At 29.9% G+C, this 70,502-nt stretch overlaps 2 long non-coding RNA genes and 1 pseudogene across 3 annotated transcripts; 2 read left to right on the forward strand and 1 right to left on the reverse strand.

The window, feature by feature from the left end:
- Window positions 1-17,040: 17,040 nt before the first annotated feature.
- LOC147801994 (recombining binding protein suppressor of hairless-like) lies at window positions 17,041-43,315 on the forward strand (annotated as a pseudogene). Its single transcript, XR_015430232.1, has 11 exons — window positions 17,041-17,311; window positions 20,848-20,943; window positions 21,363-21,543; window positions 23,053-23,234; window positions 23,883-23,887; window positions 23,952-24,064; window positions 25,626-25,766; window positions 28,007-28,161; window positions 35,955-36,059; window positions 38,323-38,517; window positions 42,841-43,315. The product of XR_015430232.1 is annotated as a recombining binding protein suppressor of hairless-like (transcript).
- Window positions 43,316-44,945: 1,630 nt separating this feature from the next.
- On the forward strand, window positions 44,946-48,144 carry LOC147801995 (uncharacterized). Its single transcript, XR_015430447.1, has 2 exons — window positions 44,946-46,397; window positions 47,011-48,144. It is a non-coding gene; the product is annotated as an uncharacterized LOC147801995 (long non-coding RNA).
- Window positions 48,145-51,842: 3,698 nt separating this feature from the next.
- On the reverse strand, window positions 51,843-53,272 carry LOC147801996 (uncharacterized). Its single transcript, XR_015430448.1, has 2 exons — window positions 53,105-53,272; window positions 51,843-52,576 (listed from the first exon to the last, which is right to left on the reverse strand). It is a non-coding gene; the product is annotated as an uncharacterized LOC147801996 (long non-coding RNA).
- Window positions 53,273-70,502: the final 17,230 nt, after the last annotated feature.

Below are 70,502 nucleotides of genomic sequence, written 5' to 3' on the forward strand. Positions count from 1 at the left end.
AGGGAGATAGACGACTTCGAAATTCGATTCCCACCCCGCCATTTTTTTTTATTTATTATATGTTTATTAATATTCCATTATGCGTTCTTTAACAAAGAAAGATGCACAATTTTACTCTTAGTACACCTTACGCATTAGAAACTGTCGAATATATTGTAAAAATAATTTAAAACAATGGAAATAAGCCAATTTTCTTGGATTTTTCCAGTTTTTACCCATTATTCGCCATTTTCTCAAATTAAAAAAATTATTTGCTATATGTAGGACCCTCTTAAATATGGAAAAACACATTGGAAAAATAATATAATACAAAATTATCGGAAGAAAAAAAAAAATTTTTTTGAAAAAATGACAACGCTGGGATTCGAACCTGCGTCCCCTCGCCCCAGCCGTCAGTTACTTGTTCCGTGTCCTGTCCACAATACCACTAGAACACGAGAAGCCGGACACAATTTCTTTTCAAAAGTCCTCTTTCTGTCAGCTATCCAATAGAACTTTGAGGGGCCCCCTGCTCCCCCTAATTTATCTATAAAAATTTCCTGCAGCAGATATGTTTGGACCATACACCCCTACTCAGGATCCGAGTTTGAAAATTATAACTTAGTATTAAAGGGAGTTAGACGACTTCGAAATTCGATCCCCACCCCGCCATTTTTTTTTATTTATTATATGTTTATTAATATTCCATTATGCGTTCTTTAACAAAGAAAGATGCACAATTTTACTCTTAGTACACCTTACGCATTAGAAACTGTCGAATATATTGTAAAAATAATTTAAAACAATGGAAATAAACCAATTTTCCTGGATTTTTCCAGTTTTTACCCATTATTCGCAATTTTCACAAATTAAAAAAATTATTTCCTATATGTAGGACCCTCTTAAATATGGAAAAACACTTTGAAAAAATAATATAATACAAAATTATCGGAAGAAAAAAAAAGAAATTTTTTGAAAAAATGATAACACTGGGACTCGAACCTGCGCCTCCTCGCCCCAGCCGTCAGTTACTTGTCCCGCGTCCTGACCACAATACCACTAGTACACGAGAAGCCGGACACAATTTCTTTTCAAAAGTCCTCTTTCTGTCAGCTATCCAATAGAACTTTGAGGGGCCCCCTGCTCCCCCTAATTCATCTATGAAAATTTCCTGCAGCAGATATGTTTGGACCATAGACCCCTACTCAGGATCCGAGTTTGAAAATTATAACTTAGTATTAAAGGGAGTTATACGGCTTCGAAATTCGATCCCCACCCCGCCATTTTTTTAAAATTTATTATATGTTTATTAATATTCCATTATGCGTTCTTAACAAAGAAAGATGCACAATTTTACTCTTAGTACACCTTACGCATTAGAAACTGACGAATATGTTGTAAAAATAATTTAAAACAATGGAAATAAACCAATTTTTTTGGATTTTTCCAGTTTTTACCCATTATTCGCCATTTTCTCAAATTAAAAAAATTATTTCCTATATGTAGGACCCTCTTAAATATGAAAAAACACATTGGAAAAATAATATAATACAAAATTATCTTAAGAAAAAAAAATGTTTTTTGAAAAAATGATAACGCTGGGATTCGAACCTGCGCCCCCTCGCATCTGCTGTCAGTTACTTGTTCCGTGTCCTGACCACAATACCACTAGAACACGAGAAGCCGGACACAATTTCTCTTCAAAAGTCCTCTTTCTGTCAGCTATCCAATAGAATTTTGAGGGGCCCCCTACTCCCCCTAATTCATCTATAAAAATTTTCTGCAGCAGATATGTTTGGACCATAGACCCCTACTCAGGATCCAGGTTTGAAAATAATAACTTAGTATTAAAGGGAGTTAGACGGCTTCGAAATTCGAACCCCACCCCGCCATTTTTTTTTATTTATTATATGTTTATTATTATTCCATTATGCGTTCTTTAACAAAGAAGGATGCACAAGTTTACTCCTAGAACACCTTACGCATTAGAAACTGTCGAATATATTGTAAAAATAATTTAAAACAATGGAAATAAACCAATTTTCCTGGATTTTTCCAGTTTTTACCCATTATTTGCCTTTTTATCAATTTAAAAAAATTATTTCCTACATGTAGGACCCTCTTAAATATGGAAAAACACATTGGAAAAATAATATAATACAAAATTATCGGAAGAAAAAAAATTAAATTTTTTGAAAAAATGACAACGCTGGGATTCGAACCTGCGTCCCCTCGCCCCAGCCGTCAGTTACTTGTTCCGTGTCCTGACCACAATACCACTAGAACTCGAGAAGCCGGACACAATTTCTCTTCAAAAGTCCTCTTTCTCTCAGCTATTCAATAGAACTTTGAGGGCCCCCCACCTCCCCCTAATTCACCTATAAAAATTTCCTGCAGCAGGTATGTTTGGACCATAGACCCCCACTCAGGGTCCGAGCTTGAAAATTTTAACTTAATATTCAAGGGAGATAGACGGCTTCGAAATTCGAACCCCACCCCGCCGTTTTATTTTATTTATTATATTTTTATTATTGTTCCATTATGCGTTCTTTACCAAAGAAAGATGCACAATTTTACACATAGAACACCTTACGCATTAGAAATTGACGAATATATTGTAAAAATAATTTAAAACAATGGAAATAAGCCAATTTTCCTGGATTTTTCCAGTTTTTACCGACTATTCGCCATTTTCTCAATTTAAAAAAATTATTCTCTAAATGTAGGACCCTCTTAGATTTGGAAAAACACCTTGAAAAAATAATATAATGCAGAATAATCGAAAGAAGAAAAAAAAGAAATTTTTTTGAAAAGTTGATAAAGCTGGGATTCGAGCCTGCGCCCCCTCTACCCTGCCGTCAGTTACTTGTCCCGTGTCCTGACCACAATAAAACTAGAACACGAGAAGTCGGACACAATTTCTCTTCAAAAGTCCTCTTTCTGTCAGCTATCCAATAGAACTTTGAGGGGCCCCCTGCTCCCCCTAATTCATCTATAAAAATTTCCTGCAGCAGATATGTTTGGACTATAGACCCCTACTTAAGATTCGAAATTGAAAATTATAACTTAATATTCAAGGGAGTTAGACGGCTTCGAAATTCGAACCCCACCCCGCCATTTTTTTTTATCTATTATATGTTTATTAATATTCCATTATGCGTTCTTTAACAAAGAAAGATGCACAATTTTACTCTTAGTACACCTTACGCATTAGAAACTGTAGAATATATTGTAAAAATAATTTAAAACAATGGAAATAAACCAATTTTCCTGGATTTTTCCAGTTTTTACCCATTATTCGCCATTTTCTCAAATTAAAAAAATTATTTCCTATATGTAGGACCCTCTTAAATATGGAAAAACACATTGAAAAAATAATATAATACAAAATTATCGGAAGAAAAAAAAAGAAATTTTTTGAAATAATGATAACGCTGGGATTTGAACCTGCGCCCCCTCTCCCCTGCCGTCAGTTACTTGTCCCGTGTCCTGACCACAATACCACTAGAACACGAGAAGCCGGACACAATTTCTCTTCAAAAGTCCTCTTTCTGTCAGCTATCCAATAGAACTTTGAGGGGCCCCCTGCTTCCCTTAGTTCATCTATAAAAATTTCCTCCAGCAGATATGTTTGGACCATACACCCCTATTTAGGATCCGAGTTTGAAAATTATAACTTAGTATTAAAGGGAGTTGGACGACTTGGAAATTCGATCCCCAACCCGCCATTTTTTTAAATTTATTATATGTTTATTAATATTCCATTATGCGTTCTTTAACAAAGAAAGATGCACAATTTTACTCTTAGTACACCTTACGCATTAGAAACTGTCGAATATATTGTAAAAAAAATTTAAAACAGTGGAAATAAACCAATTTTCCTGGATTTTTCCAGTTTTTGCCCATTATTCGCCATTTTCTCAAATTAAAAAAATTATTTGCTATATGTAGGACCCTCTTAAATATGGAAAAACACATTGGAAAAATAATATAATACAAAATTATCGGAAGAAAAAAAAAATTTTTTTTGAAAAAATGACAACGCTGGGATTCGAACCTGCGTCCCCTCGCCCCAGCCGTCAGTTACTTGTTCCGTGTCCTGACCACAATACCACAAGAACACGAGAAGCCGGACACAATTTCTTTTCAAAAGTCCTCTTTCTGTCAGCTATCCAATAGAACTTTGAGGGGCCCCCTGCTCCCCCTAATTTATCTATAAAAATTTCCTGCAGCAGATATGTTTGGACCATACACCCCTACTCAGGATCCGAGTTTGAAAATTATAAAATAGTATTAAAGGGAGATAGACGACTTCGAAATTCGATTCCCACCCCGCCATTTTTTTTTATTTATTATATGTTTATTAATATTCCATTATGCGTTCTTTAACAAAGAAAGATGCACAATTTTACTCTTAGTACACCTTACGCATTAGAAACTGTCGAATATATTGTAAAAATAATTTAAAACAATGGAAATAAGCCAATTTTCTTGGATTTTTCCAGTTTTTACCCATTATTCGCCATTTTCTCAAATTAAAAAAATTATTTCCTATATGTAGGACCCTCTTAAATATGGAAAAACACTTTGAAAAAATAATATAATACAAAATTATCGGAAGAAAAAAAAAGAAATTTTTTGAAAAAATGATAACACTGGGACTCGAACCTGCGCCCCCTCGCCCCAGCCGTCAGTTACTTGTCCCGCGTCCTGACCACAATACCACTAGAACACGAGAAGCCGGACACAATTTCTTTTCAAAAGTCCTCTTTCTGTCAGCTATCCAATAGAACTTTGAGGGGCCCCCTGCTCCCCCTAATTCATCTATGAAAATTTCCTGCAGCAGATATGTTTGGACCATAGACCCCTACTCAGGATCCGAGTTTGAAAATTATAACTTAGTATTAAAGGGAGTTATACGGCTTCGAAATTCGATCCCCACCCCGCCATTTTTTTAAAATTTATTATATGTTTATTAATATTCCATTATGCGTTCTTTAAGAAAGAAGGATGGACAATTTTACTCGTAGAACACCTTGCGCATTAGAAACTGTCGAATATATTGTAAAAATAATTTAAAACAATGGAAATAAACCAATTTTCCTGGATTTTTCCAGTTTTTATCCATTATTTGCCATTTTATCAATTTAAAAAAATTATTTCCTATATGTAGGACCCTCTTAAATATGGAAAAACACATTGGAAAAATAATATAATACAAAATTATCTTAAGAAAAAAAAAGAAATTTTTTGAAAAAATGATAACGCTGGGATTCGAACCTGCGCCCCCTCGCCCCTGCCGTCAGTTACTTGTTCCGTGTCCTGACCACAATTCCACTAGAACACGAGAAGCCGGACACAATTTCTCTTCAAAAGTCCTCTTTCTGTCAGCTATCCAATAGAACTTTGAGGGGCCCCCTGCTCCCCCTAATTCATCTATAAAAATTTCCTGCTGCAGATATATTTGAACCATACACCCCTACTCAGGATCCGAGTTTGAAAATTATAACTTAGTATTAAAGGGAGTAAGACGACTTCGAATTTCGAACCCCAACCCGCCATTTTTTTATATTTATTATATGTTTATTAATATTCCATTATGCGTTCTTTAACAAAGAAAGATGCACAATTTTACTCTTAGTACACCTTACGCATTAGAAACTGTCGAATTTATTGTAAAAATAATTTAAAACAATGGAAATAAACCAATTTTCCTGGATTTTTCCAGTTTTTACCCATTATTCGCCATTTTCTCAAATTAAAAAAATTATTTCCTATATGTAGGACCCTCTTAAATATGGAAAAACACATTGGAAAAATAATATAATACAAAATTATCGGAAGAAAAAAAAAGAAATTTTTTGAAAAAATGACAACGCTGGGATTCGAACCTGCGTCCTCTCGCTCCAGCCGTCAGTTACTTGTCCCGCGTCCTGACCACAATACCACTAGAACACGAGATGCCGGACACAATTTCTTTTCAAAAGTCCTCTTTCTGTCAGCTATCCAATAAAACTTTGAGGGGCCCCCTGCTTCCCTTAGTTCATCTATAAAAATTTCCTGCAGCAGATATGTTTGGACCATACACCCCTACTCAGGATCCGAGTTTGAAAATTATAACTTAGTATTAAAGGGAGTTGGACGACTTGGAAATTCGATCCCCAACCCGCCATTTTTTTAAATTTATTATATGTTTATTAATATTCCATTATGCGTTCTTTAACAAAGAAAGATGCACAATTTTACTCTTAGTACACCTTACGCATTAGAAACTGTCGAATATATTGTAAAAAAAATTTAAAACAGTGGAAATAAACCAATTTTCCTGGATTTTTCCAGTTTTTACCCATTATTCGCCATTTTCTCAAATTAAAAAAATTATTTGCTATATGTAGGACCCTCTTAAATATGGAAAAACACATTGGAAAAATAATATAATACAAAATTATCGGAAAAAAAAATTTTTTTTTTGAAAAAATGACAACGCTGGGATTCGAACCTGCGTCCCCTCGCCCCAGCCGTCAGTTACTTGTTCCGTGTCCTGACCACAATACCACTAGAACACGAGAAGCCGGACACAATTTCTTTTCAAAAGTCCTCTTTCTGTCATCTGTCCAATAGAACTTTGAGGGGCCCCCTGCTCCCCCTAATTTATCTATAAACCTTTCCTGTAGCAGATATGTTTGGACTATAGACCCCTACTCAGGATCCGAGTTTGAAAATTATAACTTAGTATTAAAGGGAGTTATACGGCTTCGAAATTCGATCCCCACCCCGCCATTTTTTTAAAATTTATTATATGTTTATTAATATTCCATTATGCGTTCTTAACAAAGAAAGATGCACAATTTTACTCTTAGTACACCTTACGCATTAGAAACTGTCGAATATGTTGTAAAAATAATTTAAAACAATGGAAATAAACCAATTTTCCTGGATTTTTCCAGTTTTTCCCCATTATTCGCCATTTTGTCAAATTAAAAAAATTATATCCTATATGTAGGACCCTCTTAAATATGAAAAAACACATTGGAAAAATAATATAATACAAAATTATCTTAAGAAAAAAAAATTTTTTTTTGAAAAAATGATAACGCTGGGATTCGAACCTGCGCCCCCTCGCTCCAGCTGTCAGTTACTTGTTCCGTGTCCTGACCACAATACCACTAGAACACGAGAAGCCGGACACAATTTCTCTTCAAAAGTCCTCTTTCTGTCAGCTATCCAATAGAACTTTGAGGGGCCCCCTGCTCCCCCTAATTTATCTATAAAAATTTTCTGCAGCAGATATGTTTGGACCATAGACCCCTACTCAGGATCCGAGTTTGAAAATTATAACTTAGCATTAAAGGGAGTTAGACGGCTTCGAAATTCGAACCCCATCCCCCCATTTTTTTTTATTTATTATATGTTTATTATTATTCCATTATGCGTTCTTTAAGAAAGAAGGATGCACAATTTTACTCTTAGTACACCTTTCGCATTAGAAATTGTCGAATTTATTGTAAAAATAATTTAAAACAATGGAAATAAACCAATTTTCCTGGATTTTTCCAGTTTTTACCCATTATTCGCCATTTTCTCAAATTAAAAAAATTATTTCCTATATGTAGGACCCTCTTAAATATGGAAAAACACATTGAAAAAATAATATAATACAAAATTATCGGAAGAAAAAAAAAGAAATTTTTTGAAATAATGATAACACTGGGATTTGAACCTGCGCCCCCTCTCCCCTGCCGTCAGTTACTTGTCCCGTGTCCTGACCACAATACCACTAGAACACGAGAAGCCGGACACAATTTCTCTTCAAAAGTCCTCTTTCTTTCAGCTATCCAATAGAACTTTGAGGGGCCCCCTGCTCCCCCTAATTCATCTATAAAAATTTCCTGCAGCAGATATGTTTGGACTATAGACCCCTACTTAAGATTCGAGTTTGAAAATTATAACTTAATATTCAAGGGAGTTAGACGACTTCGAAATTCGAACCCCACCCCGCCATTTTTTTTTTATTTATTATATGTTTATTAATATTCCATTATGCGTTCTTTAACAAAGAAAGATGCACAATTTTACTCTTAGTACACCTTACGCATTAGAAACTGTCGAATATATTGTAAAAATAATTTAAAACAATGGAAATAAGCCAATTTTCTTGGATTTTTCCAGTTTTTACCCATTATTCGCCATTTTCTCAAATTAAAAAAATTATTTCCTATATGTAGGACCCTCTTAAATATGGAAAAACACATTGGAAAAATAATATAATACAAAATTATCTTAAGAAAAAAAAAGAAATTTTTTGAAAAAATGATAACGCTGGGATTCGCACCTGCGCCCCCTCGCCCCACCCGTCAGTTACTTGTTCCGTGTCCTGACCACAATACCACTAGAACACGAGAAGCCGGACACAATTTCTCTTCAAAAGTGCTCTTTCTGTCAGCTATCCAATAGAACTTTGAGGGGCCCCCTGCTTCCCTTAGTTCATCTATAAAAATTTCCTCCAGCAGATATGTTTGGACCATACACCCCTATTTAGGATCCGAGTTTGAAAATTATAACTTAGTATTAAAGGGAGTTGGACGACTTGGAAATTCGATCCCCAACCCGCCATTTTTTTAAATTTATTATATGTTTATTAATATTCCATTATGCGTTCTTTAACAAAGAAAGATGCACAATTTTACTCTTAGTACACCTTACGCATTAGAAACTGTCGAATATATTGTAAAAAAAATTTAAAACAGTGGAAATAAACCAATTTTCCTGGATTTTTCCAGTTTTTACCCATTATTCGCCATTTTCTCAAATTAAAAAATTTATTTGCTATATGTAGGACCCTCTTAAATATGGAAAAACACATTGGAAAAATAATATAATACAAAATTATCGGATGAAAAAAAAATTTTTTTTTGAAAAAATGACAACGCTGGGATTCGAACCTGCGTCCCCTCGCCCCAGCCGTCAGTTACTTGTCCCGCGTCCTGACCACAATACCACTAGAACACGAGAAGCCGGACACAATTTCTTTTCAAAAGTCCTCTTTCTGTCAGCTATCCAATAGAACTTTGAGGGGCCCCCTGCTCCCCCTAATTTATCTATAAAAATTTTCTGCAGCAGATATGTTTGGACCATAGACCCCTACTCAGGATCCGAGTTTGAAAATTATAACTTAGTATTAAAGGGAGTTAGACGGCTTCGAAATTCGAACCCCATCCCCCCATTTTTTTTTATTTATTATATGTTTATTATTATTCCATTATGCGTTCTTTAACAAAGAAAGATGCACAATTTTACTCTTAGTACACCTTACGCATTAGAAACTGTCGAATATATTGTAAAAATAATTTAAAACAATGGAAATAAGCCAATTTTCTTGGATTTTTCCAGTTTTTACCCATTATTCGCCATTTTCTCAAATTAAAAAAATTATTTCCTATATGTAGGACCCTCTTAAATATGGAAAAACACTTTGAAAAAATAATATAATACAAAATTATCGGAAGAAAAAAAAAGAAATTTTTTGAAAAAATGATAACACTGGGACTCGAACCTGCGCCCCCTCGCCCCAGCCGTCAGTTACTTGTCCCGCGTCCTGACCACAATACCACTAGAACACGAGAAGCCGGACACAATTTCTTTTCAAAAGTCCTCTTTCTGTCAGCTATCCAATAGAACTTTGAGGGGCCCCCTGCTCCCCCTAATTTATCTATAAAAATTTTCTGCAGCAGATATGTTTGGACCATAGACCCCTACTCAGGATCCGAGTTTGAAAATTATAACTTAGTATTAAAGGGAGTTAGACGGCTTCGAAATTCGAACCCCATCCCCCCATTTTTTTTTATTTATTATATGTTTATTATTATTCCATTATGCGTTCTTTAAGAAAGAAGGATGGACAATTTTACTCGTAGAACACCTTGCGCATTAGAAACTGTCGAATATATTGTAAAAATAATTTAAAACAATGGAAATAAACCAATTTTCCTGGATTTTTCCAGTTTTTATCCATTATTTGCCATTTTATCAATTTAAAAAAATTATTTCCTATATGTAGGACCCTCTTAAATATGGAAAAACACATTGGAAAAATAATATAATACAAAATTATCCTAAGAAAAAAAAAGAAATTTTTTGAAAAAATGATAACGCTGGGATTCGAACCTGCGCCCCCTCGCCCCTGCCGTCAGTTACTTGTTCCGTGTCCTGACCACAATTCCACTAGAACACGAGAAGACGGACACAATTTCTCTTCAAAAGTCCTCTTTCTGTCAGCTATCCAATAGAACTTTGAGGGGCCCCCTGCTCCCCCTAATTCATCTATAAAAATTTCCTGCTGCAGATATATTTGAACCATACACCCCTACTCAGGATCCGAGTTTGAAAATTATAACTTAGTATTAAAGGGAGTTAGACGACTTCGAATTTCGAACCCCAACCCGCCATTTTTTTATATTTATTATATGTTTATTAATATTCCATTATGCTTTCTTTAACAAAGAAAGATGCACAATTTTACTCTTAGTACACCTTACGCATTAGAAACTGTCGAATTTATTGTAAAAATAATTTAAAACAATGGAAATAAACCAATTTTCCTGGATTTTTCCAGTTTTTACCCATTATTCGCCATTTTCTCAAATTAAAAAAATTATTTCCTATATGTAGGACCCTCTTAAATATGGAAAAACACATTGGAAAAATAATATAATACAAAATTATCGGAAGAAAAAAAAAGAAATTTTTTGAAAAAATGACAACGCTGGGATTCGAACCTGCGTCCTCTCGCCCCAGCCGTCAGTTACTTGTCCCGCGTCCTGACCACAATACCACTAGAACACGAGATGCCGGACACAATTTCTTTTCAAAAGTCCTCTTTCTGTCAGCTATCCAATAAAACTTTGAGGGGCCCCCTGCTTCCCTTAGTTCATCTATAAAAATTTCCTGCAGCAGATATGTTTGGACCATACACCCCTACTCAGGATCCGAGTTTGAAAATTATAACTTAGTATTAAAGGGAGTTGGACGACTTGGAAATTCGATCCCCAACCCGCCATTTTTTTAAATTTATTATATGTTTATTAATATTCCATTATGCGTTCTTTAACAAAGAAAGATGCACAAATTTACTCTTAGTACACCTTACGCATTAGAAACTGTCGAATATATTGTAAAAAAAATTTAAAACAGTGGAAATAAACCAATTTTCCTGGATTTTTCCAGTTTTTACCCATTATTCGCCATTTTCTCAAATTAAAAAAATTATTTGCTATATGTAGGACCCTCTTAAATATGGAAAAACACATTGGAAAAATAATATAATACAAAATTATCGGAAGAAAAAAAAATTTTTTTTGAAAAAATGACAACGCTGGGACTCGAACCTGCGCCCCCTTGCCCAAGCCGTCAGTTACTTGTCCCGCGTCCTGACCACAATACCACTAGAACACGAGAAGCCGGACACAATTTCTTTTCAAAAGTCCTCTTTCTGTCAGCTATCCAATAGAACTTTGAGGGGCCCCCTGCTCCCCCTAATTCATCTATGAAAATTTCCTGCAGCAGATATGTTTGGACCATAGACCCCTACTCAGGATCCGAGTTTGAAAATTATAACTTAGTATTAAAGGGAGTTATACGGCTTCGAAATTCGATCCCCACCCCGCCATTTTTTTTAAATTTATTATATGTTTATTAATATTCCATTATGCGTTCTTTAAGAAAGAAGGATGGACAATTTTACTCGTAGAACACCTTACGCATTAGAAACTGTCGAATATATTGTAAAAATAATTTAAAACAATGGAAATAAACCAATTTTCCTGGATTTTTCCAGTTTTTACCCATTATTTGCCATTTTATCAATTTAAAAAAATTATTTCCTATATGTAGGACCCTCTTAAATATGGACAAACACATTGGAAAAATAATATAATACAAAATTATCTTAAGAAAAAAAAATTTTTTTTTGAAAAAATGATAACGCTGGGATTCGAACCTGCGTCCTCTCGCCCCAGCCGTCAGTTACTTGTCCCGCGTCCTGACCACAATACCACTAGAACACGAGAAGCCGGACACAATTTCTTTTCAAAAGTCCTCTTTCTGTCATCTGTCCAATAGAACTTTGAGGGGCCCCCTGCTCCCCCTAATTTATCTATAAAAATTTCCTGTAGCAGATATGTTTGGACTATAGACCCCTACTCAGGATCCGAGTTTGAAAATTATAACTTAGTATTAAAGGGAGTTATACGGCTTCGAAATTCGATCCCCACCCCGCCATTTTTTTAAAATTTATTATATGTTTATTAATATTCCATTATGCGTTCTTAACAAAGAAAGATGCACAATTTTACTCTTAGTACACCTTACGCATTAGAAACTGTCGAATATGTTGTAAAAATAATTTAAAACAATGGAAATAAACCAATTTTCCTGGATTTTTCCAGTTTTTACCCATTATTCGCCATTTTCTCAAATTAAAAAAATTATTTGCTATATGTAGGACCCTCTTAAATATGGAAAAACACATTGGAAAAATAATATAATACAAAATTATCGGAAAAAAAAAATTTTTTTTTTGAAAAAATGACAACGCTGGGATTCGAACCTGCGTCCCCTCGCCCCAGCCGTCAGTTACTTGTTCCGTGTCCTGACCACAATACCACTAGAACACGAGAAGCCGGACACAATTTCTTTTCAAAAGTCCTCTTTCTGTCATCTGTCCAATAGAACTTTGAGGGGCCCCCTGCTCCCCCTAATTTATCTATAAAAATTTCCTGTAGCAGATATGTTTGGACTATAGACCCCTACTCAGGATCCGAGTTTGAAAATTATAACTTATTATTAAAGGGAGTTATACGGCTTCGAAATTCGATCCCCACCCCGCCATTTTTTTAAAATTTATTATATGTTTATTAATATTCCATTATGCGTTCTTAACAAAGAAAGATGCACAATTTTACTCTTAGTACACCTTACGCATTAGAAACTGTCGAATATGTTGTAAAAATAATTTAAAACAATGGAAATAAACCAATTTTCCTGGATTTTTCCAGTTTTTACCCATTATTCGCCATTTTGTCAAATTAAAAAAATTATATCCTATATGTAGGACCCTCTTAAATATGAAAAAACACATTGGAAAAATAATATAATACAAAATTATCTTAAGAAAAAAAAATTTTTTTTTGAAAAAATGATAACGCTGGGATTCGAACCTGCGCCCCCTCGCTCCAGCTGTCAGTTACTTGTTCCGTGTCCTGACCACAATACCACTAGAACACGAGAAGCCGGACACAATTTCTCTTCAAAAGTCCTCTTTCTGTCAGCTATCCAATAGAACTTTGAGGGGCCCCCTGCTCCCCCTAATTTATCTATAAAAATTTTCTGCAGCAGATATGTTTGGCCCATAGACCCCTACTCAGGATCCGAGTTTGAAAATTATAACTTAGCATTAAAGGGAGTTAGACGGCTTCGAAATTCGAACCCCATCCCCCCATTTTTTTTTATTTATTATATGTTTATTATTATTCCATTATGCGTTCTTTAAGAAAGAAGGATGCACAATTTTACTCTTAGTACACCTTTCGCATTAGAAATTGTCGAATTTATTGTAAAAATAATTTAAAACAATGGAAATAAACCAATTTTCCTGGATTTTTCCAGTTTTTACCCATTATTCGCCATTTTCTCAAATTAAAAAAATTATTTCCTATATGTAGGACCCTCTTAAATATGGAAAAACACATTGGAAAAATAATATAATACAAAATTATCTTAAGAAAAAAAAAGAAATTTTTTGAAAAAATGATAACGCTGGGATTCGAACCTGCGTCCCCTCGCCCCTGCCGTCAGTTACTTGTTCCGTGTCCTGACCACAATTCCACTAGAACACGAGAAGCCGGACACAATTTCTCTTCAAAAGTCCTCTTTCTGTCAGCTATCCAATAGAATTTTGAGGGGCCCCCTGCTCCCCCTAATTCATCTATAAAAATTTCCTGCTGCAGATATATTTGGACCATACACCCCTACTCAGGATCCGAGTTTGAAAATTATAACTTAGTATTAAAGGGAGTTAGACGACTTCGAAATTCGAACCCCAACCCGCCATTTTTTTATATTTATTATATGTTTATTAATATTCCATTATGCGTTCTTTAACAAAGAAAGATGCACAATTTTACTCTTAGTACACCTTACGCATTAGAAACTGTCGAATTTATTGTAAAAATAATTTAAAACAATGGAAATAAACCAATTTTCCTGGATTTTTCCAGTCTTTACCCATTATTCGCCATTTTCTCAAATTAAAAAAATTATTTCCTATATGTAGGACCCTCTTAAATATGGAAAAACACATTGGAAAAATAATATAATACAAAATTATCGGTCCTCCGAGATGTTTCCCAGACCGTCGCCAATAGCCCATTGTGCAGCTCTAGTGCGACGTAAAGTAACAACAACAACAACAACAAAATTATCGGAAGAAAAAAAAAGAAATTTTTTGAAAAAATGACAGCGCTGGGATTCGAAAAAGCGCCCCCTCGCCCCAGCCGTCAGTTACTTGTCCCGTGTCCTGACCACAATACCACTAGAACACGAGAAGCCGGATACAATTTCTCTTCAAAAGTCCTCTTTCTGTCAGCTATTCAATAGAACTTTGAGGGCCCCCCACCTCCCCCTAATTCACCTATAAAAATTTCCTGCTGCAGGTATGTTTGGACCATAGACCCCCACTCAGGGTCCGAGCTTGAAAATTTTAACTTAATATTCAAGGGAGATAGACGGCTTCGAAATTCGAACCCCACCCCGCCGTTTTATTTTATTTATTATATTTTTATTATTGTTCCATTATGCGTTCTTTAACAAAGAAAGATGCACAATTTTACGCATAGAACACCTTACGCATTAGAAATTGACGAATATATTGTAAAAATAATTTAAAACAATGGAAATAAGCCAATTTTCCTGGATTTTTCCAGTTTTTACCCACTATTCGCCATTTTCTCAATTTAAAAAAATTATTTTCTAAATGTAGGACCGTCTGAGAATTGGAAAAACACCTTGAAAAAATAATATAATGCAGAATAATCGAAAGAAGAAAAAAAAGAAATTTTTTTTAAAAGTCGATAAAGCTGGGATTCGAGCCTGCGCCCCCTCGCCCCTGTCGTCAGTTACTTGTTCCGTGTCCTGACCACAATACCACTAGAACACGAGAAGCCGGACACAATTTCACTTCAAAAGTCCTCTTTCTGTCAGCTATCCAATAGAACTTTGAGGGGCCCCCTGCTCCCCCTAATTCATCTATAAAAATTTCCTGCAGCAGATATGTTTGGACCATAGACCCCTACTCAGGATCCGAATTTGCAAATTATAACTTAGTATTAAAGGGAGTTAGACGGCTTCGAAATTCGAACCCCTCCCCGCCATTTTTTTTTTATTTATTATATGTTTATTAATATTCCATTATGCGTTCTTTAACAAAGAAAGATGCACAATTTTTCTCTTAGTACACCTTACGCATTAGAAACTGTCGAATATATTGCAAAAATAATTTAAAACAATGGAAATAAACCAATTTTCCTGGATTTTTCCAGTTTTTACCCATTATTCGACATTTTCACAAATTAAAAAAATTATTTCCTATATGTAGGACCCTCTTAAATATGGAAAAACACATTGAAAAAATAATATAATACAAAATTATCGGAAGAAAAAAAAAAGGAATTTTTTGAAAAAATGTTAACGCTGGGACTCGAACCTGCACCCCCTCTCCCCCGCCGTCAGTTACTAGTCCCTTGTCCTGACCACAGTACCACTAGAACACGAGAAGCCGGACACAAATTCTCTTCAAAAGTCCTCTTTCTGTCAGCTATTCAATAGAACTTTGAGGGCCCCCCACCTCCCCCTAATTCACCTATAAAAATTTCCTGCAGCAGATATGTTTGGACCATAGACCCCCACTCAAGGTCCGAGCTTGAAATTTATAACTTAATATTCAAGGGAGATAGACGGCTTCGAAATTCGAACCCCACCCCGCCGTTTTATTTTATTTATTATATTTTTATTATTATTCCATTATGCGTTCTTTAACTAAGAAAGATGCACAATTTTACTCATAGAACACCTTACGCATTAGAAACTGTCGAATATATTGTAAAAATAATTTAAAACAATGGAAATAAGCCAATTTTCCTGGATTTTTCCAGTTTTTACCTACTATTCGCCATTTTTTCAATTTAAAAAAATTATTTCCTATATGTAGGACCCTCTGAGATTTGGAAAAACACCTTGAAAAAATAATATAATGCAGAATAATCGAAAGAAGAAAAAAAAGAAATTGTTTTGAAAAGTTGATAAAGCTGGGATTCGAACCTGCGCCCCCCCGCCCCGGCCGTCAGTTACTTGTTCCGTGTCCTGACCACAATACCACTAGAACACGAGAAGCCGGACACAATTTCACTTCAAAAGTCCTCTTTCTGTCAGCTATCCAATAGAACTTTGAGGGGCCCCCTGCTCCCCCTAATTCATCTATAAAAATTTCCTGCAGTAGTTATGTTTGGACCATAGACCCTACTAAGGATCCGAGTTTGAAAATTATAACTTACTATTAAAGGGAGTTAGACGGCTTCGAAATTCGAACCCCACCCCGCTATTTTATTTTTTTTTTCTATATTTTTATTATTATTCCATTATGCATTCTTTAACAAAGAAAGATGCTCAATTTTACTCATAGAACTCCTTACGCATTAGAAACTGTCGAATATATTGTAAAAATAATTTAAAACAATGGAAATAAGCCAATTTTTCTCGATTTTTCCAGTTTTTACCCATTATTCGCCATTTTCTCAATTTAAAAAAATAATTTCCTATATGTAGGACCCTCTAAAATATGAAAAAACACCTTGAAAAAATAATGTAATGCAAAATAAGCGGAGGAAAAAAAAAGAAATATATTTTTGAAAAGTTGCTGAGATTTTGCTTTACATTTCTGAGAGTTCCCGTTCGCGAGTTTTTCTCATGCAGTGAGAATGTCGTTTTAGTTTTTACAATGGATGAGCTAGTTGCCCTATTTCATCTGGTTGACCAAGTTTTTGATTAAAGAACTCATGTAACAGAAAAAAAAAGTCATAATCGTCGTAATCAAAACAAACAGAATAAAATTAGGCAGAAAATTTAAATTTTTGTTTCTTTCAATAAGGTTCGAGAAATAAGATTTAAATGTTCTAATTTTATAGGACTATGAAGAATGATCCTCGTTGAAGAAATCCCTCGTATCTTAGGAATTCCTTTAAGAAACATTAAGCAGTATGATTGTGATGAAGCTATATGCTTGGTTAGTTTTTTTTCCACCCACAAAATGTTAAAAATAGTCACGGAACTAATTTAAACTTTTTGTGGTATACCATGCATATTGTATATTCTACTGCGAATCACATTTTTATATCTCAATCGCAAATATAGTAATTTTTAATAATGTGAAGTATGAATACTCAAACCAAATCTTAGATTCTATGTTATGTAGGTTTTATAATTCTGTATACGGCTTTAATAATACAAGTTTAGTTATTTAGAAAAAGAAATGTAAAAAATTTTAACTTTCTGTTGTTCTATTAAATTGTATTTTGTTTAAATTCAAATATGTTTATGTTCAAATATGTTTAAATTCAAATATGTTAGAATTTATTTGGCTATTTTTAGTAACACCCATTTCATTGAGTTTTTTTTCCCAATTTATTTTTGTTTTATTCATTTTTTTTCAATGTCCTGGACGAGATAAGTTTTTTTTTCAGTAAATATCCCTAACTATTACAAATCAAAAATTTCTTGACAATCTGGAAAAAAAACTTGTTTGCTATATTTTCCCTTTTTCTCAAGAAAAACCCTCTTTTAGATTGTCATTTGATTATTGAGCCCACATTGTATGGTGAAATTTTTTTTGTTTTGGTAAATTCTTTTACTCTTTACAGTTGAAACCATCAGTTTTGTCTCACCTGGTATACTACTTGCAGCTATGTAATTGATTAACTTGTTCTCAGTCAAAAATTTTTGCAACAAAAATTTATTCAGCTAACTTTATTTTTGTTGTAAGAGACAAATTTTCGATTTTTTAAAACCAAGTTTTATTTGCTAAGTTGAATAAATGAAGTTTATGATTTTTGTGAAGTATGACAAATTTATTGATATAATATGCCAATAATACATACTTTTTTGATTATGCTACTGAAATTAAACATAGTTTTTTATTTTTTTTTAAAATTTCTTTAAAATATGTTTTATAAAATAATTTTTTTATAATCAGATTTACAACATTGAAATACTATGTTTCATAAAATCTACCTCTCTTTTTTAGTAATTTATTAAATACCACCCTCCTGTGTTTTTCACATTTTGTAATAATTATGAAGCAACAATACTGTGAATTCTGTTTTTTATTTAATTACTTAAATCGGGTTGGAAGATTCGACAAAATAATGATAGGTGGATAGTCGAAAACCCTTTGAATGTAGTAATCATTGATAAAGAAAGGACAGTAGAAAAAAGTGAATTTTTATTTCTGTGTAAAAAGAACCTTTTAAAGAAAATTTTTTTCTATTGTTTTATATTGTGGACACACTTTTTTGTTAGATTCAGGTAAAAGATACAAAAATTATTTTGAAAAATTATGCATGAGGAATGAGATAAAAGCACATATATTGCTAGTTTTGATGTAATAAACGTGTGTTCAGTTAGAAAAATTATATGATTATAGTCGTTACACGTTTATAGTCACTGTCCACTGCAATAAAGTTTCTCATTCAAACTTTTTATTCTTTCACAGGAATGGACACCAGATGAATATATACCAGATTTTTTTTACGATCTCAGAAAGCTCTCGTGTATCTGAACGACTTCATCACTGGATTGATTTAACTCTTGGTTATAAATGGTCTCTGAAACAAATGGATTTGTTTTTGGTGTGTTGAAAATCGTATTCATTTTCTGTACTGTGATTTTTAAGTAGCTTTTAGACTTATCACTATCCATATAGATTAGTTTTTCAGGTATAAATTAAAATAAATAATGTGAGAGAACTAATTTTTTTTATTTCTTATTAATTAAATTATTTATTAATAATTTAAATTATTCTTTTATAATGGTTTTAATTTAGGTGGGGAAAAAAAACGAACATGGAAACGTCAACTTAAATTTTTTTTTTTTTTTTTAAAATCTAATAATATGGCAGATATTCTTGCATTTTGTAGGGGGGAAATACACTAATAATTTCCTTTTAAGCAATTTTGTTTATTCTCATTGCATTAAAAGAAAATCATAAAAAAGTTGTGAAATCCCCATAAGCAGAATATTTTCAAATGTTCTGCAACAGGACTTATTAACTTATACAAATGTTCTGCATGCATTTCATTGCGAAAAAAAGTCAACTTTACGTTAAAATACTATATTTTCACTTATTAAAATACAGGATTAAACACAGATACACTGCATTATTTTTTAAACCAAGGCAAACATTCTCGATTTGTTACTTTTTCAATCACTTTTGAAGTACAACTTTTGTTAATGACGACGATGATGATAAATTATAAATAAAATACCTATGATATGAAGATCCAAACATTAAAATAAGGGCTGGCTTAAAAATCTTTCGAAGGGACAAGTGCCCAAATGGTGCACCATTTGCAAACACAAACATTCGCTGGCTGTTGTTCCAACAACTTCTTCATCTCCATCGAAAGCATTTGGTCTTTCAGAAACAATTCTGTCAATCGTGGATCCCCACGATTCTCAAATTGCTTTTGAAATGGGAATGGAAAATATAAACTTTATGAAATTGGAAATCTCGGAATTTAATTCTTTAACGACTTGATTTAGAAGCTTTCTTGATAAAATAGGTGATCGATTTCTCCTGCTGTCTGCTAAACACTGATACACCCATTTTATAAAAATGTTATAGCCAAAAGCTTATTCTTTAATTTCCTCCTCAGAATGGCAAAGATACGGGAGAGGGAGAATACTGATAAATGTGCTGAAATTTGTGCAGGGTGTCAAATGTTCCTCTTTTAAAGCAACATCACTCCAGGAAAACAGCAAGTGGTCAAAGCTAAAGAGAATGCTATTCAAGATACAAATTGTTCTGCAGGATTTCGTTTGTTCTGTGACGTACGTCACAGTTTTAGGCACTTTCTGCTTCTGGGGTGAAATCCATAGCAGTAACTACCGGGGGAAAAAAAAAGATTGAAGCGAAATTACGCGAATCGGTTTCTTCGAGAAAGGGTTACTAAATGCGTGTTTTCATTTCAAGATTCAGTTGCTGTAATAAATAATATCAAATTAGTAATATAGGATTTTAAAAACTATGTGAAATCAAAAGTAATAACTAAATAAAAAAATTACTAGAATGAAAATTTCTGCTGAGAAGAAAACCAAAATTATTTACTTCCTAACAGAAAAATCTTTTTACAAGAACTCGGTATTGTTCTGTGACAATATGCTAATACTAATAATAAAAATATACTAATGGGTGCCACAGGGGAGAAAAATATCACCCATTAGTATATTTTTAAAATATGTTAAAATACAATCTAGTTAATTCCTACCTGAAAGATTACGTATCTTATGAAACTGAAGCTTTACTTTAAGTTTAAATCATTTAAGCTAGTGTATTTTATTTTTCTTCGCGGAAGAGCTTTTAAAAATCAAAATCAGGTTTAAAATGCTTATAATTAGAGATAGGTTACTTTAATATTTCTAAAATGATTTTCATCCTATGTAATTATTTAGAATTAAAACTTACTATTTATTCCACTTGACATTTTTTTTTCTATTTATACTATGATATAAAACTCATTAAGCATTACTATTTGTTTGTTCCAGGGAATGTATGAAAAAATATTTGAGAGAAAGGGGTGATATAGTGCTTGTTATCCTGCATGCTAAAGTTGCTCAAAAACCATATGGCAGTGAAAAAAGGTAAAAATGTTATTTTTTTCTTTTATAAATTAAAATTATAGTTAAACCTGTATATCATGAGCTTCAATTACATTTGTTTTTCTAACAGTGAAGGGGGGGGGGAGACTCCTTTTGATAGCCAAATATTTTATTTCACAAAATATTTATAAAAGGCTTAAAAGGTTCTTATTTTTTGTTGAAAAATTTGGTTATGTCAGAAAATTTGGCTATGTCAGAAGTAACTGTTTTTTGAGGCAAGTACGTGCTTTATAAAATTTAAAAGGCCAACACAGTTATTATTTTGGTGAAAATGTTAAACAAATTACCGTTTTCATTCACTAACATATTTTTTTGCTTTCTCTTTGAATTTATAATGTAGATGTATGACTGTAATTTTATTGCTTTTAAAACTGTTGACGTACAAAATCATGCATATTTAGGTTTTTTTGCCCTCCCCCATCTGTCTATCTACTTGGAGATGGTTGGAGGAAAAAACAGGAGCAAATAGTTCGAGATGGTGAAAGTGAGCAAGGCTCTCAATTATGCGCTTTCATTGGGATTGGAAATTCTGATCAAGAAATGCAACAGTTAGATTTCAATGGCAAAGCAAGTACTCATTATGTAAAAACTTAAATCTTTTTATTTATTGATTTACTTTTCTTTTTTAATGTATATTTTATAAAATTTACATCATGCTGCTTTTCATTTTTCTTAAATTTAAGTAAAATTTTTAAAACAAATAGAATGTTGGCACAACTTTTATCAGAACTTGAAAACAAGGCAATAAGTCTAGCTGATTCTTCATATAACTTTTTAAATTATTTCAAGTATTGGTGGAGAAAAACTTAACCTTTTTGTTACCAAGCAAAAAGTAACAGTTTTCAAATTCAATGAAAATTTATGAATAGAAATTTATAAATTATCAGCATATAGAATTGAAAGATTGTCTGCGTGCTTATTTTTAATATCATTTAACATTTATTTAACTTAGTATTATTAACGAACATTGATGTTGATCAGGTTCATTCGTGGATCATCTAGTTCAATAAAATAAATATTTGTGAATTGTATTTATTGAAATATTTAATGAACAGAAAATTTTTTCCTTGTGACCAGATAGCTGATAAACTGAAGTGAATAATCCACTCACAGTTAAAGAGGAGTTTAGTGTATAGTAAAATAATTATTATAGGGTAAATTTTGAATGAAAGCATAGAATAAGAAAGAGCAAAAAACACAATTTCTTTTCTATCACTATTGTGTAAAAATGTTGTTTCTAATGTCACTTGCCACACGAGCAAGCCTGTTGGGTGAAACCGAGCAAATTTAAGGCAGAGCTGTGTAAAAATTGTTCACATGATTCAAAAACACAAGTAATTTTAACAGAATTGATATCATTATTTTTTTCATTCCATTTAATTTTGAAGAAATCTTTAAGTTAAAAGAAAAATGGTATTGATTTCTATTTCATTTATGCACTGATTTTGCTCTAGATGTTGGAAAATTCTGTTGATTTCATGGTATTTTGTGTAGTTAAAAATTTTTACTTATTTATTATAAACCATGATCTTATTTTGCATTGAATAATTTTGTTAATTGAATACTGTTCTAAACGTTGTTAACTGTTTTAATAAATTACGTAAAATATTAAACAAATTTGTCTTAGACAATTCGAAGCAGGTTTCTGGAAATTCAAGAATTGAAATTTTTTTTTTGATGTTTGAAAATAATTCAATTTTTTAAAATCATCCTTCACTCTTGTTTTGCATTAAGGGACTTTTGAATTAATAATTTTATTATTTTCTCTAATATATTATATTATTATTATTATTATTATTTTTTGAAGATTGTGAGGGAAAAAAAATATTTTTAATGGTATTTTTTGCTTTATTTCTATGATAAAACAACTAAATTTCATTGTATTTAATGCATTAGTTACTGAGCATTAAAACTCCTAACACTTGTTATATTTGGATATCTTAGTAAACTGAAAATAATAATAACATTTTATTATTATTGATTCCTGATATTTATTCGGAAGTTTGTTATATTCTAATGTTTTTTATATTCTAAAATTTAATTATAATTATTTAATATTTCATTATAATTCATCATTTGTCATTTTCAAAGTAATCAATCAAAGTAGCCAAATCTTTGTACATAAGTGATTCTGACAAAAGAAAACATTTCAAGCTTTCTGTAAAAATGTTTTATGGCACTGGTGAAGATATTAGTGTATTTCATAGTAAAAGAATCAAAGTTATTTCCAAACCTTCAAAGAAAAAACAATCTATAAAAAATGCTGATTGTAAGTAGGATTAAATTTTGTTTTATCTTTCAGCAATTACTTTTCAATTAAATGTTATTAACTACCATGTACAATTTATCTTTCTTACAACTAATCTATTTGTTATGTTGCCTGTTTGTAGAAATCATTATTTATTTTAATATTGAGATCAATTTAATAGCTTTTTAATCTGATTTAGTATAGTTCGAGTGCATGTGTGTTAAAAACGTATTGTGGAATTGCAATTTCAATTCTAAACATCAACTTTGTGATAAGTTTTTTTTATCTATTATATTTTTATTATCTGTTCTTTACTAATATGTTACAATGCTTTTTTTTTTGTAGGTTTTCCCTCTCTGGTTAAATTATTTGGAAAGAAAAAAATGCAATGAAAATTTAATAACACTGAACTGCTCTTATCAATTCAGTTGTTGTTATTATTATTATTACTTAGGTAAATAAATAGTTAAATGCCACAGCCACGTATCCTGTTTTGCCAGTCAGTTACAATGCACATAACTACTTTTTAAGAAGCTAAAACTTATGTGATCTTTTGTCAAAAATGTGGTAAGCTATAACCCTAAAATCAAAGAAAAAGAAAGATAGTTTGAGAAGATTCTCCCAACACAAAATTATGAATGTTAGCTGTACAATATTTTATTTTATATTACAGCAGATGTAAAGCTGTTTACATCTAAAACATGTTATAATTTCTTTTCTCACTGCTGAATTTGTTTTGTAGTGGATGATACTGAATCAGAATCTGAGGAATTTACTGTTCATGATGGTTACATTCATTACGGTTCTACTGTTAAGTTAGTCTGTTCAGTTACAGGAATGGCATTACCTAGACTGGTAATTTTTCAACTTTATTGTGTTTTCTTTTAATTTAACAACTTAGGTTTAATATGCAATAGTGCTTTTGTGTATCTTTCTGAATGTTGTCTTTGTTTTATTTTTAAATTTAAACTATATATTATTATTCTTTTTGAAAAGCAGAACAGAAAAATTACTTTTGGTAGTTTTAGTGGCAATATTGTTTTTGTGTATTTTTCAGAATGTTGTCTTTATTGTTTTTTTCTTATTAGGCTTCTTTGACTTTTTTGTTGTTTGAACACATTTAAATGACAAACAAAAATGGTTTTCTTTTTAAACTATATATTAATATTTTTTTGAAAAGAAGGAAAGAGAAAATTCAAAGCAATAAATTCTGTTTTCAAGCTACGAAAAATGGTGATTATGTGTCATGTTAATGCATTATATGATTAATTGTTTTAATTTTGTTCTTTTTAATGAAAAACATTTTCATGCTGTTAATTAAAAAATATTAGGTTTATCTTTTAGGTCTAATTAAATAACTTTTTAATATTTTTTATGTTTGTTGCAAAACTGAATTTTTGTGAATTCTTTATTTCTTAAGTTTTATTGAAAGTAATTTGGATTTTCGTGAATGTAACAATCTTACTTCAAGGTGCCACCCACCTGGAGAACCTTGAAAACCTGGAATTATCAGGAAATTTTTTTATACTGGGAAAAATCAGGGAAATTTGGACAGAAACCTGGAAAAATCAGGGATTTTTTAAAGAAAAGCTGGAATTTTTTCTTTGATTTTTCTAATTTTTACTAATTTAAATTTTTTACTAATTTTCTTAATTAAAATTATTTTCCAACTGCTATACCCACTTTTAGACGAAAATTTATTGCCAAACAGTTAAAATACCATCAACTTAGCAATACTTCGCTTGCATCAAAATTAGGTTCATTATAACCATGTTAAACTCCCATGGTTTCTTAAAGAATAGAGAACCTTCCCAGGTCACCTCATTCCCATAAGGTGACCTGACTAGCACTCTATCCCATGAGTCAAAGATTATAAAATAACATTAAAAAAATAATATTTTAAATAAAATACTTTATAATATTGACACTTTTCTTGGTCCCATGCTAAACTTTATGAGGGGAAAAAAGCAAATTAATCTGGAAATTTTAGGATTTTTACCTGGAAAACCTGAAAAAATCAGGGAAATTTGAAACCTGATTTGAGTGGCCACCCTGTAACTTGCAAAAATAAAATTTGTTACAGTGATGTGATTGCTGCTTCAATCTGCCCCATAACTTATATTTTCCACAAAATTATTTCACACCTGTTCCAAAATAAAATTAAGGTCAGAAACTTTTGCTGCAGTTGTTCCAACGCAGGCTTTTTTTCATTAAATTATAATGAACATTCTCCAAAAATTTGTATTCAACCACATAATACCTTATTGCTTTAATATTTTTGTTGGACTTAAAAAAAGCAATAAATATTTAGAATAAGCAATAAATAATGTATTTTTAAATAATGATATAAATGTGCATGCGTGTCCATGCATCTCCCTCTTGTAATATGTCTTATGCATATGTATTCTTATTACAGATAATAAGGAAAGTTGACAAACAGACAGCTCTTCTAGATGCTGATGATCCAGTTTCACAACTTCATAAATGTGCTTTTTACATGAAGGATACTGAAAGACTGTACCTTTGTTTATCTCAGGAAAGAATTATACAGTTTCAGGTAACAAATTTTTTTTTAACGAACCGTAAACAAAATCCATGATGACTTTTTTAAAATTAAGTTACTAAATCTTTAATTAGATTTTTTTAACAAATTTAATTTATTCACAATAAATTGTAAACTCTCTTGAATGGTAATTAATTGACCCCTTCGTTGCAAACAGTAGATGTGTGATATTTCATTATTTTTATTGAATTCTGTAATTTTTGAGGGGTGTTTTCAGTATTTTTATGTACTTTTTCTTTAATTTCTCACATTCATTTTTTTAGTTTGCTCACATGTTTAAAACAAGGCCAAATTAATTCGTGTTTTCGTGCTTTTTTTTAGGATTAAGTGATTTATATAAAAGTTATGTATATCAGGGCTCTCACGGGCTGGAAGAACAGGGATAACCTCAAGGAATTTTATTCTGACTCTCGAAGGCAGGGAATAGTCGGGAAAAATTGCATATTTTTACAGAAACTTGGAAAACTCTCATATCTGGAAAAACTCAAAATTTTCAGCAGCAGTAATCAGTTATTGAGTTTCAATTTAAATAATTCTAACATCTGTTACAATTATTTGTTATAAAAATTTGACATTTTATTAAAACTTTTCCATGTTTCCATGCTTGTTCAATGATACTTTTTTTTCTTACAAGATCTAATATCCACACATAATTTTATATTTGACATTACTAATGAAATTAGAAATTTTCTGATGAAAAATTGCATGACTTACATAAAATATGGTCTGGATTTACATTGAAATTTTCTTGAAATACCTGGAAAAGTTAAGGAAATTTTTGTATAATATAACAGGTGGCAACCCTGTTATATTACACATAGTTGATTATAATAATCAGAAGTAAAACAGTAAAAATTATTTGAAAGAATTAATAAAATTTGTTATTTTCAGTAACTGTGGAGCTTTAAAATGTACCATTTACCTTTATAATCGGTAAAAATGTTATAAATAAAGGAATAAAATTATTACTGAATCACACAATTTGTCTTCTGAGAATAAATACAATTAAAATGCAAGATGATATATAATAAAACCTTGATATATAATTTCTAAATTATTATCACTTATCTTTGAATTAATAATTATTTTTTGTTTGCTTGGCAGTTTACGTACAGTCTCTATGTGTCCTTTATTTCTTCATCTCTGTTTTATTTTTTACTTTAAATAAAATTTGAATAAAAAAATTAGTAAATTTAATTTTATTAAATAAAAAAATTAATTACGTTAAAATAAAGTGCACAAGAATTAAGCTATATATTATATTAATTATAATAGTAATTACTAATAATTAAAATAGTTAAATTTTGTTCGTATTTTTATTGATGTAGAAAATAATAGAGGTAGTTATTAAAATTAAAAACAAAGTATCCTTTACATGAAATAGCTTTAAGTGTTTGAGTCATTTTTGGATTTGTAAGAATATTACTAAACGTTGTGAGACATGGGGACTTAAGAATGAAGTTCTTTCCGCAACAAAAAGTGAAGTGTTATGTAAATACTGACCCTCTGCTTGATACCCATTTGTTATTTTTTTCCAGCAAATTATCTAGTGACCCTTAATTGACCATCCTCTATTCTTAACTCCTACTCTTTTTTTATGACCATAACTCAGCTAAAATTGAAGGGAAATTTTTTTTGTGGCCTCTTAGAGTTAGTCAAATTTTAGCCAAATATTTATGTACCTAAAGGGAAAAATAGAAAATCTGTTGAGAGAAATGACATATAACCAGTATTTCAAGTTCTCTCCATTATAAAAACAAAATAATTCAATATGACATACATTAGGAATGAAAAAAAAAATGATATAATATAAATGGAAAAAAATTACAAGTGTGAAACATATAAACGGTGCTTTGCTCTAGCTTAAAGTAATGAATTAGAACTAAGATCACAAATTAATCATTGTCCTTTTTCATTACTTTCAGTAGTGTTATTCACAAATTTTTACTGTAATACATTATGCTGTTTGGAGTAAATTTAGCAAAGATTTGTTAGCAGGCGTTCATACCTTTAATATTCACTTTTGCACTATTTCTTTCTTTAAGTATTGATGATTTTGTTTTATTTTTTTTAAAAAATTTCTCTTTTCCTCTCCTAAATTAATGATAGTTAAGGAGGTGATGCTGATAATAATAATGAGATGATAAAAAACATTATTCTTTCATGATTAATGTACTATTGAAATAGGATATTTCAGTTTAAATTGAAATCAATATATTTTGCATTTTCATTAGGCTACTCCATGTCCTAAAGAGCCTAACAAGGAGATGATAAACGATGGGGCTTCTGGACAATCATTAGCACTGATAAAGCAGAATATATTTTTTATGAAGGAATGAGCCCTGTTCGCTCCACTGTTACTCCTGTTCCTGTTGTACATAGTCTTCAAGTAAGCATTTCTAATCACTAATAGTTAATTTTTATTTTTCTGATTCAGACTATTGTAATATTTACACTTGATAAGATTACATAAAAATAATTTCATTTAATAGCTTTTTTTTCTTCCAGTTTTTGTTATACAAAAATATTAAAAAACATAACAGGGAGTCCTCTCTTTATTGTTAATACAGTGAACACCACACATATTTTGGAGGAAATCCCCATTAGGTCACAAATGCTGCTTAGGTGTGCAAGTGCTCATATTATGGAATAGTAATGTGAAACGTACTACTAACAGATTAAAATAAATTAAAATTAGATTCGTAATAAATAAAATTTAAGTAAATTTTAAATAACTTTTCAGTAATTGCTTAAAACATAGTAAAATTTTTAGTATTATTATATAATTCTTTATACTGCCAGTTACCAGTGACTTACTGAGGTAGTTTACTGAGTAGTTTAACCTTCTCTGGGGGGCTGTGACAGCAGCTGTCACATCTGATCTTGGGGTCCTGTGGCGGGACACTTTCAGTTTAAGAATAGGGGAAAAAATCTCCTCAGTTAAGAGAGAGGATCAAGTTACAGCAGGATGTGTTTTATTGTTTTAGTCACTAAGAGAGGTCTCACCTTTTTAAGTTAAGGGGTTTCTTTACATTTCTCACCTACCTTAAAACATCTATTCCAAGTTCGGGTACTTTTTTGTTTGTCTGCCATTTTCTTACGTCTTCTCTAGTCAGTTTAATTGTTGCTATTTTTTTGTACAAATTTTTTCGTTCTAGTTGTGAGTTATATTTTGAACAAATTAATTTTTTCATTACAAATGTAATTTGATGAATATTTTCAATTGTATATAAAAAATATAGAATAATCAGAATCACTCTTTAAAGTAAATATAAATCAAATTTAAATAAAATATCAAAGAAATATATTTTATATAAACTCAAATAAATACTTTTTTTTTAGGTTATGTTTTAAATTCATGTTATAAATATAGTTATTGGAATTTAAAACTTTTGATTATAATTCCTGCACTTTAAAACAATGTTCTTACATGATTTTAAATAAATATCTGCATTTCCGAAGAAAAATATGTATACTTAATACTACTCAAGAGTATTTATTCATACTTTAGGATGTAAAAATATTTTAAATGTCACATTTATAAATATATAATTTATAATTACTAGTGTATTTTTTATGTTAAAGAAATTGAAATCATAAACGCTATTTTTAACTTTTTTTAGAAAACCATTTTCCTTTTGTGGCAATTTTCATGTTTCTTTCCCTCTTTCTACACACAGTTTAACTTTTAGTTATACAGTGTAACGTCCCATATCCGGACGTCCCTTTCCCGGAAGGGTCGATTTCCCGGACACTTTTTAACAATCAAAATAAACAAACATCTCTCCATCATCCCCTTTCCATAAAAAAAAAAGAAAAAAAAAGTCTTTTGACACATTTTTTTGTTGTTGCATCGAACCCATAAATCACCAGAAAGGAGAAGTGAAGATCTACCAAGACCATTGAGTGACCATTAGTGACGCTCCTCCCTTGGAATGTAGGAAAAAGAGGGAGATTTGTTTTCAAAAGACCGCAACTGAGTCCCCTTCCCCCCTCCTTTCCCATGCAGGTGGCTAGTAAAAGAGGCATTTCCTGGAACCTTTTTATTGAAAGAAGAAATACTGTGGAAAAGGGTAAACGGGGCAAGCGTTAAGGTGGAGGGGGAGTCAAAATGGTCAATTTTGAATGGGTCTAAAAGGATATACGTCCTTGAGAAACAAAACATTCCTTCTTCCCCATACCATGTAATATTTAGGAGGCAGGGGGAAAAAGGGGGTAACATTCTCTCTTTAGCAGATTCTTTCAGTCATAGAAGAAAAAGTAAAGAGAACCGGATCAGCGTGCCCCGCCTTTATGCTTGATTGATAGCCAATGATTGGAGAGAAAACACTTGTTACTTCCCCATCCTCAACTTAAATGATCTCCTCTTTACACTTATTTTCTTTCACAAATAAGGAGGAAATGAATTTTTCTCCTCCACCTACCACTTTAATTAATGGCGGGAATTTCTCTTTCTTGCTTGAATCATTCTAGTTAAAAATGGCGGATTATTATTTTCATATGTCAATTTTTTTTTGTTTTCTATATTTTAAGCAATAATATTTTTTTTCTAATATTTCATATTTTATTGATTAGATATTCTAATACTAAAACATTATTCCCCTTAAAAATAATGTTTATTTATTTTTTGCTTCTTAGATTTAGATCATTTTAAGCTTTGTTCCAGAATGGCATGAATTTCCCCTTCCTGCTTGAATCGTTCTAGTTCAAAATGGCGGATTAATATTTTCATAACTGTTAAATTTTTTTGTTTTCCATATTTTCAGCAATAATATTTTTTTTCTAATATTTTATATTTGATTTAGATATTCTAATGCTAAAACATTGTTCCCCTTAAAAATAGTGTTTATTTATTTTTTGCTTCTTAGATTCAGATCGTTTATTAAATCATTTTAAGCTTTGTTTACCTTGGGGGTTTATTATAAGGAAAAATCTATTATACGGACTTCTGGAAGTCCCACCGATTCCGGATACGCGACTTTACACTGTAGTTCTTAGAAATTCTTTTAATATCTCAGTTTTGTATCTTTTTATAAGATTGAAGCTAAATTTTTGAACAATAAAATTCTTTAAATCTATTACATGAGTAAGTTGAAGTCAATTGTGAATGACTATATTTTTTTAAAAAAAATGTAAAAATGGAAGGGGAAAAAATTATATATGCTACGCAGTTTCGATAAAGTGCTTACTTTTCATGAAATTTGCAGCAAAATAAAAGAAATGAGCCTGATTGTTACATGCTAATCATTTGCATTTGAAGCACATTAACTGAAATATTTATGAGTTTTCACTTTTTTGGAACTATTTTAAAAAGTCATAAAGGAAGTTGAAGAAAAAATTTTGTTAGAAATTTAGAACGCATATTAGATTCTAACTAAGAGTTCATGGGATAAATGTGCTAAGAATTGTGTTTTAAATTTCAAATTCGGTTAACGCATAAAATATTTTTTTAAGGAATTATTTAAACTATTATATACTATTTAGAAAATTAATTCAAAAAATTTTGTATGTTCATTTTTAAATAATTAACACAGTTATTATAGTTTATAATTTTTTAAGAGATATTAAAAATTTATAAAATAAAAAGAATTTATTTGATAACACTTACTTTCTTAACAAGAAGAGAGGATCTTTCAAATTAGCCATTATTGAGTTAGGGCGAAATTATCCTCATTTACCTTGCTTTCTTGTTTCATTATTATTATCAATAATAATAACAATAATAAATAAATGACTCTGATGATTAAAGAGAAAAAGTATTTATCATTTATTGAAGTGACCGGTATTTTTCATAAGTCGATAGATAGATGAAAAAGATGAAATAAAATAATACAGTCGCAGAGTTAATATCAGATTAAATTTCCTGTATTTTCTTTTCCATCGGCTATGACTTAAATCCATTCACTAATAACTCAGACTGAAGAGACCTGTCTACAAAAATATGACATTACAACTATTTATGTTCTTTCCTAAGATTTATTATCTTTCGATAAGATATTAAATTTTCAACAATGCTACAAATATTTATAAATTAAAATATTGATATTTATTATGTATAATATAGATATTTATAATTAAATACATTAAGACCACTGTAAAAGAACTCTTTATGCATATAAAAATTGATTCAAAGAAAAATCAATTTTACTCGCGAACAAAAGGGTTTTTCCTCATTATGACCCAATTTCACTGCATGATAACTCTCAGGAAGAACTGATTTCACACTTAAAACATAGTAATCCCCAAAATGCAAGAGAGGAAGATCTATCCATTATTTACATGAAAAATGGATACACACCGAGCTTCTACCTTTGGTCCTCGAAATTTCCGACGTTTTTTTAACTCAATAAAAGAGTGCTTATGATCAGTGTGCACCTCATTAGCTTGTTTATTTTTTGTAGAAACATGTAAATAAACCAATCGTTTTAATATGGCATCAAAGAGCTTATAAAAAAATAGATATCACTTTAATAACTGATTTAAATAACGTCACCGATACCAAACTGAAATTTTCAAAAACCGAGTTACCTGTTGAAACAATATTCCAAAGAACAAAGTTTTTATAACTATTCTGCAAATGTGCAATAATATTTTTACATTTAAATGTTTAAATGTTTCATAATACTTTGAAAGTATTAATGTAAAACAATGACATACTACAATTACAATAATTTTAAAATAAATATATGATGAAAAATATTTGATGGAATGAAAAAAAAACTTTTTCCATAACCTTTAATAGAAATCAAACTTGAGAAAGATAAAAGATTCAATAAAATTACTTTCATGATAAAGATTTTAATTGTTAATGTAGTTTAAAATAGGTATTGACATTGTAATTTATAGTTTTCTTTTTTTATTTGTCCTATATATATATATATATATAAATAGATATATATATGTATATAATATATACAGTGACCTCTCACTTACGCACCACCTCTTTTATGCACCTTTTTCATTTATACGACGACTTTTACAGGTCCCAGTACATAAGGTATGAAAATAATGGTAAACATCCTTCGTTTATGTGTCGCTCTAAAAATAAATTTTTCAATTATGCACCGAAATTCTAGGCTAGCATTTTCATTCTTTTATCCTTTAAATATTTTTTTTCTTTTTCTAAAAAAAATGTTTTAAATTAAAAATGAAGCAAATAAGCAATCCTTGTTACTGATGAAAAGAAATATATGTTGTTATATCCCATTGAATTTCCTTCCCCCTCTGACCTTTTCATTATTGTTGTTTCTGGAAGAACATTCTTTCTAGAATTTTGAATAGTGTGTTTTATCTGTTGCACCAACAACAATGAAAGCCCATTCATCTTTAAGAAAATGACCATTCCTTTTGTCCAGAGGTTACTTTTACTCCCATGCTGTTTTCTAGAAAAAGAAGACACCTGGAATATGAAAGATGAAAGAGACCGCTATCACTTACTTGCAGTCAGATGGACATCATGAGTAAATAAGAGAGGAGGTTCAACTTATTGTGCAGCATATTATGCCATCAAGTACTTTTCTTAGAAATTTATCATGTGATGTTTCACCCCCTCCCATAAAACTCAAATTTTTTGTGAAGAACTGTTCATTTATATCTAACTAGAACTTGTGGACGACGAGAACGAGGTGGATGATACTGACGAGGATGATAAAGTTCTTCCAATTCACACAGCAGTATTAGAAGCTTTAGACACTATTCGTGACTATTTACAATTTAATTTTGCTTCTGAAACTCCCCCTTATCACATTTATATGAACTGAAAAAACTGTTTTTGAAATACGTTGTCAAAAACAAATACAAACATGTATTGAGATTATTTTGTAAGAAAATAAATTGTCTTAAGCTATGTTAATTTTTTTCTTTGTATAATTATTGTAAATACCAAAATAGTATAAATATTAAAATTTTATCTTTAGAAACATATTTATTCATATTGTCACTGCAATTTATGTTGCGTTTTAGAATTTCGAAGTTTTTCACTTATGCGCTTTTTTCTCTTGGCCCCTTACACCGGTGCATAAGTGAGAGTTCACTGTATATATATATATTATGATTGTGTGTGTGCTAATGCATAATTTTTTTATAGCTAGCGTAATGAATAGTTTTTCGGAACTATGGTTAGGATTATTTGTTGTTTATAGAATTTTAAACAATAAAATAAGGAAATTGTGATACACTGCACTAATTCTGAATGTTTGTAAAAAACTATAAATAGTCAACATGTGACATTCGGAATGTAGCTTTTTACCCTGAATCGTATAAAACAACCAAAGAAGTTTTCCCACGCTTTTTCAGTTGTCAACAAAAAACTGGAATCCATCCCCAGTGGTATTTCTATTATCCCTAACTGCGGTGGTGTAAAAGATATCAAATGGCATTTAGAATAACAGAGGGAGAAATAAAACTCTTGGGGATGTTTAACAATCAACACTTGACTTGTTCTAGGGATTAGTGGTTCCCTTTCTTGAATTCATCCCCCATCAGTCTCAGAAAGAGCCCACCAGAGGATCTAGATTTCTTATATTTGCACCCACATGAAAAGGTTAGCACTGATTGTGCTTAACTACTAAATCTTTTTACTACTTTTTTATCATAGCACTTATTTTAAACTATTTCTATATCAAGACTAATTTCTAGTTACAGTTATCATAGTGATAGGAACATTTAAAAATAATTTTTAAGATAGTGTTGCAATGTTTTGCTGTTATAAATGAATGTATAATTAAATATGTAAAGCATCGCTGTCTGCAATATGTATTGAATCTGCAATTTAGTATAATTTTTAAAATTTTTGTTCTATAAAATCTTTTTCTACATAGCAATGTCTTTGTCTTCTTTATTTTGATGATATAGATTTCTAAATTTAATAGTTTATTTAATTTGTAGCATAAATATTTTTAAAAAACAAAATTAAAAGTAAATATTAAATTAAATAATATAAATAAATGAATAGTATTATAATCTTATAATAATCTTAAATTATTATTAACATTAAAATTAATTTGATTGTTATGAATTCTGAGGAAGCTAATTTATTTGGTTTGGACTAGCATATAAAAATAAGTTGAAATGATAATAATATGAAAGAAAAAAAATAGTTGATATCTGTAAAAATCCTGAGAAATTTCAAAGGTTTGTTGAATTTATCTGTTAAATTATAACTCAGAAGCTTTTATAATCATTTGCAAAATTTTTATAAGAATATTATTTAATGTTTGAGTGATAAAACTGAAATTTCCAAGGTTATTTATTTTAAGCTTAAAATGAAACTAATTTTAACATTATTTTATGTTTAAAAATCAAACATAACATGATTAAAGTAATGTTATTGGATTCAGCGTCTTTTCTGCTTCTAAATAGTTATGCTGTAGTAATTAGACTCTACACGTTCTCTCTATTTTTAATTGAATTTAGTCTTTTTTTACTGTATTTTAAGTTAAAAAAATTTTAAGTTCTGTGTGTTGCAAAAAATAATTTATATCTTATTAATATTCACTATATAACTTATTATAGAGGCATGATTGTTCAGTGGTTAAGACACTGATCTGTCATTGTGAGGAATTAGGGTTCGATGCCCGATGGTTGTTTGAAGCCCACACAGTTTCAGATCGATGGGTACCAACTTATCTAGGAAATATAGGCAGTCATCATTGTGCAATGCTGACCTTATTACAACCATCACCCTGTCGGTCGCGTCTTTATGTAGCCTTAATTTCTATGACTTTCCTGTCCTAATGCTTCTGCAGTAGCTGCTCATTGTGAAGAACTAGGATTGTATTCCTGATGTGTATTCTTTTATAATTTAAAACAAAAATTCCTAGATTTATAATTAAAAAACTAGATATACTGTTCTATGCTATACATGAAGGCTTTTTTTTATATTTTTTTATTTTTGTTAACAGAAAGCGCTTCTATTACTTTAAATTAATTACGTATGTATTTGCTACTATTGAAAATATCTTTCAGAAAGGTATTATTAGAGAGAATTGTCGCAGATAGCTCGGAAAAAGTCTGCCACAGGGGTCAAAACTGTTCTCTAACTTTTTTTAATGATTGACCAAATCAGAAAAGGTGGATTCTGTCCATTTTATAATCTGGTATTTTAAAATTAGCTATATACACATACTAATATCTATCTTAATCTGTAATCTATCTTAATCTATTTTTTTTTTAACAATTCAGATCTTTCAGCAGTTCAGCCTCAAGCAATGGCTCCAAATTTTGTCACTGAAGTACCTTTTAGTGCTGCATTAGCATTTCCTGTGGTTCAACAAGCTGATACAGGAGGTAACCTATGTTGTCCACCAATTCATTTATAAATTTCTTTTTTTAACAGTATGTTTACAATATTTTGTTCAATAAGTAATAATCTTTCTTTTCAATTTAGTTAAAATGGTTTTTTTTTTAAAAATAACTGAATTATTTTTTACATGATTTGTTTCACATGTTTAGAAATGTTGGCATAATAAATAGGCAGCTTGTGATGGGTGGAGCATCTTCACTCTTAGACTTAGAGGTTGGGCAGCTCCAAAAAGCAGGACACATAGACATATTGTACCCATATCCCTAAATCATGATTAACAAGAAAGTCTTATAGCTGAAATGTAGTTCTCCAAACACCGGACAGGAACGTCTTGCAGCTCATAGGCCTTCATGCAATGTTGCCTTAAATGCTCAAGTGAGCAGAATAGACCTCACAATCACAAAGTATATGTCATGAAGTCTCTTCTTCAAGATGACAACCTCGACAAAGAGGATTAGATTTAATGCCCATTACGTATAGGTGTTTTCTGAGGGTGCAGTGTCCAGTGAGAAGACCAATGATCTTCCTCAAACTGTTCATCTTTAGCTTAAAAAACTCTTTTTGACATACACTAGGACAGTCACAATTCAACTCTTTAGCTTGTTTCTGACCATCCGAGTTGTGCTAATGTTTATGAGCAATTTTGCCACAGAACTTGAATATAGAATGCCCTGAATGATGTGGGAGAAATTCCGAAGGCTGATTCAGGGCCCCAGAAAATCACACTAGAGCCAGCAAGTGCTGCTTCATCAGCCAGTTCAGTTCCAAGAACGCCCATACGTCCTGGTATCCAATGTAGGTATACCTTGTTATGAGTAGAGAGGTCACAGAGCACCGAGAAGCACTCTTGACTGTTTCATTTAAGTAAATATTTGCTTTAACTTGTTGATATTTTGTGTCAAGAAATAGATTCTAACAGTTCTGTTACTCTGTGTGCATTTTTAGGAGACATGGAGATGCAGTCTTCAAAATTGATTTTAATTTTGATTTGGAACCAAGTTGGGACAAATATTTACAATTTTGGCTATAAGTTTGGTTAACAGTCTACTTTGCTACATCACAAAATGAAAAACTAGCCTATTGTCTATTGAGTTACAAGTTAAATAATGTGTGCAAAAAAAAAAATGCCAATATTAGCTTTTACCTAAGATTAACATACCAAAATGCTTTGCTAATTAATTTCCGTTAGTGCAAAAAATAATTTAAGTTATGTTTCTTTTTTTTTTTTTTTTGCTAGATTTTCTCTTATTTATCTCTTTACATTTTGTGCACCATCTTTGGGACTAATTTTTGTTCAAATTAAAACAATTTAAAACTCATTTACCTAATAAATATTTCAAGCAAAAAAAATAATATTAAGTAACTATTTCTTATTATTGTTTAATTGTGATGTATGCAGATTTTGCTTTTAATATATTAAAAAAAAATTATTTTTACTACTTTTTTTGGAAAATTTCCCATTAACTATTTTAAAAATAATAAATAATTATTAAAGTTAATTTTTATTTTGGGTAGATGAGTTTTATAAATGAGAAGTTAAAATGTTTTGCAATTACTTCTAAGAAGTATAATGTGTAAAATATAAAGGTAAAGTGTAAAATTCCACTTCTCTACTGATAAAAATATTAAAACTACAGTTTCCAGTTTTCATATGCACCCTCCTCTTCTCTTGATTCTAGTGCGGAAATTCGGGTCTATTAAATAAAATAAAAATGAGTGTGCAATCTTTTCATCTAATGTCATTAGTTAAACATGGTTGCCACTCCACAGGGAAAATCTGGAAAAATGCAGGGAATTTTAAAATTTTCTTTACAAACTGGGAATTTGATTTCTTATTTTTGTCTTTTAAAAATTGCAGACTCTCAAAGCCCAATCTATGGTATATTTAAAGATGATATTTCAGCTACCCATTACATGTTGTTGTTACTTAAGAAGTCTAACATGCAAATGAGAGACTTCTTGTGATCATAGGGAAGATAAATGTAAAGGGAATCTAAAAGATATATTTGAAACAAAAGTGAAATTCCTTTTTTATTTTTTCAAGAAAAATAAAATAAAGATCAAATTACTGAAGTAAAAATTTTTAAGTAGTAGCTCTATATAAGCAATTTTCATGGAATCTTAAGAAAAATTACAATTTTCTAAAGTTCTAAAAATTCAGAAAAACATTCTGAAAATAATCGTTTTTATGTTCTGTGTAAGTGTTTATGATTCTGTTACAATTTACTGTTGCACTTAAATTTTCAGGCAAGAGTTTGAATCATTCAAAAACGATGAAAATGAATTGTTATCTACTTCTTCTGAGGTAGTTGGCCTGATAGTGACTTTGTAAGCAAGAGACAAATTCGATGGCAAAGATGATGCTGGAAATACAGTATGACTTTATATTCTGTTACTTTGCGCCCAGGTTTCCCAACCGGGTAGCTGAGGACCCAGTTACTGGTTATTACCTTATCTTAATTATTTTGATGTTAAATTTACAATTATGCAAAATTAAATGAGAAGTTGCGAGTTTGAAATTTTTGCTTTTTTGATGGTATTATTTTCGTTGTGTGTATACAGGTTCCTTTATTACTTGGCCTATATTGATCTACTTTTCTTTTAAAATAAAAATCTCAAGAAACTGAAGCTGGAAAATATATTTTATAATGAAAAACTTCATTACCTTTAAATATAAGGTAAGAAAGGTTGAAATGTTTTAGTGCTTATGTTACCGGTCTTTTGATAAATCAGATGTAGTCCCAGCTCTGTTTTGTCTCTGCACCGCTGCTGCTTCTCTTGTTGACCATATTTTTTTTTTTTGTCTTTCACTTTTATTTTTAATTTCTTTGTTTCATTTCCTCATTCAGTCTGGTGTCATTTTGTTTTGAGTGCTCAAAGCATGTCACTTTTAATAGTTAAATGATCTGTGATGTTGGTCACAACACACTGAATTAATTATTTAAGAAGGAAAGAGAGTAGACGGTGAGAGGCCGACATATGAGGTTCTTTTTTTTTCTTTCTCTAATAGCGTAAATTATTAAATTTTCTGTTAAATTTTGCTGCTGGGGGCTATTGTTTTTGTTTTCAGATCATTATTATTATTTTTAATTGTGTAAAGGATATTACTTCTATTACGACTCAAAAACATTACAGGCTTGCCAGGCGTGAATGAGAAGAAACAAAAATTATTTGATTCATTAAACGTGAATTGGATTTATTACAAAATTGAGTAGTCACTGAGGCTGTTAAAGTTTTTTCATCTCCTTTTTAATGTCCTTTGTTTGTTTGTTTTTGTGTGAGTATGCAATGCTGTTTAAGCTTAGCCCAGTGTTGCTGATTTTTGCAAATTCTTTTTTTGAAACAGTACAAGCGTAAATGTTAAAAATATGCAGATGATAAATATTAGGTGCACTTGAATTTCCTGTATTTTGTATTTGTTATAAGTATAATGATTTTCAACCAAAAACCAACAAAAAGGAAGGCTTTGTTTAATGCTGGTTGTCATAAAGATGGAAGTATAGGAATCTATCTAGAGAAACATGTGATACGATGTTTGGGAATTGGTGATTTTTAGAACAGTTGTGTGCTGAGAGAGGATAAAGATAGTGAGAGGTAAAGAGGTTACTTTTCTCACAAGTCACTTTCTTAAAACATAGTAACTTTTATTCACTGTTTTTAAGGCTTAGTCACTTATCTCACTTTTTTTTAATCCCCCCCCCCTCCATTTCAATCAAAAGAAGGATTTCAAATTTTCCTCCTAAACCCGTGATGATACAATTCTCTTGCTCTAGTAAAGAAGGACTATGGGTGGGGCATAGAAGAGGATTGAATATGTGAAGAAAGATAGACAATTTTCATTTTCAAATGAACTCCTCTTGAAATGCACGAGAATTCATTCATGGTATCGAGGAATGATTTTAGTCATCATCTGTTTTCTTATCTGCTGTGGAGCTGCAGAACATGAAATTTTGTGTATTTCTCCTTGAATTGAACTTCCTTTTTCTGTAGGGCTCATACGCACCTTGAATGGGCTTAGCATAATTTTGAATCAGAGAAATTAAGCACTATTAAAGTTTTTATTTTACGCTAAAAGTGTTTAGAAGTTCTTACTTTTTCTTCAAAAGAAAAAACTTAAATAAAATGTCTACTTTTATATTATATTTTTTCCCCCCTTTTTAAAACTTTCATTCATTTTAAATAAGATATTATGTCATGGGAATTCAAGTAATCTCTTTTTGGCATGTTATTTCACACCATTGAATGTTTTTTTTTTATTATTTTTAATGTCAATAGTTATTCAGAATTTTTTTTAGTCCTTTCTATGTGGTTCTTCAAATTGTGCTGTTTTTTATACAATGTTATGACACTCAAATTTTATATTGGAGAATATCAGGTTGATTCACCGTAAATTTACTTGGTTTTATAATCGTTTTATCAGTCAAATGATTGAAAAAATTCTGCAAATCTTTTTTTCACATGGTTTTTTAAATCTTCATATTTTAATTAATACGATGTTTATTAAGTTACGTATATTTCAGTCACAACTATTTGTTAATGATTTATTTGAAAATCATTATTGGACGTGTTTGATTTCATCATAATTTCTTATAGTTTCATTTCCAGTGTTTACTTTAGGCGCTCATGCAAATTTTTTAAATTTTGACAACCCTTTTCTCGTGGTTTTTTAATGTGATGTTATTACTACTTGCCTTTTTCACCTTAAAGTTAACTTTTTTTACACACTCGATTCAGGGCGATTACGTATTAAATTAATGTTATTTTCTGATAAATTTTGCATTCACTTAATTTCATGTTAATACGATGTTATATTTCTGATCAAAGCGATGTTGTAACGACTCTGGAATTTCAGGTTTCAGTAATGACAATTTGTTAATGATTTATTCAAAAATCGCTATTAACGAGTTTGCTTCTATCGTGATTCCGCTTTTTTTCCTCTGAGAAATTTTTCAACCATTTTTGTTTTTTTTTAAAAATTTCATTTTTTATACAATGTTATTACAAATGCATATTTCGAATTTAACTTGCTTAGGACAATGATTACATGTGTCCATTTTCACACACATTTCCAATTTTGATACTTTTAAGACGATATAGTTATTTTTTATTTTATTAATTACTTTTTGCCACATTCGTTTTGCTCCATTTCTATTGTAAAAGTTTTTTTTTGCAATAATAGTTATTTAACTTTTTTTCAGTTTTTCACATCGTATTTAAAAACACATGGTTTTTTGACTCCTGAAGAGAAGCACATCTCAATAATTGTGTATTGACTTAACATGATAGCAACAATATTTTTGTTGTATACTTTTACTGCTTCTTTACTATAATAAATATAAAGGAAGCAGTAAATAGTTTAAGCCATAGTAGCTAAAGTTAAACTTTTTTTTCAAAAAATAATTTCAATAGCATTAAATTTAAGCAATAAACAGCTGCAGCAATAAATGTTTCTAAACCAATTTTTTTATTTTAAAATGTATATTTTTAAGGTTATTCGGATGTTGCCTGAATATTAACACTGTTTTAAATTAAGCCCTTATTTATAATTTTTTTAAAAATTTTAGTCACTTTTTTCACTACTTCTTTTACAATGACCTGCGCTGAGCCCTGCAACTACCAAAAAATGTGATCAGAAAACGATGTGGATTTATGGTGTAATCATGTTACTGACCAAGTGGTTATAAGTTATACCTCAAATTCGAAATTTGTGTGTTAACATAGCATCGTATTTAAAGTACAAACATTTGAAAAGCTGTGTGGAATAAGCTAAATGAATGATGATAGCAGCAAAAAAACGATGAGAAAATGACATCAATGTATGAAGGACAAAAGAAAAAATAATAAAATAAATAAGAAATAAGTTGAAGTAATAAATAAAAAATAAATAGAATGAATTGTGATTTGAATGAGTATTGACAATACAATAAAAAAGATATTGCTTTTAAGAGGCACTGGAACAAGAAACCGGGGAAGGAAGCTGTTGAGATGGGCTGATTTGGCGAAGTCTAATGTTCTTGCAATTAATGAAAAGAAATGGATTTCTAAGATAAATCAAAAGTTGTTAGAATGAAATCTTCAGAGGAAGGCATTGGCCCACTTTAGGCTGTCTGGCCAATTATGTTGATGAGAATGATGTTCGAGAGCATCATTACGAACCGTTCGATAGAATCATTACAACTCGTCAGCAAGAATTTGAAGAACAGATAGAGTGGAAATTTAGTTTAATTGAAACTTAATGTTCTAACATGGGAAATTCAAGATAACTATTCTCAAAGAAAAAGTTAAACTTTTTTAAGAAGCAGAAAGCGATTAATGAGCAGATTAATTTGATAAATAATAACAGTATAAATACTAATTTCAATGAAACTGAATGTTCTGTGTTTGTTTCTCCTAATGCCACTCCACAGGGAAAACCTGGAAAATAAAGAGAATTTGAAAATCATCTGAAATGACAGGGAATTTTGGGGTTTTCCTTACAAACTTGAAAAATACAGGGAATTTTTTTTTTCTTAATTTAATCTTTTAAAAAGTGTTGACCACTCAATGCACATTGTATGTGATATTTAAGGATGATGTCTCTGCTATACTAAACTATTTAATTTACTGCAGCATTATGTGTTTTTAGTATGTTAAGCTGTTCCTTATTTCTTTAAGTTTTTCCTGCAATCAAAACTAGCCTAATATAGCTCAGTCAAGAGCACAATGATTGTATGTTTCCTCTTAATATATTGTGTATAATACCTACGGGGAATTTTTTTTTTCCAGATTTGAGAGGCAACCCTGTAATCGTTAGGAAAGACAATAAAACCATAACTCTGAGAAAGAAAGTTTAAAACTTTTTATTCAAGCTACACAAATATAACGTAAAAGCTTAAATTTGCGATAATAATTAATGCATTTTTATGTATATAATTGTAAGAATTTTTTTTTATTTTAGAAGAAATTATTCCGAGCTAATGTTTCTTTAATTGTCTTTGCATGACATATTTTTATTATGAAGAAGTCTTATTTTCTGTAATTGTTACATAATAATATAAATCTATTTTTAATGTACTTGAATTTTTACTGCCAACTTATCCTTGGGCAGAATGTCAATTTGCATTAAAAAATAACTTTACTTGAAAAAATATATTTAACACAGTATTATTCCATATGTCTACTTGAATATTGTATAATGCCATACCAGAAGCATTTCATCCAATAAAACATCAGTACATTTGGTTGATGATCAATCGAAAAATGTCTACTGTTTTTTATATTTTAATAATAACATGAATGTTAAATACTTTCAATAGCATTTACACATATTGAATCATTTCTATAAAAAAATGCAAGCAAATTTTTGTGAATAAGAAGTCACGAAAATTTGTTTTGATGTCATGAATTTTTTTTCCTGGGACCTGGTGAACACCTTGTAGAGTTAGTAAATGTTAGCAGTTGTTGTTCGCAAGCACTTACAATATTTTTTTAATTTTAAGTCAAATTTTTTTTTTATAAGAAATAGTAGCTTAACATTTATATACAGTACACTCTTGATGTCTCAAAGTTGAAGGGACACTTAAGAATTTTCGAGATAGCGAGTTTTCATGATAGCAAGTTAGGAAATGTTCTAAAAAGTAGAAAAATATATTCTAAAATATGACTTTAAAAAGTAGAATCACGAAACATCAGAATAACTACTAATACATTTTGATGTTATGATAGTTGACTAAAAGTCTTAATACACCAATAATAATTTTATTTTTAAATGTAAGACAAAATAATTATGCACTAGATAGAAAGTAATGGGCTTACCTTGTGATTCATTTTTTATTTCAAAAAAAGTCCACATAACAAAGTTTTATAATGAACTCTTCGACATAAGAATTCAAATTAACATTAGGTGGATATGTGATGCATATCTACCAACTCTACTGGATTTTGCCAGTTTCTCCTGCTCTACTAGTTTCATTAAAATTGTTCTTCTTTTTGTACATTTATTTTTGTACAGACTATTGTTTGAATACTTAAATAAGTATTCCTAATACATAATGAAGCGAATCTCATTTAAAGAAATCAGTTCAAAGCTTTTACATTAAATATAAAATCTTTTAACTATCTTTAATGAATTAAATGCACTTTACTATTTGAAATTCTGAGTAAACATAATATTTCAAGTTCATTTAATGTGAATCATGTCTGGAAAATTTTGCAGTTTTACTACGTTGATGACTATAAAATTTTCTAAGTGTAAAATATTTAGTACTTTATGCAACAATTACCATGAAATTTATATTATGTCGTAAAATCTACTGGATTTTTTCCTACTCATGTAGGCAGCTATGATAATACTAAGAAAGAATATTTTTTTTTTGTTGACATAACGAGGTTATCGAAAGTATACGGTATATAGAATGAATGTCTAGGATTCACTCAAATGTTATTTTTTTCTATAGCTCGACAATGGACGTGTTTGTATTCCTGAGATCTTGAGGGCCTCAATTTTGAGTTTAAATCCGTTACCGAATTCATAGTTCGTAATGTCACAAAACGTTTAATCCGTTCAGTTGTTTTGGAATCAAAGCAAATTTGGGTGCTTCAGAGAAATGAGAGTCAACTATACTCACTAAAAAATTTAAACCGATTTTGTTTTTGAATAGTTTAGAAAGTCGCTTGATTTTAATATATTGATGAAACTTATCAGTTGAAAAAGTTTGGTGTTCTCTATTATAAGTATGAAATTTTTCTTCAAACTATAAAGCTAATTTTTAAATCTAAGATGGACACTTATATTTCTTTTAGAATATAATTACCAGTGTGACGCTCGCAACAATTTCACTTTCCAAAGGTGTGATGTAATGAAGTTCAACTCAAATATTTTAGTGGTAAATTGCATGCTTTGCTTCAATATATATCATATATATATATTTTTATCATAGTGAATCATCGAATCACTTTGAATTAAGAATACTACTGTAAATTTAGTGATTTGACTGTAATATGTTTAAAAAAAATCATTGTCAGCTAAGTTATTCATGCTCAATTAATAATTATATTATTCAAAATGTAACAGTTATTAAAAAATAACTTGCTTGAAGATTTATAGAATGTAGAATAACCATTTCTCCTATTTTTCAAAAGAACATAAGAAATTGGCTGTATAATTAGACGTTATAAATTGGTGCTCCTCTTATTTTAGCTGATTTTTATGTTCTTACAGGAAACTGGAAATTTATTTAAAAGTGAGGTTTTCAAAAAGAAATCGAAGAAATAATAAGAATTTATGGGCAGTAAAAGCTCCAAAGCTCAGTGCCCAATCCTAGGGACATCTTATTTTACACACAGTTATCCCAATTTATTCAATTTAGTAACTATCAAAAAATGTTAAGTTATGTTTTTTGTTTTTGAGTTATTGAAAGAAAAAAAAACGTGTTATATTTTGCTTGAGAAAATGTGTTTTTTTAATTCTAGATAAAATTTAAATCTGTATTGTTTATTATTTTTATTTAGTCATTCAATATTGTTCACTTTTAGGCATACTAACATTTTTTAGTAATCTAATTCGCAATTTTATTAATCATTAGTAGATTAAATAATGAAAAATTATATTTTGTATCTAGCCATCATAACATTTTTGGATAAATAAGTTTTATAATGTACTATAATTTTTCAATTCGTATAATCATTTTTCATGATATATGTAAACAAAATTTTCAAGAACTAACATTATGGGGTCTTAACTTTTGATGGATCTTCTGACTTTATTGTTGCAATTATATTTTTTAGATTTTAAAATGTTTAGTTTATCAGATCAGCTATTTGCTGCAGATACTAGTTTCTATAAAAATTTATTTTTAAAAGTGTTCTTGTTTTAATAAAAAAAAAGATGAAGTATGTATTTAGTAACATTAAAGAATATTGAAATTTTTGACAACTTCAAGTTTTCATATAGGATTCTTTTACTTTACACATTGTAAAAATAACTTGCAGTAAAAGGCATTGCAATAATAAATTTATGAGGTATCAGAAGGTATTTAAATTTTGCTATTAAATAATACTATAAAAAATTACATTTAGCTTTTTTGTTTGGTTGCATTATTTTTTGATTATTTTATTTCAATAGCATGTTTTTCCCTGTCACATAGTACTATACATAATTTTTAATATCTCTATGAAATGTTTTATTCGAACTTCAATCTCCATTACATTTCATTTTTAATAAACTAGGAAGAACTAGAACTTGTCAATAGGCGCCAAAGCTAGCCGCCACAATAGTCCAGACCTTTGATGTTATCTGAAGATCCATGGACACGAAAACAACAACAGAATTAGAACTTAACTAGGTTATTATTATTTTACACAGAATTAAACATATAATTTTTTTCAATGATATATTTTTTTCATGGCATACTCAGAAATAACTGAAGTATTCTATTTGTTACATAGGCAAGCAAGGTATAAACAAATGATTTAAGCACATTATTTTTATCTTGTCCTATGTTTAAGACTTTCAATTTTTACTTTTTAAAGAAAGTTTTTTTCGTAATGATGATCCTTTTTATTCATTTAATTTTGATAAAGCATACTTATTTTTTTTTTAAAATCTGAATTGGAGATGCTTAAATTTCTTTTCTTAAAAAAAAGTTTTTTAAAATATCATTCTATTACTTAAGAATTTATAATGATTTTTATATTGAGAAATTTTAAAAATTTAGCCTATTATTTATTTTATTAAAGCGTACTTTTTTCATAATTTTTTTGTTACTTAGTTATTTTCTTAAAAAATTTTAATTCTATAAGTAAACAAGCTCTCGTATATTTTAATATTTGTTCGATTTAATGCTTCCTTTTAAGAGTGAATATTTAAATTCTATATTTTTCTTTTAATTGAGTAGTTTCATTCATTTTTACGATAAAATATTTTTGTTTATATAACAAGGCTTAATTTATTTTTAGAGAGAAGTATATGGAACACAGAAAAAGACGTCCAGCAACTTAATTCCATACATTTCCCCACAGAAAGGCATTGCCACACGTTTCGGAAACAAGAATTGAAACCCTTGGCTAATCTTTTACAATTAAGTTTTTTCTAGTTTTATTTTTTGTAAGAAAATGAATTTAATTTTATGTCAAAGAATGTGAATTACTTCTTTTTTGTAAATAATGCTTTTATTTTACAAGCCTACTTATAGCTAGCAATAAAATATTTATTTTCTAAGATCATAAATTAAGTTTTATGTATTTTATTTTAAATTTGTATTCTTTGTAGCCTATAAATGCTTCCTAAGTCCCCCATTTTAATTTTAGCATTTCTTACCTTCAGTCACCATATTTTTTTCCGAAATGAAATTAATTAATAAGAAATTTTGCATACTTTGTCCTATTTTATTTGAGTGATTCTATGTTTTCTTTAACCCTGTATTATATTTTTATTGACGAATGTAAGCTACTCAAAATATTCACTCGAACCAACTTTCAAAATTTGTAATTCTGCAATATCATTTCATGATGTTGCTTATCATTAAATTTCCATTGTTCACTTGCGTTGGGATTAGCCTTTTCACCAGAAAATTTATTCTTGGAAGCATTGATAGCTTAATTTAAGATAAAAAACTAATTTGCTTTAATTTCATGATTTACTCCCAGTTTTAAAGCACCATTTCCAAAATCACATTAAATTTTGATTTAGGAAATATATTTTCAACTTATAAATTGCAATGTTAAAAAGAAATAATCTTAACACGGTCTTAAAAATGTTGTTATAAAGTAAGTTCAGATTTTCCTTTTTTTTTTTAATAATTAAGCTACCCTGTAATGAAATAAGTGCCATATCAGATTGCTTGGACAGCTTTTAAATGTGATAATCTTGTTTTTTTTTTTAAATAAAAAAAAGGTTCTTTACAAGTGTATAGGATGTTCATAAAATAGGAATTCCTTACTCAAGATGGATGGTTTGTGTAAAGGTAGACCATAAGAAATATTTAGGGACAATGACTGATAGACCACAAGGTCTAATAGAGATTATTGGCGGAGCTTGCTGAGACAACCTTGTCTGTCGTGAATTAGTCTTGTCTGAGTATTGAAATAATTCCTGGAGTTTTTTTTTTTTTTTTGGAGTTATTGAAATAATTCTGCTTAAATATGTGCAGCAAGATTTATTTTCTCATTTAAAAATGAGCAGAAAATTTGTGATTTGTTTATTTTATTCAGCTTATTTAGTATGTTACCTAATGTATCTCTTATCTTTCACGAAATAAATGCTTAGAAAAACACTATTTGTTCTTTATTTTCTTAAAATTGTGTCATCAATTTTGCTGTCTAATTTTGTTTGTGTGTTCACATAATCAAATTGTAATTAATTTCTAAAAAACTAATATTTTGAATACATCATATGGCAAGTTTTTTCTTTAGAAATGATTATAAACTATGCCTTTTAAACTACCATTAAATCTAAAATCTTTAACAGCCATATAAAAGTTTCATACATCAAAGGAAAAAAAAAGAGAAAGAGATTCTAAATTGGAAAAATAATCTTCATAATCAGGGCAAAGGTGGTGTATTCCTAATTCTGAAGATCATTTAAATTCAAACATTGACATGTATTTAAAGTTAGTCTACAAAAGGTTCTATAATTGTCATTAAATAACCTTTTTAGGTAGTATTTATTTTGCAGAAAAAAATCACTCATAAATTTTTCACATTTGATGTGTTTGACACAGCAAGTAACTCCATTTATTGGTAGCATTTAAATTAATTTTATGTAAATACTTTTTCATATATTATTAGTGGCCTATTCATAAACACACTCCCTTATTTTTTTATGCACATTGCCATTTCAAAAGTGATATCTTGGCAAGAAACCAGACAGCGATGCAAAAATATACATTTTGTTACATTTATTTACTAAGCGTTTTTCGTCTTCAAGTATTTAAATGTGTATACAAAATAATCTGTTTGATCAAAATAGATTTTAAAACTAAGTTTTAAATTTAGAAAACTGAATTTTAAATTGAAATCACAAAACAGCAGATTAAATTAGTCCAATTATAAATTCTATATGCATATACAGTGGGCCAAAAAACCACATTTTTGTAGATAATTACTACTATTAGTGATTTCTTTCCTATCTTTAGAAGACAAACTTTGTTGGAAAATTTATTTCACATGTTGAAAATGGTTTTGAATAAGGAATTTAAAGAACTGAAATATTTATTAATGTTTACATGAGTGAATTTGTAATTCTAAACCATTTTTAACAAATTATTTTTTTAATCTTCAGCTTTATGTTTTTCTTAGCAGTAAATATTTTAAAAACACTAGAAAATCATAAATTATTTTGTTAGATGCTTAATGCTCTTTTATTTACTCTGAAAATTAAAGTGCATCAAAAATTACGGAGTATATATATTTATTCCCTTCTACTGAACTAACATCAATATTTCATAAGGGCACATTCACACTTGAAGGTGTGGTTGAAGTGACAAATTAGCTATTATTCATATAGGTTTGTTTAAATATTAGCACAGTATAATCCCGATATCTCAAAATTAAAGGGACACTAAAAATTTTGAGATAAGCTCATAACTAAATAAGTTCCAAAAAGTAGAAAAATATTTTCTAAAATATTACTCTAAAAAGTCATGAAACAAAATAATAACTGCTAATAAATATGTATGTAATGAATGATAGTTACCTATAAGTCTAAACACAACAATGATAATTAGACAAAACTAATTGTGCATTAAATGAAAAAGATTTTTTACTTGTAAAAAAATTTGACATAATGAGGATTTGAGAAGAAACTTCAACATAGGAATTCAAATTAGCATTAGGTGGATGTATAATGTCAAGGAGAAAAATATTTTTTTGACATAACAAGGTTTTCGACAAATTGAGAGTATACTGTAATACACAATTCTCATTGCATCGATTGACGGGCCTAAAAACATTTGTACCAATCAGCAGATTTAGATGAAATGAAAAGCTTTCGGCAAGCAATTTATTGACTCTTGCAACCAGTGGTGTAGTTTTAATGTTTGTTTTTTTTGGGGGGGAGGGGGGTTATTTCCTATCTTCTTTTGACACACACAGATATATATAAATGTCCATTATATTGAAATTAATAATGAAAACTTTTTTATATCAACATCTAACAGACCATGCATTAGTTTGTTAATCATGTGATGTGTAATTTTGGAAGGTGTTCCGTGACTTAAAACTGTGCCACTTGCTTGCAACTAGTTTCAACCCATTAATCACTTTTTTAATTTTGACGAAATTTCTACAAAAAAATCACTGATTCTTTCAAAAGTGTTTTGACTTTTTTAAAACTATGTTAGTTGTAATACATACCATCACTTTTTTCTTTAAATTTAAGGAAATTAATTATTTTTGGAACATATAAAACTAGTTATTGACCTACCAAATTCTCCATTATTGTGGCCAATTTCTCTAAAATTCTTTGCAGAATAGAATATAAAAATTTTGACCATTTATTTATATCTAAATTGTATAGTTTTTACTATACATTGTATATATATACAATGAATACTCAAAATGCATATAATTTTCATATTTTTGAGCCTACTCTAAAATTCAGTACACATATTGTAAGACTTAAATTTATAAAAGTGAGTAATATTAAAGAAGTCTGTGATGGTGACAAGTTTTCTGCAAACAGTGTATACAATATGCATATCTGCCAATCAGAATCAAAAAAATTAGTTGCGTTTGAAATTTGCTTCCCCACTAACATTAAAAATACACTATTCAAAAGAATTAAGAGAGCAAGTATATAAAATTAATATTTCATGTGCTCCTTTAATTTTTGTGAACAGTGTATTTGTCATAAGTCGATACAAACTATTTTTTTTAGACCACTTTACTTTTTTTTAAAAAAAAGTGGCACATGACACTACAAATAAGTAGAAAAAAAAGGAGCAAGTACATTAGTTTCAATGCTTGGAGACTACTACTATGAACTATTATACATGCACAGGAATTATAGGTTTTTTTCCACATTACAGTAAAACCACGTAGGAAAAAAATAGATTTATGTCAACCCTAGTAGAAAAAATTAAAAAACTCTTTAAAAAAGAAATATAAAATATTTAAACAGATTATAATTGCAGACTAAATGATAGAATTAATTTCTAACAATTCCTAAATAAGTGAAAACTAAAAAAAAAAAACAATTTGAAAAAAATAATCTCATGAATTATAAAAATTCTGGTAAAGGAATATAAGAAACTATAACATATGTCTAAAACTATATAAGCATATAATATATAACTGTTAGAATATATTAAACTTTCATTATTACATTTAAATTAACAGAAAATAGTTATTTTAGATTTAAAGATATAATGAAAACATTTTAGATTATTGGTAATGTTTTCAGATTCAATAACTATTTTTATATTAATGAACAGAACATATTTTCATACAATGCTGAAACATGTAAAGAATTTTTCATTTAAAATTTTATCCCTACTTATATGTGATATTATAAGTAATTTTTAACCTGTTCATCACCTGTAATACATCACTGAACACAGATAACCAGCAACATGTGAAAATAAAAGAAAATTTTAAGGCTACAGAAAATTCCATCAAGTTAACTTGTAATTTAGCTTTGTAAAATGAGTTACAAAGTTTTCATACCACGATAAATGAAATAAAAATATTTTTAGCAGATTCGAATACTTCAGCAGATTCTGAGTTTTTGAAAAATTGACTGTTACTTTAAAAACATCTGAAGTAAGTGCTTAGTCAAAATATACCAGGTCTGACGAGATACTCTCATTTATTTACTTTTTTTCAAGAAGTTAATACACATTTTTACAATATTTAAAAAAAATGAATTTAATTTATTAAATAGATAAGAAAGTATAACCAAATCAAAAGTTTAATATAATTAATATCAGAACACATTAGTAATAGACAAGATATCAAAATAAAAATTTTAAATGAAAATAATCAATTATTGAAAATGAAATATAATAACACTAAATGATATATAAAATTAAAATAACTCAGTAGCTTTTATCATCAAGTAAACTTTTTTTACATCAACTAAATTTCTGATAAATAATAATGATAAATTGAAGTACATATTTAATTCTTAATTAGAAAATATTCTCAATTGTTGAATATTTTTCCTTCCATGCATATATTAAGAGAAATGTCTCAGTTAAACAAAACAAAAATATATGATATAAATCAAATAGGTAGATTTTTTTTCATAAGAATTTTTTAAATCAACAATCCTACTCATAAGTCATGATCACTTTAAGAAGATAGAGATTTTATTTATTTACATTGCGGACAATTTTAAATACAATTACAAGACATAATGTAATTTATATTTTTATCCAACTTCTTCTGGGCCAGATTATTCTTTCAGGATGATACCACTACAATTCATTTATCACAAAAAGAACTAGGACAATTTATTACAGGTTTCCAGCCAACAATAGTTTTTATAAGTACTTCTTAGCATAAAACAGGAACCATAGATCACCTAGAATAACACAAAAATAAAACATATTAAGATATACATAATCCCATATATTTGATAAGCAGATTAAAACTACTACTAGTCAATAAACACTATCTAAATTACTTTGATTTAAATTGCTCGATTTTAAATATTAATGGAATTTTTTACAAATAAGTAAGCTGGATAAAAAAAAAGTCTTTTAAGGAATGAGAAAATAGATATCTAGGTTTTTTAATTGGGAGGAGGATTTTTTTTAAATCATTCATATACTTCAATATCGCATTATTTATCTTCGAAGGGATAGCATAGAACAATTTTAAACTATACCTATATCTGACAATGAATATCATAAAATATTTAATAGCAATTAGTGCAAAGCAACTCGTGAAACTAAAATATTAAATAGAAAGATCTAAGGAATGTTATATTTTTTAAAAAAAGAAATCGAACTAAAAAAGAGAAAAACATGTCATAAAATTCCAAACACTAACTCAATAAAATGATCAACATGCATTTCAATGTTTTTATATTTATTACAGAATTCCATACCTCTTAATTACACCATAAAATCCGTGAATAACTGCATAAAATCTGTGGCAAAACAAATAAAGAATATTAATTTTTTAAAAATATGAAAGAAGTTCATCGGATTTTATGAATACAAGCATGTTTAGAAATGGCAGACAGCTGTCTGTTCGGAATCGTTCGTAAAATTCTACTACCGATTAAACTCGGAAGATTGCGCAATTTTTGAGGCCCTCACATCTCAGGATTACAAACACGTCCAATGTTCTGCTTGGGGTGTTGACTTAAATGTGAAGCTGGTTGATGACTTAGTCTTTATTAGTGGCAATGCTGTTGATGTGATTCAATGGCAAATAAAATTTTAACTACGCTTGTTACATTCTTTAATAACTTAATATGAAGAAAAAAAACTAAACTCAGTGGCACGACAGCCCATAGAGGGTCAAGGCCTACTGTGTCCATCTCAGTTTTCTTGACCTAGGACTCTGGGGTTGCAGGAGCAGATGTTCCTCTTTAGGTGGTCAGCCGAACGCGGAACGCCCGGTGTTTAGTTCCCAAGCATGTTTGGTACTCATTTATCTACCCACTGAAGGGATGAAAAACTAAGTGAACCTTGCCCGATCTGAGAATCGAACCTAGGACCTGTGGTACGGGAGCACGAGGAGCTACCTCTCAGCCACCGGGCGTACTTAGTGGAAGAAGGGACATTTTGAAAATAAATGCTTGAACTTATAGGTTTTAATAATACGCTGTGATTAGTTGTTAAGAAAGAACGTTATTTTTTCTCTAAAACTAAAAAAATGGTTTTTAGTTGCAAAACATATTTTGCTTGCAAGTTCTTCTGTCTTTTGCTCTATTTTCCTAAGTTGATGTTCCTTTTGTTCCGCCCTTTTGTGTTTCTTTCTAGGTTCTCATTCAAGCGCAATAACGACTTTTTTTATGCAGATTTGTTAGAGAAAAACGCAACTTTGGATGAACTTCGAGAACTGGGGGGAAAAAAATTCCTAAAAAATAACTTTGCTTGAAAATAATGAACTACTGAGTAATCTAGATAATAACTAGTAATCACTTTTTGACGCACTGAATTTGAAATAAATCCACGCGGTGTTTTGATCGGTTTATTTTTATTTTGACAGTTATCGCTGTTTATTTTCTTGGGATTTTTTAAAATTCCGATCTGATTCACTATTTGACGCGATACTTCTATGCTTATTTCAATTAATTTTTCGACGGTTATCGTTACTGATTTTCACTTATTTTATTTTTAAATCTCGATATTGTAAAAATATTTATCACAAACGAGAATCTCGAAACGTACAGTTAATGAACCCCTTTTTGACGCGTCCGATTCGTATGATTTTGTCATAAATACATGCGGTTTTATCAAAAATCTTTTTTTAGTTGTTGTCATAGATTCCATGTTTTTTTATTTTTTATTTTATTAGTTTTCGTATGCGATGACGACTCGCAAAGTGAGAAAAAGAAGAAATATGCAATTTTTTTCAATGTAGTTACCCTACATTGAAAAAAATTACATATTTCAATTAATGAAGGACCAACCAGTGAGGGAACATTTCATATATATTGATTAAAAATAAGAATTTGAAAGTTTTTCTTTAGATTGATTGGAAACAATAGCTTACTGCCAAACAATAGGAAGTCTTCTAGCAATGTTTTGGATTATCTATTCTAATAGACTTCTCTGGAAAAAATTTTGAATTTGTTATTATCTCTGCTATTAGTATTTGTTATTAGTGTTTGTATTTATATGTTTGAGGTGGAAATAATTGCATGTAATAGTTTTATTTATCTCATTGTGAAAAAGAGAATTCAAAATATAGTTATTGAAGTTACGTTGAATTTTTTTTTTAAGTATCATAGCATAATAAAATGCAGAAATAATGGGGTGTTTATTCACTGGATCACCAAACGATGAAAAACCAGTGAAGGAACAAGTGTTCCTTCACTTTTTTTTTTATAAGTTAATGAAAATAAAAGACAAACTTTAATTTTCTTGTACCTTTAGTGATGTTCCGCATCAAAAGTATGTTAAAAATACGAGAAACAACTTCTAACCAGTGAGGGAACAGGCAGGTTCCTTTACTGGACATAGATTTCCCAGTGAATGAACAGTATGTGTTAATATGTTGACACTTTAATTTTCAATTCATGATTACAAAAAGAAGTTAACACTTTCCAAGTATTTATATGTTATAATTTCAAGAATAGGCTTGTTTTTAAATATTTGAATGGCCTATAAATTCATAAAGAACATTAAAAAATAACCAAAATTAAGCGTTCCTTTGCTGGGTGTTCATTCACTGCTACGAGCTGTTCCTTCACTTGGTCTTCTTACTACTTGTTATTTGAACCTCCAAAACTTTAAAACAATATTATATAAGTTCTCTACAATTTTTTTACCTAATTTGCATTTAGTAACAAATATGTTGACACTGTCATTTAACTAAAATTACGAATTTTGAAATTAATATGATTTTTTAAAAGGCATGCGAAGCTTAAATGTTCCTTCACTGGTTAGCTTACCCTATATATTCTTTTATTGATGGGAAAATTTTTTATTAAATAATCGTTTTTCTTTTAAATAAAACTTTTTTAAATTTCATAAATGTTACTTTCGTGCATAAAAATTAGTCTTTTATTTCTCTCCTATTGACAAAAAAAAGAAGAATAGGAATGAAGTACTTTAAAAAAAACTGCTTAATGAGGGAAAAAAGATTTCATATAATTTTTTGTCCAGCAATCACATGTCTGTTAATGCAATTCGAAAACATTTGTGCGTGTATCATAAGTGTTATTTTAATCATAAGTTTAATTAGTGTTATTATAAAGACCTTTTTTTGCAAAAAAAAAAAAATAGCTCTGATGCCACAAATACCTTCAGATGAAGACGTTATTATATCAATTACTTCAAACAGATTTTAGAAACAATAATAAAAAATGCTAAAACAACTATGAAAGAAAGATTTTAATTAGTAATATCTGAAACAAAAATGACTTTAAACTTAAATAAATTTTATAAGAAAAAATTGTAAAATGAATGAAATTGAATATGTTATTTTGAAAGCGCGACCTCCTATAAAATTTAATACAAATTATTCTGACGATTAATGTTATTTTATAGGTGCTAGTTCACTTTGCGTTGTCTATTTTACGTTTAATCTACTTTTTTTTTCTCTTTTGTCTTCAGTTTATTCTAATATCCTGAGAATTATAATTTTTTTTCTACGTATGGAAAATTTTGCATCCAATATTTATAGAGTAAAAGTTTAGATCTAATTTTTATATTGAAATTATGAAGTTAAACTTTGCTTTATTATTAACATTAGAGAGCTTAGATTCTATTTACTTAATTGTAAAACTACTATAATAAACAAAGAAAAAAAACTGTAAATAAAATTGCATTCGAATAAGCAATTCATATTTTTTAATAACCGTTGTTGCACAGCCGACCCAATTATTTGGGTTTACGACTAATGTTCAACTCCGTAGCCTTGTCATTTTGAACTCAATCCAGAAGACAAAGGAACTCTTCGATTAATTATCGGGAGTAATTTGCCTTTGTTGAGGATTTTTTGATGAAACTAACACGCATTTGTGTAACATGGAGAGGGAAACCTCGAAAACTTCCCACGGTCAGCCTGACGATAAAGTGACTCTAATCCATGATCCGTCTACCACTGAGGATATTTCTGGTCAGCACTGTGGTCGATGTAAGCCGGATTCGTCTCGACCAGCCATCGCTGGGACTAGAACTCGGTTCATCTCATTGGAAGCCGAACACTCTATCCCTGATCCATCGCAATGAAATGCATCTATTAACGATTAAAAAAAACTGTTGCATTGTCTGCAAAACTAAATATTTAATTTGTGATCGGTGAAATAATATGAGAGTACCGCAGAGGGCGAATGTTTTGTGATTTGCTTATTGCTACTAACAAGGGGGTGGAGGGTTATTTTATTACCGTCGTTTAACAGTCGACCCAATGTAGGTTTTACGGCTACTAATGTTCAACACCGTGACCTTGTTAGTTTGAACCCAATCCAGAGGACCAGGGAAAACCTGGATGCTCAATATCGGGAGAAATATGAAATCCCGATGAGGTATCGGGAGAAATATGCCTTCGTGGAGGACTTTTTGATGGAACTAACCCGCATTTGCGCTACATGGTGAGGAAAACCATGAAAACTTCCCACGGTCAGCCTAACAGCTAGGGGACTCTGACCTATGATCCGTCTACCACTGAGGATATTTTACGTCAGAACTGTGGTCAGTGCTGGATATTTTTTCTTTACCTTGTCGATTTTTGTCACAAATGATGCAAAAGCGTGATTTTCACATTGTTCTATTCAACTTTTTCACAATTCATTCAACCAGAGCCGTGGTGATTCACTGGATAGAGCGTTCGAATCCCATCTGTGGCTGGTCGATATGAATTTCGCATCTGGCTCGCACCGACCGCAGTGCTGATGTGAAATATCCACAGTGGTAGACGGATCATGGGTTAGAGTCCCCTTGCAGTCGAGCTAACCGAGGGAGGTTCTCGTGGTTTTCCTCACAATGTATGCGGGTTTGGTCTATCAAAAAAGTCCTTGAATGCAGATTTCTTCCTAGTACTTGATCCAGGAGCTCCCTTGTTTTGGATTGGATTCAAAATTACAAGGCTACGGAGTTTTGAACATTATTAGTCGTAAACCCAATAATTGGGTCGGCTATTCAACGACGGTTATAAAATTAAATTCATTCAACCACAATCCTTTTCGGCCTTCCGTCTGTCCGTAGGGAATGAAAGCGCCAATCATTTTTTCATGTTTGATGATATAGTTGCGTATACTGAGCTGGATGCGGTGGGAAGGATTCTTGTACTCTCATGTGCAACTCCGCTACTTTTAGTTTAGTTTTATTCAGTTTCATGCTCCATTTCCTACTCCCTGAAATGTAACCGAAAAATCTTTCGAATTTCTGTTGATCACAGGGAACATTAAAAAAATCTTTTTTTTAAGTTTTGTCTTGCGAAAGAAAATTTTATTTCTCTTGTTAATTTCATCGATGGTAAAGCGTCATCTTCTTTGGCAAGCTAATGGCTTTCTCGCTCTCTTCTATTTAATAATAATAAATCATCCAGGATTATGGTACTGATAAATAGTTATATCTGCTTTGGTTTACTACATTTAATGCAGGCTTCGAAATCAATAATAATGAAAGCTTGTGCCACCACATTTATTTCTTTTGAAGAAAGAAGCCCCCTTTTTTAATAAAAAGATGTTGATGTTTCAAAAGATTTGCATCACTATTTACCTATATATAAACAACAAAACGCTCACACCGCCCCGAGTAGGTTCGAACCATCAACCTTTCGGCTAGTAGCCGAACGCGCTAGCTAACTGCGCCACGGAGGATACACAGCTCGCTTAAAATATATGTAAATGTGCATTTAATTGTTAGCTTCATTATTATCAGCTATTAATTGTATCAGGTTTGGTTTACTACATGTTATGCAGGTTTCGAAATAAATAATAATGAAAGCTTGTGCCTCCACATTTATTTATTTTGATTCTCAAACCAACTATCATTTCAATGATCGAAAACAAAGCATTATTTCATCATTACTTGAACCATCAATTATTTGATCATAAATTAGTCCCATTCTATTTTCGGCTAATACTAAGACCCATTCTTATTTGAACTCATTTCAATCATTATATTTTAGATGCTATCATTTGATCAGTATTTTCATCTACGGTCATTTAATCATTATTTGAACCCGCTGTAATTTTTATTGGCTCTCGAACCAACACACTTTCTTTTATCCCCTCTCAAAACCTATATATTTTTATCAATACTTGTAACCACTATTTATCGTTGGTTTTCGAACTCGCTATCATTTGATCGGTACTCAAATCGATTACCTATCAATCTGTTCTCTAACCGCAGGGTTGCCACAGGTGACTATAATTCGACTATATGCAACTATTTTCAACCTAAGGCAACTATGACAACTTTTTTTTTTGCCTGGAGAAGTTAATGAAGTCACTATTTTCTGGAAAAAAGAGACTATTGGGAGACTTTTCTGTGCTCCTAGTGAGGTTTTTTTTTTTTTAGCATAAGTTGGGTTGATAACCCTAAACACAATGATTTTTTCTTCTTAAAAAACTAAAATATGTTAAAAATTTTGAATTGCAAACTTGAGTTATCACTTTTTGATGTGCTCAATTTGCACAGATTCCATTATAAGTCTATTTCGTATCTCGATCGACTTTTCAACGGTTATTGCTACGAAATTCTGCAGGATTTTTAAAAACCCAATTTTTAACGCAATAGTTGGAGTAGAATGTGTGATTTCTGAATTTGAATAATCACTTTCCACACATGTATATATATTTGCTAAATCAATTATTGATAAAAGGGAAAATTATTTAGAAAACATATTTTTTTTCTTTTTTTAATAAAGTATATTTTGATGGAAATCTAGTAATTAATTTTCTTTAAATATACTAATTTTTTTATATAAAAATTTATTGCTGGAACACTAACCCTTTTAGAAAAATTATCATATTTGAAACCAACCTGACAAAATGGAATGTTTTATGACAACTAAGTCATTTAATAATATTTTACTAATATTAATGAATGAATTTCGTTCATATTTAGGCAACTATTTTCTTGCTTTAGGCTACTAAAAACAACTATTTTGTTCATTCTTTCCTGTGGCAACCCTATAACCCACTCTTTTTTTAAAAAAAATTCATACTAAAATGCACCTTTAATCCAGCCGACTCTGCTTTGTCAATGCTGGAACCCATTATCATTGATCAATTATTGAACACACATTTCTCTTTTTGATTCTGGAACCTCCCTAACTTGATCAGCAAATGATCTCACTAAGATTTGATCCTTACTCTAACAAATTTTCTTCTTATCAGTTCTCGAACGTCCTATTTCATGATCAAATATCGAGCCGCTGTTGCTCACTAGTCAATTAATCAACACTCGAAGTAGGATCGAATAATATTCATATGATAGCAAGTTAGAATACTCATTAATAATTCGTGGGCTTGAGTTAATTATTTGCACACTTTTCTAAAATAAACGCTTTTGTTAGTGAGATCGAGCATAATTCGCAAGATGGTAAGCTCGATTGCGGATCAAATGACAGTAAGTTCGAGGAGTAAAAGATAGTGGGTTCGATTCCTGTTGAAAAGACAGCGGGTTCGAACAACTATGTGAGGGTAGCGAATCGATACATAGTGTTGATTTGAATACAGATAGAGTATGTAGGTTTGAACAATATTGAGATGGCTAAAATCTTATAAAATGATAGTGGGTTCGAGTTTTAATCTAATGATTTAAGTTTCGAAAGCTGATCACACTTGTAAACTGGCTGGAGTACAATTAAACATTTATGGGATGGGTCCGGGATTCGATAAAGAGATTCTTGGTTCGGATGCATATATGCATGCTGTCATTGATTCAATTCTTAGATCCACTCATTTTTTATTAAGACTCGAACACATTATCATTTGATAGATATTTGGTCTAATAACTTTTAATGGGTTATAGAACTCACTATTATTGGACCGGTACTCAACCCATTAACTTTTAAATGGTCTTCGAACACATTCTCTGTTCATCAGTTCTCGGACAGACTTACCTTAAATTGACTCTCTAATCCATTATCATTTGATCAATAATCGAACCCGCTTTCATTTGATCAATAGTTGAATGCACAATTTTTTAATTGGAACATGCTTCTATTACCATTTTAACGATCTTTTGTACAATATTGAACATACTGTCGTTTGACAGTATGTTCACATTGCGGACCTTTTTTTTTAACGCTGGAACTCAATGACATTTGATTAATTAAGTCGCTATTTTTATTGGTTGTCGACCCCACTATCAATTGATCAGTATTTTCCCATACTGTTTAATTATTATATGCACCCCTATATCTTTCCGCACTTGAACCACTATTTTTCAAACTCGCTGTTATTTGATCGGTATTCAAATCTATTTGTATAAAATGTCTGGACACCTGAGACCGCTTGCGGCCCTTTTTCTATTGAGCTTGATCTGTAGTAGGCAGCGATAAAACATCTAATGGGCTTGAATTCTGAACAATAGTCTATTCGTATATTGACCAAATGATAGCAGCAAAAGGAGGGCTTCAATATGGATTTAATGACAGATTCAGATTATAGCAGATTGGAGTTAATTATATAATGATTGATAGGAAATCAGAGGGTTCGATTATTCATTTAATGATAAGTGGTTCGAGTACAGTGAAACTTGTTTTTTGTGCGGTCCTTTTCTATGCGGTATATGAATCTTAGCTGCGTTAGCACCAGTTTAATGTTTCCTATTAATGTGTATATACATGTTGTGAACGAACTCTGATTACATGGTCTCCCTGACAACGATGCTCTGTTTATTTACTTTCATTAGTTCATTTATTATTGTCCACTCCACTTTCTCTTGTGCTTAAAATTTATTCCGTGCTAAACAAGTTGAAGTAAATCAGTAAAAAATCGCCTGCTGTGTTAAAATACTTAGTATTTTAAAATCAAACCGTTATTTCTATTTTGTAAATTCTCGTCTGCGGGTATCTCAAATACTATAGACGCTTCGTATTATACATGATCCATGTGATTAAGGATTTATTTTATAATGAGATTAAACGTAAATAAATCAATTACTTTTGTTTCTATTTATATGTAGTTTTTTTTTTAAATTTAATTTTTTAATCATCAGTACTCCCTTAAATGGACAGGAAGAACCGGAATCTATTACAGCAGATAAAATATATGCAGAGATCCAGATTTCGAAAAAATTGGAAACGCATTTTGTTAAATTAGATACCAATTGGAAAACACGCTTAAAATTCCAAAAAGAGCTGAGATCATGCATGTCTCACTATCTTGACGTTTACAAGCAATTGACCAGTCGACCGTCGTCACAAAAACTGATCACTGACTTTATGGTACCAAAAAACAAATCAATTGAAATCCTATCTTCAAGCGACGAAAGCGATTTTCAACCAATTCATTCCAAGAAGATGCGCGTTTTGGATTACATCGAGTAGCAGCAAACTATTTAATGTATAATTTGAAAACTTCTCCATGTATATGTACAGTCCGCAAAAAAAAAAAACGAATCACCCTGAATAACTTTCGTTCTAATGATCGGATTTTCACGAACTAAGTGTCAATCTTAATGGTTCCTGAGGGTGACCTCAAATATGTTAATTAATTAGTGCTAACTATTAATTAAGTTACGAAATCAGACACAAAAACGTACTTTCTCTGAATAAACATATAATTTTTTTTACATATTTGGAATCTAGACCCTTGAATTAGTGGGGGTAGACAAAATTTTAAAAAAAATTGGGTGGTAAATTGGGCCGCAATAAAGGTTTATATATTTGGCGATAGTCCAGAAAACCGCCAAAAAAAGTCGCCTGCGCAAATAAATATTTTAAGATAACCCATTGACTAATTCAAAAGAGGAGTGCTTAATTTTACTAGGTTGCTACGCAACCAAACTCTGATAGTAAAAAAATTGAAATAATGTTCAGTGATTGCTCGGAGGGGCTTAATTTATTGTTAATAGAAAATATCTCGAAGTTTCCAGGCCATAAGCAATTTTTTTAGGGGATTTCTGTCCAAAAAGCAAAAAAAAATATTATTTTAATCTCCTTTGAAAAGTAAATTTGAATCGATTTATAAATTATTTATGATAGTTTTTAGAATTTAAATACATGAACTTTTTATCTGATATTATTTAGATTACACTGTTTTTACTATATTTATTCGAGGATTTTATACTAAAATAAGATGAGCATAATTTATTATAGCTATATACAAAATTTTAGGGATAATCATTTTTACAGTTTTAATCGAGTCTTCTAGGCAAGAAAGTTTGAAGAAAAAAAAAGTGCTTGAAAAATAAAATGTAGATTGTATAATATTTCTAATGCACATTCACAAGGCTTTCTATAATTTACGATATTTCTTTTTTCTATAACTCAAGGAATTGCTGAATGTTTAGTGGCATTTTAAAAAGATTGAAATATGTTATGTTTAAGAATAAGATATTGAAATAATATGTTGCAAATTGTAGGATTCATTGCTTAAAAAATCGCTTCATTCTACTAGATATTTAGGTTACATCGTTTCCTTTGGATAAAGATGATTAGCAAATAGCATCCTCATGTTTCGATACATTCTGAAACTTATACGTTCGCAAATTCACCATAAAATGTCGCACAGCATATTCTTCAATTACGATAAGCTACATTTACCACCAAATACTGCTACTATGGTTATTTTTGCTTTCTTATATATATATGATGATCTCTTTTTAAACAGAGCTCGTAAGATCCTTAAGATACTGAAATGGGGGCACAAAAACTTAAGAGATAAAATATTTAATTTCATTAACTCAAAATATCTGCTGTCAAAATGTTAATTTTTAAGTTAAATATAACTTTTACAATATTGATGTTCTTACATTTTTAAAGACCATATGAATCCTGATAAAATATTAAAATGCATATGTTTACTTTAACTAGTGTAAAATCCTTATCAAAATAATGATCAAGACCCAAATGTAAAACAGTATAATTGACGATAAAAACTCAACTGGCTTCAAAACATATGAAGAGGGAAGTAAAAGTCGACATGTTTCGAGTTTTCAAATATAATCGCCCATTCTCAAGACTTGTCAGGCTTGGATAACTTGTGACTTTTATTATTGGACGCTCAAAACATGTCTATTTTTATTATCATCTATTATTTTTTTAAATCAATGAAGTTTTTATATTTCCGATTCAGTTTCTTGGGATTATCCATTTAGTTACACAACATATTAAATTATTTCACTCGATATTAAAATAACTTTTACATATGTTATAGGCACAGGTTCTTAGATTGAAAAAATAATAATTCACTACTTTGTAAAAATATTAATGCAGTAAAAAAAAAATTTTTTTTTTGCTGCAAGCCTTAACATTTTAGTTTAAGGTCATAAAAAAATTCCGTTTACAATTGAAATTTCAAAAGTCGAATGTGAAAATGGAATGTCCCCTAGTACCAGGAATCGAAATTAAATAGTAACAAGGACAACTTTTTTAAACAAGTTAGCGTTTCCGTCCTACTCGAAGTTGTTTGAAAAGGTATTTTTTATATATCGATTCCAAAGTTTATTCTACATATATTTCAGGGTATACTTTCGGAGTATTTCGATCGAGTTTATTTTTACACCCTTATTTGCTTAAAATTATGAAATAATTTACTTAAAATAAATTATTCAAGCTACATGATTTAATGCATTTATAGTATAATAATAAACGGAGCTTCCGACGCATATCCTTAACCTTAATACCGCTATCATTAAATAAATGGAATAAGCTTAGATAAATAACAAAAGTTAATTTTTCCCTCGTGTAATTTTCAAGGAATAATATGTTTCGATCAAACAGATTTCAATCTGGAAATGTATGTTAGCCTACTTGCCACGTTTTTTTAAAAATTTTTTTTATTAAAATAAGGTCGGAAATTGTGTATTGTGTGCACTGCTTCGGAATCCTTACAAATTTCAATTTTCAGTATTTCCTGATTAACAAAATAAGGCATTTTCCTGATAACAAATTATACTACAATAATATCTTGGAAATCATGCTAAAGTAAAAAATTAAACTAAATAGTTTAGTATACTATCAGAAAAAAAAATCTACTTGGTATCATAAAGAGTAAAAGATATAATGAAATAATTAGTGAATCACACGTGGTCAGATAATTAAAAATTTAATTTCACAACTAAGATAGTAGGACGACATTTAAGATACTGAGATATTTTAAGACACTAAAAAAATTGGCTACGTATTCCACAGCTTTTTATATTCGGTATCTTTATCCTCTTTGTAGTGACTTATAAAACATCAACACTATTTTAGATAATCTAAGTTGAAGTCACAAGAAACAAAAAAAAAAAAAAGACAATCACTAATTTATATTCTTTTTTCAAAAAAATAGTATGCTAAGTAAATAATGAGCTGTTTTACATTAAATAATTTTAAACAGCTGAATGTTTTTAATTTCTTAACAAGGTTTTATTCTTAGCTAGCAGACAATAATTCTTTAAAAAAAACTTGACTATAATTTGAAAAGGAAACCTAAATTAAAGAAAATCTAAATTAAAGTTCTAAAAAAATTATTAGTATATTAATGAAGAAATAATAAACGTAAAATGGAAAAGAATAAGAATTTTAAAATGTTAAAATTTTATTAAATAGTTGGTAAAATAGTTCTGCGATACACTTCCGGAAATTTCTTTTAAGATTAGGATGATATAGGGTAAGCCAACAAATGAAGGAGCATTTCATAGATATTTCTTAGAAATAAGATTTTAAACGTTTTAATTTAGATTGATTGGTAAGAGTAGCTTACTGCCTAACAATTGGAAGTCCTTTAACAATGCATTTAGTTATCTGGTCTTTGAGTCTTCTCTGGAAAAAGTTTTGAATTTGTTAGTATCTGTTCAACGCCTTGTTTCTTTGACAAAATTATAAGGTCAGTGTTTGTTGTTATCCGTTTAAACTACAATTAATTGCATATAATAATGCTTTTTCTTTTCATTGTGAAAAAAAGAATTCAAAATATGGTCATTGAAGTTACGTTTTATTTATTTTAAGCATCATAACATAAAGCAAGTACTGAGATTAGGGGATGTTTATTAACTGGATTGCAGAACGATGAAAACCAATGTATAAACAAGTGTTCCTTTACTGGGATTTTTTCAAGTTAATGAAAATAAAAGAAAAATTTTAATTTTCTTGTACCTTTTGTCATATTATAAATCAAAATTATGTTTAAAAAAAAAAAACAACAACTTCTAACCAGTGAAGGAACAGGCATGTTCCTTCACTGAGAATAGATTTCCCAGTGAATGAATAGTATGCGTGAAATATGATTTTACTTGGATAATTAGTAGTTCAGCGACATAGAGGACTCCTAAAATTCAGTTAAATGTTGTATGAATAGTTCCTATAACTATTTCATTTAAATATGCAAATTTAATTGCTAAATTTATTTAAAGAATTATAAAAATAATTAATTTATTATTTATTTTTATAAATGTAGTGATTAGTTATTACATCATACCTTAGACTCCTTAATAAACTATGTTTATTAACTAAATATAACAACTAAATATAATAATAAAAGCTTGAATGGAATCTTTGCAGGATTTTGTGCCAATAATTAGCTAAATTATTATCCTATTGCCGTCTTTAATGTCCTAACGGGAACTGGTAGGAAAAATCCATTTAAAGACAATTATCTAGGTGAAAAATGGGTGAAGTTTTTTTAAGGTGACATCCACCGATAACTCAGTGTAATGCGAAGATAATTTCAAAAGGCAAAACTTCCCTTAGAGAATAATATTCGAAATACTGGTTTTAAGAACTTCAGAGAATCTTTAGGAGGGAAGTAGCCCTGGCATCCTTTTATAAAGTGATTGCATTTACAATGCGAATGAAACAAGAGTTGAATACTGCCCTTAAACGGGAAAAATCTGCGGCCTTAAAAATTATAAGGATTTATATTCTAAAGTACCTAGGAAAGAAAAAGTACCTCCATTGGTAGTTTTTCCTTACAGAAGAATTCGTAGAGATATTACAGAATCAGTCCCTGCTACATATTTCATTGGAAAAAGCTATTCATGAAATGAAAAGATGACCGCAGCAACATTTTACAAATATATTGCAAATGTTTCTACCCATGGCTAATTAAAAATGCAATCAAATTCCTAATTTTGCTTCTTCTGGATAGGTATAAATCTCATATCAATTTGAAACTGAGCAAGTTTTGTTCCTCAAAACAAATTTTCTGGTTTAGTTTTCTACGTAATTCTTGGAAATCTCGTTAGATCTTGAAAACAAAAGAATTGTAAAACAATATGTCTAGAAAATTTTACATCCATTTTTAAATAAGATTTTAGGCATCAACTGATGCAGTTAAAATGCTTTTATGAAATGCGATATTTTTTCATTCGATGTAGAAAACGTTGACTGTAACAAATGCATGCAAAACAGACACCAAGAGTTAATGAGCAAGACAACTTATCAACAAAACACATGCTTCGAGAGTAACGATGCGCTATTTCTTCAGAAGCTTGAGAAGGAAATCTTACAAGTTATGTTGCAAATTTTTAAAGGAACATTGACAGAAAAGTTTAATCTCCCAAATATCCAATAGCCTACGCTTTTCTCAATATTGAAGAATTTATTTCAAAAAGAACAATTGTATAATCAAATTTTGGCTCTGAAGCTGAGACAACTAACATTAATAATGAAAGTATCTTGAAAACCGATTTTGAGATAAGTCCTCTTGAGGCATTGTTAGTTGCAAAAACGATTGGTTTCATAAGTAACTACTAGATATAAGTCAATGAGAGATGGGTTTTACTCAAACTTCGAAACTCCTTTTTCTCATTTATTATCCAGTGAGGAATTCTGGAAATGGAACTGGAAAATCAAAAGAAATTTCGAAGATACATTTACATTGGCCAAAAATTTGGAAAAAAGAGGAAGGTTAAATCAAAAGAAAAAGAAATAAATTACTCATGACGAAGAGAAAAAAATACTTAAAAAGATTTAAAAAAAAGCTTGAAAAATATGAGGAAAAGATTAAACAAAAAAATGATCGAATTATAATAATAATAAAAACATCATCAGATTACACAATGATAAACATTCATAATTTAGAACGGACTATTAAACTGTGAGAAAAAAAATGAAAAACATTTTTTTTAAATTATGTATTCAAACATATTTTACTTTCCATTCCATGACTGAAAAAAAAGTAAAATTTTCCACATTAACTATGGTTATATGTCGTAATTCCAAGAAAAATCTTGTTTTTAGACATTTGTGTGGCCTATGGATTCCTAACGAGCATCAAACATTATCAAAATTAAGTGTTCATTCTCTGGAAAATTTAGTGTTTATTCACTGGTAAGAACTGTTCCTTCACTTGGTCATCTTACTACTTATTATTTAAACCACCAAAAGCTTAAAACAATATTATGTAAGTTATCTAACTTTTTTTACATAATTTGCATTTAATAACAAATATGTCGAAACCATCATTTAGCTAAAATTACAAATTTTGAAATTTTTATGAATTTTTTTTAAAGGCAAGCTAAGCTTAAGTGTTCCTTCATTGTTTAGTTTACCCTATAAGATGTTGAGAAATTTGCGATGTTGTGAGAGATGTTTAAAAATGCTGACTACGTATTTTTATTAATATTTATAAAATATATATTCAAGAAATTGATAAATATATTATTCCAAATCTATGCATACGTATGTATATTATTGAAATTGTATCAGTTATTGAAAAACAAAATAAAAAAAAATAAAAAATAATCACATTAAATAAGCACAATCTGGTGTATTCTATCAGAAGCACGCTTTTTTAAAACTAGACATTTGTTGAATAAAGTGTTTTTTATTCAAAATTCTTTACTAAATTGCAAATAAATTATTAAATGACTAAAAAAGAAACATCGTATTTTATAGTGTGAAAGAAATAAAAATAAAAAGATTAGCAAACGATTATTAGCGAAAAAAATATGAATGAAATTTTACGCTACGCGCGCGAAGTCAAGTTTCTCCCAAGTTTATCACATTTTAATATTAATCGCCCCAATCAGTTATTTCTTTATTGTCGCCAAATTATTTTTTTAAAAATAATTATTTTTAATTTTTCTCAGCTTCTAATAAATAAAAACAGTTGAAACTTTAGATTTTTCAATTGAAAAATATGTAGATTAATATGGTATAAAAAAATTCATACCTTATAATTCAATATTTTTTCATCCTCACTTTAATTAAATAATAAAAAATAATAAATAATTATTAAAAATTATTTTTTGCATGAAATTAACTTTGGGTAAATGAGTTTTATGAGTGGGTGCAATTTTTTTTGAATTGCTTCATTAGTTTTGAAAATATGACTGAAAACGTAAAAAGCGAAATTAACATTAAGGGGTACGAACTTTGAATCGCTCTCCTGACCAAACTATGGGGACCACATTTCCCAGATTGCGGCTACCCCCTATATTTTGAAGATAAGAAATCCAAATATGTAAAAAAAATGCATGTTTATTCAGAGAAAGTACGTTTTTGTGTCTGATTTCGTAACTTAATTAATAGTTAGCACTAATTAATTAGCCTATTTGAGGTCACCCCCAGGAACCATTAAGATTGACACTTAGTTCGTGAAAATCCGATCATTAGAACGAAAGTTATTCAGGGTGATTCGTTTTTTTTTTGCGGACTGTACAATGAAGAATTAAATATTTTTACAATTTCCTTAGGTCTAATTTAATTTAATTGAAAGCATTGTCACATCTATTTCATGAATCATTGATGTATATTCTGAGTTCGACTTTTTTTATGCAGGCACCTATCCACCGCATAAAAAAAGTTTTAGGTTGTATATCGTACAAAGTTGAATTTATAAAAATTTCGAATATTTTTTTGTACGATTTCTTTTATGCGGTCCCTATCCAACGCACAAAAAGAGGTTTTACTGTACTTAATTGAGTTTAGAAAGTGTTCAATTAATTGTGAAATCCAGTGATGTTTAAATGATAGTGAGCTCTCATAATGTTAATCAAATAGTAGCGGGTTCGGTTAACGATTAAAATAAAGGTAAATAGAGCACTGTTCAATTGATTGTAGATTTCTGTACAAATTATTCTGGATACCAGTAACGAAAATAAATAGTAGGTCCTATTATTGATCCAACAGTAGTGATTAAGAGAGAGAGAGTGAGTACGAGAACTCATTTAAATATAGTGGGTTCGATGAGATGTTAGCAAAATTGAGTCCGTTCTGAGATATTTTATTAAATTATTTTCTTCATTAATGCAGTATATGTATCGGTGTTCGATTTCGCTACCAGTTCAACAGTACACGAACCTATTATTATATGATCCGTAATCGAGCTTATCATCTTTAGTAAATTACTCGATCTCTCTGTTAGTACACTTATCTATATAATTCTCTCTTTTGTGAAACTGGGGCCCACTAGTTAATAAGAGTATTCCAAGTTGCTACTATGTGATCAGTAATCGTACTCACGCTTATTTGAATATTAATCAATTACTTTATAATTTGAACACGTTTCTAGTAACTTATTTTAACACAATACTAGAACGCCCGACTCATTTTATGGTATTTGTACCTTTTATATTTAAATTAGTGCTTGAACCTCTGTCATTTAATCAATAATGCGACCGGCTATACTATTTATTATTTTTTAAAATCTAAATTCACTATCGGCATTCGAACGTTATCATTTGGACATTATTTGAACCTACTATATTTTGAACACT

The sequence above is a fragment of the Parasteatoda tepidariorum genome, chromosome 11, assembly GCF_982258835.1.
Source record: "Parasteatoda tepidariorum strain Cologne lab strain chromosome 11, Ptep-v5.0, whole genome shotgun sequence".
NCBI classification, from domain to species: domain Eukaryota; kingdom Metazoa; phylum Arthropoda; class Arachnida; order Araneae; family Theridiidae; genus Parasteatoda; species Parasteatoda tepidariorum.